The sequence below is a fragment of the Tachyglossus aculeatus genome, chromosome 9, assembly GCF_015852505.1.
Source record: "Tachyglossus aculeatus isolate mTacAcu1 chromosome 9, mTacAcu1.pri, whole genome shotgun sequence".
NCBI lineage: Eukaryota > Metazoa > Chordata > Mammalia > Monotremata > Tachyglossidae > Tachyglossus > Tachyglossus aculeatus.
Window position 1 is genome coordinate 42,837,385 of NC_052074.1, and position 72,089 is coordinate 42,909,473.

The window sequence follows — 72,089 nt, forward strand, 5'->3', positions numbered from 1 at the left end:
AATCCAGGTCCTTCTGACTTCCAGGCCCAAGAGTGGACAGTCTCACTCAAGACCCCATCCCATATTTTCACCCCACTTACAACAATACTCCACATTATCACCCCACCTAAAATTCCACCACGCATTTCTTTTTTTTCAATAGTGTTTAAGCATTTACTATGTGCCAGGCACTGTATTAAGCGCTATATTTAGCCCAGTGCTTAATAGAGTACCTGGCACATACTAAGTGCTTAATACCAATAATATAATAATAATAATAATGATAATAAAAAAGGAATGAGGCCCCATCAGAGACATCTCTACCAATTCCCCTGCAGGCACTATCCCTTGTCCATCCCTGACTTATGCCTTCTTAGGCGGAGTGGTAATAATGATAAAAATAATAATAATAATACTAAGTCCAGATTGGGAAGCGACATCAGGAAGGAACTTGCATACTGCTAAAAAAGACAGATACCCAGAGAAATGACAGATGACAGTGTGCATGACTAAGACAGGGTTACTTCTTTTATTCAAAGAAAAAAGTATATTTTAATAAATACTGAAGAGACATTAATCAAACATACAAAGTGACTCCAACATGAAAAAAAGAAGACATAATGAATGTACTGTTGTATAAGTTATAACTTATTTCCTTTTTACAATATTTAAATACAGAAAGCACTCGCCAGCTATTTTGTAATACTGCCCTAAGCATAATGTCGCATCAATCAAAGCGTATTATGTTGGTAAAAATATCTGTGTTTCATGGGAAATGCCCGAAATGGTATTTTGTGGTGGAGACAAAAACCGAGTGGTGGTGAGGCAGAGAAGGGAGTGTGTGGTCACCACAATCCCCGCCCCTGACACAGTGTAACGCGATCGAACGCAGTTTTAGCACTTCCAAAATGAAGCGAGATCATTGGGAAGAAAAGCTCGTTTGCGACAAGCACCAGTGAACCGCAGGCCGGATCTCCCCACTGCCCCTTCGAGAGGAGCCCTGGGAGGGCATCGCTCAGAAAACACTTGTGAAGCCAACGGATTGAGCTGGTCGGCTAGACTGCGACCATGGTAAAGCGGTGGTTGGGAGGGAAGGCTGGCTCGCTTGGAGGAGGGTCCCACCGGTGACCAGGACCAGGTTTTCCCGGCCACCGATGGCTCTCCGGATCTGGACGGGAAGGGATTGAGGCCGGATCCGGTTTCTGTGGGGGCAAGAGAAGGGCCCCTTTGGCCTCCTGTTCATCCTCTTTCAAAGTGAAGGTCTCAGAGATGTCCCCGGGCCTCACGCTAGAGACCCATCCATCCTAATAATAACTGTGGTATTTGTTAAGCACTCACTATGTGCCCAGCCCTGTACTAAGCGCTGGGCTTAGATACGAGCTAATCGGGTTGGACACAGTCTCTGTCCCACATGGGGCTCACAGTCTAAATCCCCATTTTACAGATTAGAGAACTGAGGCACAGAGAAGCGAAGCGAGTTGCCTAATGTCATACAGCAGGCAGGTGGCAGAGCCAGAATTAGAATCCAGGTCCTCTGACTCCCAAGCCCGAGCTCTTTCCACTAGGCCACTCTGCTTCTCACAGTTCCGCACGAATACAACGTGGAGCCCTACTCCTTCGGACACAGTCGGCTAGCCTTTTTGACAACCAACCCGCGATCGCTCCCTCATCCTCTCAGCACCTGCTTGAGGATGCCGGGATACAATCAGTGGCCACAGTGTGATAGACTCCCATGGCCTGTCTTTTGGAACTTGCCCTCTGGCCGAGCAAGGTACGTGTGGCCCACGCCATATTTCATCAGTGAGGGCATAAACACCAAGTCGAGTTTATTACCACTTAAAAAAACCAAACAAATCCACTCACGATGACGGACAGAAATATCCGCTCTGACAGTTCAGGACAGGCGTCTATTCCATCCTCCCTTGCGCCCTTCTGCGGATCAAGGGAAACCGAAAGGTTTTCTTCATTGTTATCCGGTCCTGTTCTCTCAGGAAGGCGAGATTTCAAAGCCTGGGGTCTTTTTTCTCTAGCAACCCCCTGGGTCTTGAGATAATTTCCATTTTTGGGATGAGCCAGAAGGAAATTAGACCAAACTCTTTGGCCATGGGGCCAGCTCCCCAGTGAAGCAGGCAGGTTAATAATATCCTCATTTTCTTTTTTAAGAGGAGCTTAAAACATTTCTTAATTAAATCAAAGGAGATCTCTGAGAATAGCTTTTAAAAGAAGAAAAATAAAAAAGCCAGCACCTTTGAGGATGAGATCTTCCTTTTCAGAAGCCCCCATTTTCCCTCCGCACCTCCTTCCGGCCCTAACCGTTCCCTTGTCAAAATTTTGGCATCGTCTTCCAAGTCGTGAGTTGGAGCCCTCCAAAGTCTCCTCTTCCCCCCGGTTGGCCGACACGCCGAAGCCCCAAGGTCGGGAACCCAGAGGAGGTGAGGTGCACAGGGGGTGTCCCAGAAATATTCGTTCAGACCATCCCCCTTTCCCCTCTTTTTTTTTTTGGGGGGGGGGGGTCTCCCCACAACCACCTTCCTGCTTGCGTCCTCGGGTCCTCCCCCGTGGCGGGAGCCAGCCTGCTCACATCACGGTGCAGCTCTTCGCTTTGTCCTTCCGTAAGTCCGTGGCCACGGTCGAGAGCTCTGGCCGGCTGGGCATGTGGGAGATGCGCTTTGTGGCCCGCTGGGATTTGTTCCGCTTCACGTTTTTGTTCGTCTTGTTGACGCAAGCCAGCGTGGCCACGTGGAAAATGTCCCGGACGCTGTTTTCCGACTGCAGGGCCGAGCACTCGATGTAAGTGGCTGCGCCGATCTGCTTCGCCATGTTGGCCCCCTGAGGGAGAAGGGAGAAGGAAAGAGGACATCAGGGTGTGGTCTTGGGCATGGTCCCTTGTGCCTATTCCAGATACCCAAGTGGTGCTTAGCACAGAGTCGGCACTGAATAAATACCACCACTCACTAACCCGGCTACCATTTCTCTTGGGTGCCCGGGGACCACTCAGCTTACGATTATGAGCAGCCTGGTCTAGTGACAAGAACACAGGATGGGGAGTCTGGGGGCCTGGGTTCTAATCCTGGCTCCACCATTTGCCTCCTGTGGGACTGTGGGAAAGTGACTTAACGGTTCTATGCCTCAGTTTCCTCAACCACCAAATGGGATTAAATACTACTTCTCCCTCCCCTTTACACCGTGAGTCCCAAGTGGGACAGGGACTGCGGCTGATCTATTTATCCTGGATCTACCCCAGGGCTTAGCTCAGTGCTTAGACACCACAATTATCAGAATGACTCACCCCTACGGTCAACATGAAGGGTCACTGAGGACCGATGGTCACGTCTTAACAGCTTCTGCAAGGGGGTCTGTTATGCTTACCACGTGTCAAGCACTGTACTAAGCACCGGGGGTAGATAAAAGATAATCAGGTTGGACACAGTTCATGTCCTACATGGGGCTCACAGTCTTAATCCCCATTTCACAGACCAAGTAACAGAGGTGCAGAGAAATGAAGTGACTTCCCCAAGGTCACATACGGGACAAGTGGCAGAGTCAGAATTGGAACCCATGTCTTTCTGTCTCTCAGGCCCTTGCTCCTTCCACTAGGCAATGCTACTTCTCTTGAGAGGGGTTACTCTCTCATCTCTCAACTCTCTTGGTTGGTAAACAGCCTTAACAATTCCAGCCTGCTTTACTGCAAAGTGAGATAGATGTGTTTAGCTGAGGGCTCCAAGAGCTGAGGACTGCTGATAAAATCCATTTCTTCCCCATTCACTCACTCAGGGACTCACTGGCTGGCCTGGAAGATAACTAAGGAGACTCTAACTCTCTAAAACACGGGGTTTTATGGGAGGTTTCTACTTAATGACAATGGCCTTTTTAGCATTTTATGGCACTGTTCACCTTCAAACAGGATTCCTTCCCAGCTTTTCTGGAATTTCCTAGGCCTGGAATCCAGGGGGAAGGGGGAGGTTTGTCCAACTATATCCCAGGGCAGGAAGTGACCAACTATTTATATTTTTGGTGATGAAATGACCCTGGGCAGTGTTCCCAGAATGACCGCCTGACCCCTTCTGCGTTCAAATTGTTCTCTGTGGAATGACCTAGGTGTGGTTTGGCACCCAGTGAATGAGGACAAGATTTTTACATTTCACAGAGGGGCTAGGCAGATGTTTCTCTAGGAGGGATTTTCTGGGCCTGATTTTGAAATCCTAGGGTTAATCCAGGCTTGGGAGTCTCTTCGAAGTGAATAAATGCTTTGTCCTTGGCTATCTCTGGGTGGGCATGGAAAAACAAACAGGTCTTCAAAGAGCTTACAGGCACATTGCAGAATCATGAGTCCCCCTACGCTGTTCAGATTTTCCCAACTGCTGCACTAATCAATCATTTCTATTTTCTGACTGCCAACAGGATGCACCTTGCTGGACTAAGATCTTGGGTAAAGTAAAATAATAATGACAATAATAATAATATTTTAAAAAATAATCGTATTTGCTAAATGCTTATTAGGGGCCAAGCCCTGCACTAAGACCTGGGGTAAATATAAAATAATCAGGACTCAGTCCTTATCCCACATGGGACTCACAGCCTAAGCGGGAGGGAGACAAGGTATCGAATCCAAATTTTACAATACAGGAAACTGAGGGCCAGGGATATTAAATGACTTGCCCAAAGCAAGTAGCTGAATCGGGATTGTAGCCCACATCTTCGGATGCTCAGGCACTTTCCATTAGATAATGATGGGATTTATTAAGTGCTTATTATGGCAAAGCACTGTTCTAAGCACTTGGGGGGGGCTTACAAGGTGATCAGGTTGTCCCATGGGGGGCTCACAGTCTTAATTGCCATTTTACAGATGAGGTAACTGAGGCACAGAGAAGTTAAGTGACTTGCCCAAAGTCACACAGCTGACAATTGGCGGAGCCGGGATTTGAACCCATGATCTCTGACTCCAAAGCCCGTGCTCTTTCCACTGAGCCACGCTACTAGATGTATCAGAGCCCCCAAGAAAGGATTCCTGCCTGCCAGGAGCGGAAAAACTAATCCAGTTAACTAATCTGCTAAAGGAGAAGCAGAGTGGTTTAATGGATAGAGCACAGGCTTGGGAGTCAAAAAGACCTAGGTTCTAATCCTAGCTCTGTCACTCATCTGCTTTGGGGCCTTGGGCAAGTCACTTCACTCCTCTGTGCCTAAGTTCCCTCATCTGTAAAATGGGGATGAAGACTGTGAACCCTACGTGGGATATGGACTGTGTCCAACCTGATTCCTTTGGATTGTACTTCCCAAGCACTTAGTACAGTGCTCTGCACACAGTAAGTGCTCAATAAATATGATTGAATGAATGAAAGAATTTACCCCAGAGCTTAGAACAGTGGCACACAGTAACAAATTACCACTAAAAAAATTTCCCCAAAAACCTCTCTATGCCTCAGTTACTTCATCTCCAAAATGGAGATTAAGATCGAGAGCCCCATGTGGGACAGGGACTGTGTCCAACCTGATTATCTTGTATAACAATAATGGCATTTATAATAATGGCATTTTATTAAGCGCTTACTACATGCAAAGCACTGTTCTAAGTGCTGAGCACTGTTCTAAGCACTGAGCACTGTTCTATACCCTATGCTTAGTACAGTGTCTGTCACATAGTAAGCATTAAAACACCATAAAAAAAACCCTAACTCAATAGGGTGGGTGGAACTGGGCTGCAATGGACATTCTTTTATTCCACCAGAGAGCGAAAATGGCTCACAGCCTAACATGCCTCCGTCTTTTCATTCATTCATTCAATCGTATTTATTGAGCGCTTACTGCGTGCAGAGTACTGTACTAAGCGCTTGGGAAGTACAAGTTGGCAGCACATAGAGACGGTCCCTACCCAACAGTGGGCTCACAGTCTAGAAGTTTTCCCAACACGAACAGGAGTGCAGTCCATGTACATACCTGGTCGTACGATACGGGTGTCTGTCTGTGGTTGGACAGTTCCACTAACGTGCTCACGTCCGTGCGGAGATCTGACTTGCAGCCAACCAGCAACATTTTGGTGTTTGGACAGAACTCCTGGATCTCACCTTTCCACTGTAAAATTCATCATCAAGAGGTTAAGAACGTCCCGGTAGGGCTACCAATAAATTGCCGCTTTACCGACTCCGTTTAGGCACCGAGGAACAGCGAGGGTATTCTTAAATTGTTGTACGTGCTAAGCGCCGGGACGGATACAAGCAAACTGGGTTGGACACATGGTGCTCATGGTCTTAATCTTCATTTTACAGATCAGGGAACTGAGCCCAGAGAAGTGAAGTGGCTTGCCCAAGGTCACCTGGCAGACAAGGGGCAGGGCCGGGGTGAGAACCCAGGTCCTTTTGATTCCCAGGACCATGCTCTATTCACTAGGTCATGGTCCCTTGAACACTCTCCGCCCCTACCAAGTTCTTAGTCTTCTTAAAAGGGACTTGTTTCAAGTATGGAGGGGAAAATTACTAATTACAAACTGTTGAGTTTTATTATCTAATTTTCCCTCCCCATGACTCACTATACACCGGAGAATGGTGTTGGGTGTTGTCAGAAGCCAGTTTTGACAGTTTCTGAACTACTGAATTCCAAACAGGTCTCCCGTGAAGATAAAACTGGAGTAATTATCTTCTGACAAGTAGCTAAATCCTAAAATGCAATGAGCCAGAATCCCTGGGCTTCAGCAAGGTTCTCAGGGAGAGTTACACCAGCCGAGTAAGTTACCTAAGGACAACACAGTGGCTTGAAGGCATTTAGGCAGTTTTTGAAAATGACTCTAAAGGCTGATGTACCCACTGGGAAAATTGGATATTTAAAAATAGTCTCAGAATGGCAAACCATGAAATCCTAAAGTTCTTTTCAAACAAAGCTTGGAACTCGGCTCGGTAATCGGGAACTTGTCATAACACGGAATCACATGTCTCAGGGAGGGCTCGGAGGGTACATTTTCTGGACACTCTGTGAACATCAGGGCACGTTTCTAGGTGAAGGGAGAACTCCTGCCTGAATCTGGCAGGCATTCAAATTGTTTCTATTAGCGAGGGACCGTTGGTTGAGGTCCAAAATAATGTCAAAATCAAAGCCCTGAAGAGAAAGGTATGGAAACTAAAAGGGATTGGAAACCAAATGGATGCTACAGACACTTGGAAGGAAGAAAGCAAGAAAACCAAAATCAGGGATTTCCTTCATGGCACTGTAATCCCTAACTATGGTCAGTCACTTCATCAAGAGTATTTGAGTGCCTATCATGTGCAGAACACTGTACTAAATCACTTAGCAGAGTATAATACATCATCATCATCATCAATCATATTTATTGAGCACTTAGTGTGTGCAGAGCACTGTACTAAGCGCTTGGGAAGTACAAATTGGCAACATATAGAGACAGTCCCTACCCAACAGTGGGCTCACAGTCTACACATCATGTAGTAGTAGTAGTGGTGGACGAAGTGAAGGTTTTCCTGAGTGCCTGCTATGGACTGAACAGAAGCTTATTGTGGGAAAGGAACATATCTACCTACCATATTGTACTCGCCCAAGTACTTACTACAGTGCTCTGCACACAGTAAGCACTCAAAAAATACCGATTGATTAATAATAATATTAATGATGACGATGATAGTCTTTATTAAGAGCTGATTTAACAAGCACTGTGCTAAGCACCGAGGTAGACATAAGGCCTGGGAGGGGGCAATTTTAGTGACCTCTGCTACTTGAAAAATATTGTTTAAAACATGATGGCTCATTAAAATCACCATTATCGTCATTGGTATTTATTGAGCACTTGCTGTGTGCTGAGCACTGTACTCAGTGCTTGGGGAGTATAATACAATAGTGTTGGCAGACACATTCCCTGTCCACAGCAAGCTTACAGTCCGGAGGGGGAGACAGACATTAATATAAAATTTACAATACCTAATTTGAAGTTACGGATATTGCTGAAGATTTCTAGCTGCAATATGTGGCAGGTCTGTCTCTTGGGAACGTGGCTGAGGACAGTCCCATTTCAAAACCTCAACTTCAAATTCTAATTTGGGGTCTTTGCCTACAGGGCTAAGAATTCTCCTTTGAGTTTTATCTCGGGGCTTCAGTGGATGGAAAGCAAAGCCTCTAACTTATAAGCCTTAAGGCATTGAAATTCTTGTAGATTTTAAGTACTTTAGAGAAGCAGTGTGGGCTAGTGGATAGAGCACGGGCCTGGCAGGTAGAAGGACCTGGGTTCTAATTCCGGCTCTGCCACTTGTCTCTTGTGTGACCTTGAGCAAGTCACTTCACTTCTCTGTGCTTCAGGTACCTCATCTGTAAAATGGGGATTCAGATTGTAAGCTCAATGTGGGACAGGGACTGCCCCCAACCTGATCATCTTGTATCTACCCAAGTGCTTAGTACAGTGTCTGGCACATAGAAAGCACATCACAAATACCATAAAGAACAACCAGAAACCCCCTTGCTTAGGCTGCTGAGATGTGACCCTCAGTCCCTGGTGACCCTTTGTGTTGACCATGGGAGTAAATCATTAATTCTGTGGTATCTAAGCGCTGAGCTAAATCTTAGATAGATCCAAGATAATCAGGACCAACCTGATTAGCTTGTATCTACCCCAGTGCTTAGTACAGAACCAGGCACATAGTTAGGGTTTAACAAGTACCATAAATAAAAAATACTTGCCTTTTTTAGCACACTGTCCAGGGTCTCTGGTCTACTGATGTCAAAACAAATCAAAACGGCATCAGAATCTGGGTAGGAGAGGGGCCGAACGTTGTCATAATAAGGTGATCCTGCAGGCAAACAAAAGGATATTTTTCAGGTTAAAATAGCTTTCAAGTAGTCACACTTTTACTCCACACAGTCAGTTTTGGTAAAAATAATTGGGGCATTTGTTAAGCTTTTACTATGTGCCAAGCACTGTATTCAGCACTGGGCAGATACAAGATAATCAGTTTGGACACACTCCCTCTCCCCATGGGACTCACAGCCTAAGAGGGAGGGAGAAAGGGTATTTAATGCCCATATACAGATGAGGAAACTGAAGTACAGAGAAGTTAAGTGACTGGGTCCCACAGCAGGCAAGTGGCAGAACCAAGCTCAGAACCCATGTCCTTTGACTCCCGGGCCTGTGCTCTCTCCATGAAGCCAAACTGCTTCTCATAAGCGATGTGACTGAATCAGTTAGTTTGTGAATAAGTTAGTAATAAACAGTAAGGCAGCCCTCCTATAGCGCTTGATTTCTCCAGGTGTTTTGGTTACAATATCGCTGGGGAGTTGGAGAATTTCCTTGTTGTATATCCATTTCTACCTGATAATCTGGCCTAGCGGAAAAAGCCCAGCCCTGGGAATCAGAGGACTTGTTTTGTAATCCCTCCTCTGCCTTTTAACTGCTGTGGAACTTGGGCAAGTCACTTAAATTATCGGTGCTTCAGTCTCCGCATCATCTACCCAGAATGTGAGTCCCATGTGGGGCATTGTCTCTACCCCAACGCTTGACACAAGGAAAGCGCTTAACAAATACCACAATTATAATTATTGATAATAATAACCCTAACCAGTTTTTTTTTTATGACTTTCTGGCCTGTGAACTCTTTGAAGCCCATCCGTTTCCAGATTCCACCCTCTCTCCAATTCCTGATCCACTTTCGGCCCCCAAAATCACAAGGAAGAGCTGGTCGCATCCCCGCCGTGGGGTCACATAAAGAAGAATCAAGATAAAATTAAGACGGAAATGTTCGTGGGTGGGAATTTCCCTTCAGAGAAAATCCTCACCTCGAAAATGTCCTCTGGAAGCTGAGTGTCAGCCACAGTATGAACCGTCCGGAAAGTATTTGAGTTGGGTATGAAGGAATAAACCACAAAGTCGACTAATTTCTGTGAGTTGACTCAGCCTGGACTGGGCCCAGGGAGAAAGGCTGCTTTTTTTTTCCAGTTAGGGTGGTAAGAAGGCAGTCCACCCGGTAGAGAGGGTGATAGCTAGTCCTCTGAATGACCCAGAGAGGTCACTTCTGGAAGTGGGATGGGGCTAGAGGTTTACAGGGAGGGGATGCTTGTCCAAATGGTGACATCGCTCCTTGGGTGTCGGGAGTCTGACGTAACCAGGGGCTGACAGCTGTGAGACTCTCTCCCCAAGGATAGAGTGTTCAAAGGTCGGAGAGCTGAGAGGACGGGCACAAGGACCTTTTTACAGAGCGTTCAGAATGAGGCCTTTCACAATGGAAGAAAGAACCTGCCAAGTCAGCCACCGTGAGGGAGCCAAGGTTGAGGTTGGAAGCCATTCCCCGATGGCATTCCCAGGAATCCCTGAGAGCTTTCATTCATTCAATCATATTTACTGAGTGCTTACTGTGTGCAGAGCACCGTACTAAGCATTTGGAAGCATACAGTATAACAATAGATCCGATTCCTGCCCACAGTGAGCTTACAGCCTAGAGGGGGAGACTGACATTAATATAAATATAGATATGGACATAAATGCTGAGGGGCTGGGAATCAATCAATCAATCAATCAATCGTATTTATTGAGAGCTTACTGTGTGCAGACCACTGTACTAAGCACTTGGGAAGTACAAGTTGGCAACATATAGAGATGGTCTCTACCCAACAGTGGGCTCAGAGTCTAGAAGGGGAAGGGGAGATGAAGAAAGGGAGCAAGTCAGGCCAACGGAGAAGGGAGTGGCATAAGAGGAAAGAAGGGCTTAGTCAGGGAAGGCCTCTTGGAGGAGATGTTCCTTCAGTAAAGTAGAGGCAGGGTGTCAGAGGGGCCTGGGGAGAAAGCCCCGATTCTGCGGCACACAATCTCTTCAGTCAACCAATTAATCGATCAATGGAGGGATTTCTGTGCCCAGTATTGTTCTGAGCACTTGGGAAGCAAGGCGCATCCTCCTTACCCTCAAGGAGTTTACAGTCTTTTCCACCTTCTCTGATGCTGGGTCTTCCTCGCACTGCATAGTTTCATCAGTAGGACTTTGGTAAAGCCCTTTACCATTTGACTACCAATAACTACGAGAATCAGCTTCCCTAGTGGTTACAGCCCAGGCTTGGGAGTCAGGAGGTTCTAATCCCGGCTCTGCCACTTGTCTGCTGTGTGACCTTGGGCAAACCACTTCATTTCTCTTCATTATGCCACCTTCCCAGACTAATATTTGAGGTGAAAAAGGAGAAATTTGCTTCAGGCAAACAATCTCCAGCTTTTATTTCTCTACCTAAGCTCTTCAAGGCCAAAAAAGAGAATACTTGAGGTGAAAAAGGAAAACTTTTCTTCCCAGACTGCAGAAGCTGCGTGGTTCAGTGGAAAGAGCCTGGGCTTGGGAGTCAGAGGACTTGGGTTCTAATCCTGGCTTTGCCACTTGTCAGCTGTGTGACCTTAAGCAAGTCACTTCACCTCTCTGTGCCTCAGTTACCTCATCTGGAAAATGGGGATTAAGAATGTGAGCCCCTCATGGGACAACCTGATTACCTTGCATCTAACCCAGAGATTAGAACAATGCTTGGCACACAGTAAGCGCTTAACAAATACCATAATTATTACTATTATTTTCTGTGCCTCAGTTACCTCATCTGTAAAATGGGGATTAAGGCTTGGAGCCCCATGTAAGACAAGGACTGTGTCCAATCTGATTAACTGGTATCTATGGAGAAGCAGCATGGCTCAGTGGAAAGAGCCCGGGCTTTGGAGTCAGAAGTCATGGGTTCAAATTCCATCTCCACCACTTGTCAGCTGTGTGACTTTGGGCAAGTCACTTCACTTCTCTGGGCCTCAGTTCCCTCATCTGTAAAATGGGGGTGAAGACTGTGAGCCTCCCGTGGGACAACCTGATCACCTTGTAACCTCCCTAGTGCTTAGAACAGTGCTTTGCACATAGTAAGCCCTTAATAAATGCCATCATTATTATTATTATCTACACCAATGTTTAGACCAGTGCTTGGCATATAGTAAGAGCTTAACAAGTACCATAATCACTATTATTATTATTACTATCTACTCCAGCACTCAGAACAGTGCCTGGCACATAAGAAGCACTCATCAAATACCATTAAAAAAGAAACAAAAACAAAAAAACACACCAACTCTTCCTCTCCTATTCAGCCCCATGACCACTGACCTCCCCTGCAAACACTGCAATGGGAAGAGCTGTGAATATTCAATTATTCATATTCTCTCTCTCTCTCTCTCCCCAGCCCACCCACTGCCTCATTCCCAGTTCCCAACAGGAGGCCTGGGAATGGGTTGATCCTTGGAAGTCCATTCCTCCTCCAAAATCCCAGCTCCACTAACCTCTCGGGAAACTTTACAGGGCCTAATGAGCCAGCCCCGCCTTCCCTCTGCCTTTCCTTCAACTCCAAGGTTAGTGAGTCATCCAGGATGCAGAGGCTGTGTGCAGGCAGATTCTTCTACTCCCCTCCCCTCTCCTTGCTGAATTCCTTTCCCTGCCAGAAAGACTGTGGCTTATCTGGGCTTTTCTTCTGTTCTCCATCCTCTGACAGAGATAATCCCACTGGACTTCTTAGGGGTGTAGTGGCTAGATCTCACATTTCCACAATATTCAGCCCTGGGCTTTCTATAGCTTTTCTTTTTTTCTCCCCCCCTTTTAAAAATGAAACCAGATTTCTGGAATGTGGATTTCTTAATTTTTTTGGAGGGCGTGAGGGAGGCAGGCAGGTGTGGAAAATAGATACCCTCTACGGTTTGAGGCAAAATAAAACATATAGGATTGTCAGGCAGGTGGCAGTTTTCAGAAAGCAGGCTTATCAGGAAGTAGGGCTGAATAAGATTTTGATCTAGCACTATTGCTTCTTTGTTAATAAAAAGTGCCCCGATCAATACAAGATAGCCTGCAGACACCACTGGAAGAGTATGCCATTATATTTATTTGATGTAAACATAATTTGTATTGATCACTTAGCTCTCGGAACGGCAATTAGATCGGCAAAAAACCAACCTTCATTAGGCTTGAGGAAAACTAGGTTGAGAAAAGAGATCTTTCTTTACTTCCTTGGAGCAAGAAAGAGATTCAGATGGCATCCAAGAAAAATGGTAGAAAGACCTGACTGGGTTAACCACTAGTGACTTACTAGTTACTAACTAGTCACTTTTTGATGTTTTCCAAAAATCCTGTAGGTAACTACATGCTTTGCTCATAGTAAGCGCTTAATAAATACCATCATTACTTCACCAAGTTTAGGACTTGACTGTTGTTAAAGCAAACGTGTAAAGTCTTCCCTAGAGAACTAACACCCCTGTACAGAACTGTAAGGAGGCTTTAAACTCCAAGCCCTGGCTGGATAAATCTCGGCCCAAGAGAAAACGGAGAGGAATCCCAAGAATTTTGTTTTAAAGTGAGATGCTAGCATCTAGCAGCACAATCCTGACCAAACTGTGTAGGATCGGAAGTAGCGGCCTCCCAAAAACCAGGAAGGCATGTTAAACAATCTCTGGCCCACAGTCAGTCACTCATTCAATTGCATTTACTGAGCACTTACTGTGTGCAGAGCATTATACTAAACGCTGGGGAGAGCTCAGTGGCCCTTCAACAAACACTTGGCCCCAAAATCTTTTGAATTCACCAAAGGGCTCTCCCTTTCCTACGAATGAGGCTCTTGATGGCAAAACGTTAACTTTAATACTAATTATATTGGCTAAGCACTTACTAGGAGCAAGGCACTATGCTAAAAGACAAGATAATCAGATAGGCCTTTTGCTCACAGTCTCAGTAAGAAAGAACACCTTACTGAATCCCCATTTTGCAAGACAGAGAAGTTAACCGACTTGCCTCAGGTCACACAGCAGGTGTTGTGGGCAGGGAATGTGTCTGCTTATTGTTATTTTGTACTCTACTAAAGGGCTTAGTACAAGTGCTTGGCACACAGTGAGCACTCAGTAAACATAACTGAATGAAAAGTGGCAGAGCCGGGATGAGAACCCAGGTCCTCTGATTCCCAGGCCCATGTGACACTGTCTTAAAGTTCTTTAAACCCAAACTAACTGCTCCAGCATAGAAACTGTGGGGGACAAGGGAGAATGCCACACTGAACTAATCCAAAGTCCTCAAAAACATGAACGCGGGCACTCGAAACCAAAGCCAGATAGCTATTGTTTCTGTGCAAGAGAGGATGATTTAGTGCAATTCTACCGCGTCAACTGATTTCTCTGGGAATTTGGCAAACAGCAAACTTTTTAAAAAAAAGGCCTTTGGAAATTTCAGGTCTGCCCCTTGGTCTTAAAGAGCATTAATTACAAGTGAGAGAAAAACTTCAACCCCAGAAGAGTCACCAAGTGCCTCACCCTGAAACTGATTCTTCAAACACATACCTGTCTGTTTAAGTCATGGCTTCTCCCAGATAGAACCTACCATATATGTACATAATTAAATGTATATGCAGAGATTCATGCCAAAAAAGCCAGACTTTATGTATCGCTTTTCCTAGCCAGCTACAGGCATTAAAAATGTTGACGATCTAGAATTCTCTCGTAGCTCAGTATTTCCCAAACTGGCATTGTGTTGTCAGCCGAGTCCTGGAATAGATCTTTTCCCTTGCTATCCTCAAGGAACCGATAGTAGGAAAATGAGGAGTTGAGACCAGGCCGTCTCCAGTAGAGAAAAAGGAATTTGTGAAGGGTTTTTAATAAACTACTGAACATTTGTACTTAGCAGTCCGAAACAGCAGCTAACGTGTGACCGTGGGATCTGACCCGCTGAAGGGTATCGTTTTGCCATGCTCTGCAGTAATTTAATCTGGACGAAAGTTTTAAAATCTTAAGTATCCCGGGAATGTGAAACAAGCCAGGGCAGAACTTCAGGGCTCAGCTCAATAACCCCTTCTGTCTGTTCCATCTTTTCTCCCAGGCTGGATCTGCTTCTGAAATCCTGCCCAGCCCTGACAATAAGGAGAGAAGGAAAATTATATAATCCCCATCTGAATCTCACCCAATAAAGCTTTTTTTGTTCCATTCAGCCACAAAATCAGATTGAAGGATATTATGTACAAGATTTGGGGGCGGGGGGAGGAAGGGGGAAGCGGATTTGAAGGATTACTTAAAAAGAGGGCTGAATATTTTTTTTTTGTATATTTTCTATGGACTTTGGTGGGATTTTCAGAGTTTCTTCTTTTAATCCTTCTGCCCCAATGCCAAACTGCTACATTCACTGCTATTAGTACTATTATTGCTATGGCATTTAATAAGAGCATGTAGGTGCCAAGCTCTACGCAAAGTGCTGAGATAGATATGAGATACTCAAATCAGATTCAGTCTCTGTCCCTTGCTGGGCTGAGGATTTAGCCCAGCAGAAGCAAAATACTCATTTAAGTATCTTTAAAAGAAACAATCACCATTTATCAAGAGCTCAATCAACACAAGAGGTGAATGCTTTTCACAAGAGGTGAATGTTTCTCACCAAGAGAAACAGCATGGCTTAGTGGAAAGAGCCCGGGCTTGGGAGTCAAAAGTCATGGGTTCTAATCCCTGCTCCACCACTTGTCAGCTGTGTGACTTTGGGCAAGTCACTTAACATCTCTGTGCCTCAGCTACCTCATCTGTAAAATGGGGATTAAGACCGTGAGACCCTTGTGGGACGATCTGATAGAGAAGCAGCGTGGCTCAGTGGAAAGAGCGCGGGCTTTGGAGTCAGAGGTCATGGATTCAAATCCCACCTCTGCCAATTGTCAGCTGTGCGACCGTGGGCAAGTCACTTAACTTCTCTGGGCCTCAGTTACCTCAACTGTAAAATGGGGATGAAGACTGTGAGCCCCCTGTGGGACAACCTGATCACCTTGTAACCTCCCCAGCACTTAGAACAGTGCTTTGCACATAGTAAGTGCTTAATAAATGCCATTATTATTATTACCCCAGCACTTAGAACAGTGCTTGGCACAAAGTAAGTGCTTAACAAATACCATCATTATTATTATTATGCTTCCAAGTAACGTACGACACTTCAGAAACCTCTTTGGCACTGTTCAAAATCCCCTTCTCATATGGGAGACTGCTCTCCCCCTCTTCAAAGCCCTTCTGAAGTCACACCTCTTCCAGGAAGCCTTCCCTGATTAATCTCTCATCTCCCCACCCTACCTCTACCCCCAACTGTGACTTGATCACTTCCACACCACCTATTTGGGCACTCAACCCCTGTCCTTCCACTCCCCCTCACCCCAAACAATTGACGTACATACCTTTCAACTCTCTTGCTGTAATTTATTGAAGTGTCTGTTTCTCCCCCTAGACCGTAAGCTCCTTGAGGAATCTGGTCTACTGACTCTATTTTGCTCTCCTAAACTCTTAGTACAGTGCTTTGCACAGAGTGACTGCTCAATGCTGTTGATCGATTGATTCAGATGCCAAGACCGGCCTCTCTTCAGACTCGGGAAGAAGGGGCCAATCATGAGCTGGAGGTGGTTGAGGGATCCATTATGGATTGGTTAAGAGAATTCAGCATACATGTATGTACAGCATACATATACCTGTATATATGTTTGTACATATTTATTACTCTATTTATTTATTTATTTATTTTACTTGTACATATCTATTCTATTTATTTTATTTTGTTAGTATGTTTGGTTTTGTTCTCTGTCTCCCCCTTTTAGACTGTGAGCCCACTGTTGGGTAGGGACTGTCTCTATATGTTGCCAACTTGTACTTCCCAAGCGCTTAGTACAGTGCTTTGCACACAGTAAGTGCTCAATAAATATGATTGATTGATTGATTGATTCAGCAGAGGCCACTTACGCATCTACGAGGAGCTAATCCCAGCTCTGTCACACGCCCGCTGCGTGACCTTGGGCAAGTCACTTCACTTTTCTGGGCCTCAGTTACCCCAGCTGTAAAATGGGGATTAAACCCTACTCCCTCCTATTAAAACTGTGAGCTCCATGTGGGACAGGACTCAATCTGATTAACTTGTATCTACCCCAGTACTTAGAACAGTGCTTGGTGCATAGTAAGGGTTTAGCAAGTACCATAATCACCGTCATCATCATCATCTCTAGACTGTGAACTCATTGTGGACAGGGAATATGTTTTTTATTGTTGTACTGTACTCTCCCAGGAATTTAGTACAGTACTCTGCACATAGTAAGCACTCAATAAATATGACTGACTGACTGGATGAATGAATCATCATCATAATGGTCCCTGGAGCCACAGCTGTCCACCAGCCAACTGGATTAATGGGACAAAATCTGAAGAAATCAAGAGGCATAAACCTGGGCAGGCAGTGGGTCTCCTTCTAGTGGATTTTGTTCCCCCCAAATGAGCCACAATCATAATAATAATTGTGGTGTTTGATTAAGTGTTTAATACAGGTCAGGCACTGTACTAAGCACTGGGTGATTACAAGCAAATCGGGTTGGACACCGTCCCTGTCCCCCATGGGACTCACAGTCTTAATCTCCCTTGTTTCAGACAAGGGAACTGAGGCACAGAGAAGTTTAGTGACTTGCCCAAAGCCACACAGCAAGAAAGTGGTGGAGCTGGGATTAGAACCCAGGTCTTTCTGATTCCCAGGCTCAGGCTCTTTCCACTGGCGCACACTGTTTCTCAAGGATCCCCTTGGAAGGGAGGACTAAACGCAAAGCCAGAGAATTCCAGTTCTGGTGTCAGGTGCAGACCTGGTAAGACCACTCAAATCAGTTGGCAAGGGAAAGTTGGAGCAAAGCGTTGGCTTCTGGGAAAATTCCAAGCCGGATCTGGGAAGAACGCAAGTTGGGAAACCCAGACTTGTTGGTGGGCTAGAGGCCCCTCGAGAAACAGATATTTGTCTTGTTCCTCTTCGCATCCGCCTAAGTGGAGCTTGCCAACCGGAATCCAATTTTAAGTTAGAGCTAAAACACCTGAAGTCACCTCTATGACACATCCATGACTTGGTATCATTTGCGTCTTTAACTTCATCCTGGAATTTAAAATGGCAGGATAAAACCTTTCACTTGCCCCTACACGCTTTTGCTTTTTGTTTTACTTTCTCATAGGTAGGAAATCACCTTTCAGGGAGGGTGAAGGAAGTTTTATTTATTAGCAGCTAACCTCATGAGCCAATGCTATTCTGGTTCATGCACCATTTCCAACTGTGCCACTGGGTTATTTTGCTGTAAATACTCAAATGCTGGTCTCCCTCATTAGAGTGGAAGGTCCTTGTAGGCGGGGGAAATGACAGTTTGCTGCATATCACACAGTGGGCGCTCAACAAATACCATCACTACTGCTACTACTATGGCTATTGCCATGGACACCACCCTGAAGACAAATATTCCTGACTGGTCTCCTCCCATCTATTCCGGACTTTCCTGCTTGGAACCCATTAAACCAGGTGGAGATTTAAGGCCACAGAGCAACTCCTGATTGTCATCTGAACCTTTATCAATATCATGATTGTCATAGTATTTGTCAAGTGCTTACTACGTACTGAGCATTGGAGCAGAAATACCATAATAATGATACAAGATAATCTGGTCAGGCCCAGGCACTGTCGCAAATGGGACTCGAGAAATATGGCAATCGTAACAGGTCTTTCTTGTCCACTTGGGTCCAAGAAACCAGGCTAATTAGTTTGACAGACTATCTTCTTCTAAAGATACTACAACAGGGAAGGATGAAGTTTAACAGCTCTTCAGTCCAATGCAGAAATCCTCAAGCAGGATTCAGGTTTAACAGAGGTTTTCATCAATCATTAACGGCATTCATTAAGCACTTACTGTGTGCACAGCACTGAACTAAACACTTGGGAAAATATAATACCATACAGTTGATAGACTCGATCCCCGCCCACAAAGAGTTTACAGTCTAGAGAGCGAAACAGATATTAAAATAAATTAGAGAGCGGGGAATTGGGAAAGTCTGAGGATTTGGACATATGGGCTAAATCCTTTAATAGAGAGCTTCATTTCTTCCCAGATGCTGCCTGCATTATATGGAATTCATGCCCAAATGAGAGTAAGACTAATTTGTTCTGAAGACTTTCTGGATTTAATCAGATGCTAAACCCTGATCCTGCTGCATTGCGGTCACCTCAGAGAAATAGTTCAATAAAGCGTACGTCAGAAGATACCAACTTCAGTTTTTGAATTCTTGAAGTATAAAGGGCAGAAAGAAGGAAGAGTGTCATTGTGGAGAAACCACAAAAATTTAGAGAAGAATGCTTCCATCAAAGAAAAGCCTGCAAGCGAATACAAGGCTTTAATGTAAGAAGCTTTAAATCCGCTAATCCCAGTTTTTTTTTTAAATGGAATTTGTTAAGTGATTACTTTGTGCCAAGCACTGTACTAAGTGCTGCTACACACACAAGCTAATCAGGTTGGACAGAGTCCCTGTCCTAATATGGAGCTCATAGTCTTAATCCCCATTTTCAGGGTCCTTCTGACTTCCTACACTTCCTACTAGGCCATGCTGCTTCTCTAGTTTTATAATTGTTGAAGTATACAGGACAGAAAGAAAGAAGGCTGGGTGTCATTGTGGAGAAACCACAAAAATTTAGAGAAGAATGCTTCCAAAGAACGGAAAGCCTGCAAGTGAACTCAAAGCTTTAATGTAAGAAGTTTTAAATCAGCTAGTCTGAGTTTCTGTTCTTTTTATTTAAAAAAATTGGTGCTCCTCTTTAGAACTTCAGCATGGATTGCTAAACTCTGGATTAAAGGAAGAAGGTGTCATTGGATAGTTGAGACTTTCCAGAAGGTATTATTGCGGAGACTGGTTAATTGTTTAATAGGACATAACTTTGAGAGTCTGCTTTAACAAAAATGAGGGGGTATTTAACATTGACATGAAGCTCTTCTACGAATAATCCCTCGAAATAATGAATGCTATAACCAAACGGCATTTCCTGGAAAGGAAACATCAGATAGTACTTCAGGGAATAAATGTGATTTCATCAAGACATGATAATATCTTCGCCTCAGCAACTGTTTTAACTACTGTTTGACTGGAAGCCCCTTGTGGGACAGAAACTCCGATTCAGTAACCCACACTTTCCCACTGCATTTAGGATTGAGGCCCTTCTCATTGAGAGTGTGGAACAAATGCTATTGATTCCTGATTGATGTTCCTTTTCTGAACTCTCTCAAAGCCCTAGTGGGTTTGAAAGGTGAAAAAAATCCACGGATGCACTTTCAAGGGGGAATGGATATACTCATTGTGGAGACATTCATAATGGCAACTGGCAACTTGTATCATCCAAAATCCAGTTGCCACTGGGAGAAGAAACAATTGTAGATTGAGTGTGCAGGATCACCAGTGTGCATGATCTTATGTTCTTATGGTCCAATCTGACTCCCAGGATTGGTGAAAACATTAGCCCATCTTTCCTCAGCACTTCAAAGTACTACTATTCTCAACCTAAGAGATTAGCATAATACACTTCTAATCATTGGACTTTGCTCTCCTCTCAGATACCGATCCATCAGTAATATATCTTGACCTCACGGAAAGAGCATAAGCCTGGGTGTCAGGACACTTGGGTTTTAATCCTGGCTCTGCAGGTTGCCTGCTGAGTGTCCTTGGGCGAAACACTTCACTCCTCAATCAATAAATGGTATTTATTGAGCACTATCTGGGTATGGGACACTGTATTAAGCACTTGGGAGACACAATCCCTGTCCTCAAAGCGTTTGTTATGCCTCACTTTTCCCCTTCTGTAAACTGGGGCTTAGAGCCTGGCTCTCCCTCCATCTTGGAGTGGGGGAGCCAGATTACCTTGTAATTGATGAACTTGCATCTACTTCAGTAAGCCTATAATAAATACTAATAGTATAATAATTGAGTACCCACTGCATCCAGGACACTGTCAAGAGTACGATCGAATTAGTAGCACTGATTTCTGCTCTCAAGAAGTATAACAATAATGGTATTCGTTAAGCACTTACTACGTGCCAACAGCTGTACTGAGCACTGGGGTAGATATTTTTCCAGTTCCTGACCCATCACAGTTCTAAGGGAGAGTGAGAAGAGACTGAGTTTTTGATCTAGCACTAAAATAGAGACAGGAGGAAAGAGAAAGTGAGTGTACATAGGTAAAATAGCACAGGTAAAATAGGCACAGAATGTTATAAATGTGTATATGATGCAGAAAGTGCTGAGATAGTAGCTGGGACCAAATCTTCTAGTTTGGAAAGGAAATTCTTGTTTTCTTAACTTAAGACCTGTCCTGTCCACCCAAAAGCTAGCTTCTCAGTCAGTAAACCATACTGGAGTTTCCTATGCTTTCTTTTTTTCCTTTCCTGGTTTCACTATGATAGAGGTAAATTCCAAACAGGCTAAGACAAAACTGCAGGCTCTTTTTAATGAGAGATTAAGATTTCCTTGGAAGTTAAATATGCATGAGCCGAGTGTTGGATCAACTGAAAATAATAATAATAATGATGATGGCACTTATTAAGCGCTTACTATGTGCAAAGCACTGTTCTAAGCACTGGGGAGGTTACAAGGAGATCACGTGGGGCTCACAGTCTTAATCCCCATTTTACAGATGAGGTAACCGAGGCACAGAGAAGTGAAGTGACTTGCCCAAAGTCACACAGCTGACAAGTGGCAGAGCTGGGATTTGAACCCATGACCTCTGACTCCAAAGCCTGTGCTCCTTCCGCTGAGCCACGCTGCTCAGGTGACTTTGGGACAGGCATCCTAAGTGCTAAACTTTAATGAGAGGCAATGTTGATAAAAATTGCCAATTTAAGATTGTTTCTTTGGACAACGATGATTCAGAAATCATCCCCACAGACTTCTGGGTTCCAAACAGGGCATAAACCATCAATTGGGGTCTGTGTAGGGGTCGGTGGGGGAGGTTGATTCGAAATCTGGGCCACCAAATTACTGTTCTCCTAGCAAATAAGCCGAAAAAGAACTCCTAGCCGGACTTTTAATTTCCCTGCTGCCCCTTTACACCAGATTGACTGTGACCTAGCATAGCACGGGGAGCAGATGGGGAGCTTTAAATTAAAGATTTACATGAGGGAACGAGCAGACGGGTTGTTTAATTCGCCCCTTTGGAGGAAATGGGCTCTTTCTCTCCTCTCCACCCCTGACTTGGTGGTTAAAGAAGGGTCTTTCTGTTCGTGGACCAAAGGTCCACAACTGCTCTGCTTCTGGGAGGCAGGTTTCCCCTGAGAGGAGGGTGGGGAGGAGAGGAGGAAGATATCTTACAGCTGCTCAATGGAACTGCTCTGCTAGACATTTTGTGGGAAGGAAGAGAGAGAGAGAGGGGAGAGAAGGATCGGATTTTGTTCCATGTTTATTTATCATGTTTTAACTTTTCCACTATCTCGTTTCTCCCCAGCCTTTTTTTTTCCTTCTCTTTTCACATCCCCAACCCCGCATCTCTCTAGGCCTCTGCCCCTCCCTCTTCTCATCCTTTCCCTCTGACAGGGCAGGAAGGGAGTTGTAAGGAGAGAGGAGCCAAGCAGTATTGCCTAACGGATAGAACATGGGCTGGTCCTCAGAAGGACCTGAGCTCCAGTCCCAGCTCTGCCACTTGTTCTGCTGTGTGACTATGCAAATCACATTACTTCTGTAGGCCTCAGTTACCTCATCTGTAAAATGGAGACTGAAAGTGTGAGCCCCATGTGGGACAGGGGCGGTGTCCAACTAATTTGCTTGTATCCACCCCAGTGCTTACTACAGTGCCTGGCACACAAGTCCTTAACAGTACCACAATTATTATTATTATTGGGTGCCTAGGGCTTGCTCTGTAGTTTCCTCCATTCCCAATATCCCTCACTTAGGTGCACTTCCCTTCCCCTCTACAGTGCCCGAGTCATCGTCATCATCAATCATATTTATTGAGCGCTTACAATGTGCAGAGCACTGTACTAAGCGCTTGGGAAGTACAAATTGGTCCAAGCAAAGTCCTCTGATCTGGGGCAGCCAGACAAACCGCCATAAAACACCTCCAGCCTGAGATCTCTTCAAGCGTGTCCCTTTTCTATCCTGTCATTAAAAGCTCATTTGTCACCAGCACTAAAACAAAACAAAAAAACACAGCCCCCTCTCCCCCTCAAAAAAAATATTAAACACTCAGGCACAACCCATAATCCAGCTGAGAGCACTGTGACAACCATCTTGGTAACTGTTGCTTACCAAGTCTTACCAAGCTACATGCCTTAGCTTCCCTCCCCCAGACGAGTTGTAAGCCCCACTAATAATTGTGGTTATTTGTTAAACTCTTGCTATGTGTCCAGGGCTGTACTCAGCAGTAATCAGATTGGACACAGTCCCTGTCCCACGTGAGGCTCACGGTCTAAAAGAAAAGGAGGTCAGGTATTTAATACCCATTCAACAGATGAGGAAACCGAGGCTCAGAGAAGTTAAGTGACTTGCCCAAAATCACAGCGGGCAAGTAGCAGAGCTGCAATTAGAACTTAGACCCCAAGCCTGTGCTCTCACCATTAAAATAGAGTATGGCTATTTCCCTTTCCTGGTTTCACTATGATAGAGGTAAATTCCAAACAGGCTAAAACAAAACTGCAGGCTCTTTTTAATGAGAGATTAAGATTTCCTTGGAAGTTAAATATGCATGAGCCGAGTGTTGGATCAACTGAAAATAATAATAATAATGTCACTTATTAAGCGCTTACTATGTGCAAAGCACTGTTCTAAGCACTAGGGAGGTTACAAGGTGATCAGGTTGATCAAGGTGATCAATTGATTTATTTCCTGGGCACCTATTAAGAGCGAAGGATTGTACCGAACACTGTTGCATCACCTAGGAGTCAGGTGTCATGGAACTTGAATTCCCAGTTTCTACAATTTAAATGCAAAAATAAGGTGCCCTCCCTTCTCACTGTTAAGATTTTTTTGCTAGCCTTGTGTCCCTCAAGGTCTATGAGGGTATCCCCACATGGCTTGAGAATAAAGCAAACTAAAGGTGGCTAAGGATGTCTTGAGTTTGCCCAGCCCCTTCATTATTCCGAAGCGTGTGACTTCTCATTTTGTCCTCACAATAGCCCTGTAAAATTGGGACAACGCCGAGTCGGAAGGACCTGGGTTCTAGTCCTGCCTGCACATCTCATCTGCTGCGTGACCTTGGGCAAGTCACTTCACTTCCTGGGTCTTCTCTGGGGATTAAGAGCGTGAGCCCCATGTGGGATGGGACCAACTTGTACTTCCCAAGCGCTTAGTACAGTGCTCTGCACACAGTAAGCGCTTAATAAATACAATTGATTGAATGAATGAATGAATGAATGACTGTGTCCAACTTGATTACCTAGTAATAATTACGGTATGTTGCCAACTTGGACTTTCCAAGCACTTAGTACAGTGCTCTGCACACAGTAAGTGCTCAATAAATATGATTGAATGAATGAATGGTATTTGTTAAGTGCTTACTATGTGCCAGGCACTGTACTGGATACAAGTAAACCAGGCTGGACACGATCCCCGTCCCATGTGGGGCTCACAACCTCAAACCCCATTTTCCAGATGAGGGAACTGAGGCCCCGAGAAGTGAAGTGACTTTATAATAATAATAATAATGATGGTGTTTGTTAAGTGCTGACTATGTGCCAAGCACTGTTCTAAGCCCTGGTGAGGCTACAAGGTGATTAGGTTGTCCCACGGGGGGCTCACGGTCTTAATCCCCATTTTACAGATGAGGTCACTGAGGCCCAGAGAAGTTAAGTGACTTGCCGAAGGTCACACAGCAGACATGCGGCAGAGCCGGAATTAGAACCCATGACCTTCTGATTCCCAGGCCAGTGCTTTAGCAACTATGCCGTGCTGTTTCCCTAGTATCTACCCCAAGCACTTAGTACAGTGCTCTGCACACAGTAAGTTCTCAATAAATATGATTGAATGAATGAATGAATGAATGGTACTTGTTAAGCTCTTACTATGTGCCAGGCACTGTACTGGATACAAGTAAACCAGGTTGGATACAATCCCTGTCCCATGTGGGGCTCACAGCCTCAAACCCCATTTACCAGATGAGGGAACTGAGGCCTCGAGAAGTGAAGTGACTTTATAATAATAATAATAATGATGGTGTTTGTTAAGTGCTTACTATGTGCCAAGCACTGTTCTAAGCCCTGGTGAGGTTACAAGGTGATCAGGTTGTCCCACAGGGGGCTCACGGTCTTAATCCCCATTTTACAGATGAGGTCACTGAGGCCCAGAGAAGGTAAGTGACTTGCCAAAGGTCACACAGCAGACATGCGGCAGAGCCGGAATTAGAACCCATGACCTTCTGATTCCCAGGCCAGTGCTTTAGCAACTATGCTGTGCTGTTTCCCTAGTATCTACCCCAGTGTTTAGAACAGTGCTTGGCACATAGTAATAGTTAACAAGTATCATAATTAGTAGTAGTAGTAGCAGCACTTAGTACAGTGCTCTGCACACAGTAAGCGCTCAATAAATACGATTGATGATGATGATGATAGTAGTAGCCCCAGTTTCCAGATGAGGAAACTGAAGCACGGTGGGGAGGTAAGGGAGGGGAACGCTGAAGGGCCAGCCAGCCAGCCAGCAGGAAGCAACAGGGCTCAGGTGCTTGGGCCTAACACAAAGGGCAGACGACGGTTTCCCCACCCCAGTGTCCAGACGGGACGGGACCGGGCGGCTCAACAGGTAGGTCAAGTCCGTGAGCGGCTGGGAAATGCGTCCAGCTCGGCCTGGCTCCTCCTCTTGGCCCGTCCCCCGGAGGTCCGCACCGGGCCCGCTCCCCGGATTCTCGGCGGCCTTGGCGTTGACTCCTCCCCAGCACATGGCAGGGGCCGGTAGCCCAGCTGCTCCTCCAGCGGGCCCAGCCCGGTGGAGGCGGGGGACCCAGACGCCAGCTCCTGCAGGCCGGCCCCCAGCTCGCCCCACCTCTCTCCGGGGGCTCCCAAGCGCTTGGCACGGTGCGCTGTGCGCGACAATGGCTCCACGAGTGCCACTGACTGATTGATTGGCACTGAGCCCGTCCACCAGCTCGGGCCCAGCGGGGGCCGGGCTCGCCCGCCCTGCCCAGGCCTGGCCCCCCGGATCTCCCCCGCGCCCCCAGAGCTGCAAACAAACAGTCCCGCCCCACTGGGGCACATAATAATAATTGTGGTATTTGTTAAACGCTTCCTATGTGCCGGCGGCTGCTGTGATAAGCACCGGTGTGGCTCCAACCAAATCAGGATGGGCACAGTCCCTGGCCCATAAGGAGCTCACGGTCTCCAACCCCATTTTCCAGATGAGGGACCTGAGTCCCAGAGAACTGAAGTGACTTGCCTAAGGTCACACAGCAGAGCAGTGGCCGAGGCAGGATTAGAACCCAGGACCTTCTGACTCCCATTCAATTGTATTTATTGAGTGCTTACTGTGTGCACAGCACTGTACTAAGCCCGCGCTCTAGCCCAGCCGGAGGAAGGGGTCCCTTTCCTCCTTTCCTCCCCCGGCCCTGACCACCCTCCTCGAGGTCCACGGCAGCCACATGATCATTTCACTCCATGGCTGCAGCTGAACCAAAGGCCGACCCCCCACACACCTCCAACCCAAATAGGGGGACCCACTCCCCCCCCCGAAAAAACCCATCCATGGGTCATCTCCAGGGTATGACAATGCTGGCCGAGGAGCAGTGTAGCTCAGTCCCAAATAATGATAGTAATAATAATAATAATAATAACAACAACAACAACGATGATGATATGCAACCCTCCTCCCTCCCTGGGTTCCCCCTTTTCCTCCCAACGGACACCCGTGACCCCCCTCCCCAAGGACCCTCGCTCTTACCCGAGGTGTCCCACAAGCTGAGCTCTATCCTCTGCGTATCAATCTCAAAACTGGCCGTATAATTCTCAAACACGGTGGGCACGTAGTTCTGGACGGACGGACGAGCGAAACACCAAAAAGAAAAGAGAGAGAGAGAAAAATCCAAAGGAAGGAAAAAAAAAAAAAAACAAGACAGGATTATCTTAAAAGGCCCGGCACTTCCAAAGCACCTCGAACAGCATGAAACACACCCCTGATTTGGGATCTGTCGCTTCTAAATCCCAGATCTAATAATAGTAATAATACTATAGAGGTATTTGTTAAGCACTTACAAGGTGCCAGGCACTGTACTAAGCGCTGGGATGGATCTACTCCCCAAACCTCCCAATTTCTCATCCACCAGAGCCCCCCACCATCCCTCCTAGCCTTCAAATCCTGATCTCCCACCCGGAACCCCCCCCCCAAAATTCCCGGCCTCTACACCCCTCTCTCCAATTCTCCTACAGGAAGGCTCAAGTTGGACCACTCATTCATTCAATCGCATTTATTGAGCGCTTACTGTGTGCAGAGCACTGTACTAAGCGCTTGGGAAGAACAAGTTGGCAACATATAGAGACGATTCCTACCCAACAACGGGCTCACAGTCCAGAATCAAATTGCGCAGCCAAACCTCCATTCATTCATTCATTAGAATTTATTGAGCGTTTACCGTGTACAAAGCACTATACTAAGCGCTTGGGAAGTCCAAGTTGGCAACATATAGAGACGGTCCCTCCCCAACAACGGGCTCACAGTCCAGAATCAAATTGCGCAGCCAAACCTCCATTCATTCATTCAATCGCATTTATTGAGCGCTTACTAATAATGGCATTTATTAAGTGCTTACTATGTGCAAAGCAATGTTCTAAGCGCTTACTGTGTGCAGAGCACTGTACTAAGCGCTTGGGAAGTCCAAGTCGGCAACATATAAAGACGGTCCCTACCCAACAACGGGCTCACAGTCCAGAATCAAATTGCGCAGCCAAACCTCTATTCATTCAGTCGCATTTATTGAGCGCTTACTGTGTGCAGAGCACTGTACTAAGCGCTTGGGAAGTCCAAGTTGGCAACATATAGACGGTCCCTACCCAACAACGGGCTCACAGTCCAGAATCAAATTGTGCACCAAACCTCCATTCATTCATTCAATCGCATTTATTGAGCGCTTACTAATAATGGCATTTATTACTATGTGCAAAGCACTGTTCTAAGCGCTTACTGTGTGCAGAGCACTGTACTAAGCGCTTGGGAAGTCCAAGTTGGCGACATATAGAGACGGTCCCAACAACGGGTTCACAGTCTAGAATCAAATTGTGCCCCAAACCTCCATTCATTAATTCATTCAATCGCGTTTATTGAGCGCTTACTGTGTGCAGAGCACTGTACTAAGCGCTTGGGAAGTACAAGTTGGCAACATATAGAGACAACAACGGGCTCACACAGACACACACACACGCGAGGTAAGGGTGGGGGGAAGAAAGGGAAATCAATCAATCAATCAATCGTATTTACTGAGCGCTTACTGTGTGCAGAGCACTGTACTAAGCGCTTGGGAAGTACAAGTTGGCAACATATGGAGACGGTCCCTACCCAACAGTGGGCTCACAGCCGTCCCTATTGGAATAATTAAAAGAAAAATCCGAAATCCCAGCCTGGAGACCCTCCCACACCCGGGGGATGGGAAGGAGAGACGCACCTCGGGAAAGCAATCCTTGGCGAATACATGCAGCAGGGCGGTTTTCCCACACTGGCTCTCGCCCACCACCACTATTTTGCACTTCACGTTCTGATTAGGATCCATGATCGATTTGCCGGAGAGTTTCTGGCTGGCTCTTCTCTCCTTCATTGATCTTGCCGGCTTGGCTCTCGGAACAGAGATCTTCTTTGGGGGGTGGGGGGATAAAAAATAAAATAAAATAAAAAATGTAAAGAAAAAGAAAAATGGTAACGAGAAGCGTCTCTGGGTGGGGAAGAAAGAGGGGGAGGGGGAGAGGGAGGGGGAGGGATCCCCTAAAATTGGTGGCAGGGGGGCTGCGGTTATTCCGCGCGTGGAAGTTTTATTCTAGGAAGTAACGGGCCACAGCGCCCTAGTCCAATCGGGAGCAGAATGCTTTGTTTCACGCTCCCTCCCGCCTTTTATATAAAGCAGCCGACCAATCGCGAGGCTCCTCGGGGAGACTAAGCCACGCCCCTTTTCCTTATATGGTGTCTTGCCACGCCCCCCGTCCCGTTCCCCCCCCCCCCCCCCCCGCGCGCCCGAAAAGCGCCGGCAGGTCTCCCTCTAGGGGAAGCTGCCGGAACCGCAAGCCCCCCAGACAGCCCGGTGGGGGCTGGCCCAGTCATTCATTCATTCATGATGATGGTGTTTATTAAGCGCTTACTGTGTGCAAAGCACTGTTCTAATCAATCAATCAATCAATCAATCGTGTTTATTGAGCGCTTACTGTGTGCAGAGCACTGTACTAAGCGCTTGGGAAGTACAAGTTGGCAACATGTAGAGACAGTCCCCACCCAACAGTGGGCTCGCAGTCTAAAAGAGTGGGCTCACAGTCTAAAAGACTGTTCTAAGCGCTGGGGAGGTTACCAGGTGATCAGGTGGTCCCACGGGGGGCTCACAGTCTTCATCCCCATTTTCCAGATGAGGTCACTGAGGCCCAGAGAAGTGAAGTGACTTGCCCAAACTCACACAGCTGACAATTGGTGGAGCCGGGATTTGAACCCATGACCTCTGACTCCAAAGCCCGGCCTCTTTTCCACTGAGCCACGCTGCTTCTCATTCATTCATTCATTCATTCATTCATTCATTCAATCGTATTTATTGAGCGCTTACTGTGTAGAGCACTGTACTAAGCGCTTGGGAAGTCCAAGTTGGCAACATCTAGAGACGGTCCCTACCCAACAGCAGGATCACAGTCTAGAAGGGGAAGACAACAAGACAAAACATACTAACAAAATAAAATAAATAGAATAAATATGTACAAATAAAATAAATAAATAGAGTAATAAATGCGTACAAACATATATACATATATACAGGTGCTGTGGGGAGGGGAAGGAGGTAAGGCGGGGGGATGGGGATGGGGAGGAGGGGGAGAGCAGGGGAAGAGGGGGTGTTTACTGAGTGCTTACTACTACTAATAATGATGGCATTTATTAAGCGCTTACTATGTGCAAAGCACTGTTCTAAGCGCTGGGGAGGTTACAAGGTGATCAGGTTGTCCAACGTGGAGCTCACAGTCTTCATCCCCATTTTCCAGATGAGGTCACTGAGGCCCAGAGAAGTGAAGTGACTTGCCCAAACTCACACAGCTGACAATTGGTGGAGCCGGGATTTGAACCCATGACCTCTGACTCCAAAGCCGGGCCTCTTTTCCACTGAGCCACGCTGCTTCTCATTCATTCATTCATTCATTCATTCATTCATTCAATCGTATTTAGTGAGTGCTTACTGTGTAGAGCACTGTACTAAGCGCTCGGGAAGGCCAAGTTGGCAACATCTAGAGACGGTCCTTACCCAACAATGGGCTCACAGTCAAATAGGGGGAGACAGACAACAAAACAAAACATATTAACAAAATAAAATAGAATAAATATGTACAAATAAAATAGAGTAATAAATGCATACAAACATATTCATTCATTCATTCAATCGTATTCATTGAGCTCTGATGGTGTGCATAGCACTGTACTAAGCGCCAGGGAAGTACAAGTTGGCAACATATAGAGACGGTCCCTACCCAACAGTGGGCTCACAGTCCAGTAGTAGTTGCCAACTAGTACTTCCCAAGCGCTTAGTACAGTGCTCTGCACACAGTAAGCGCTCAATAAATACGATTGAATGAATGAATAGTAGGGGGAGATGGAGAACAAAGCAAAACATATTAACAAAATAAAATAGAATAAATATGTACAAATAAAATAGAGTAATAAATGTGTATAAACATATTCATTCGTTAGTTCAATCGTATTTATTGAGCACTTACGGTGTGCAGAGCACTGAACTAAGCACTTGGGAAGTACAAGTTGGCAGCGTATAGAGACGGTCCCTACCCAACAGCGGGCTCACAGTCTGGAAGGGGGAAACAGACAACAAAACAAAATGTATTAACAAAATAAAATAAATAGAATAGTAACTATGTACAAGTAAAATAGAGTAATAAATTTATTGAGCACTTACTGTGTGCAGAGCACTGTACTAAGCGCATGGGAAGTACACACTGCTTGGAGAAGCAGTGTAGCCTCAGTGGAAAGAGCACCAGCTTTGGAGTCAGAGGTCAGGAGTTCAAATCCCCGCTCTGCCACGTGTCAGCTGTGTGACTTTGGGCAAGACGCTTCACTTCTCTGGGCCTCAGTTCCCTCATCTGTAAAATGGGGATTAAGACTGTGAGCCCCCTGTGGGACAACCTCATCACCTTGGAACCTCCCCAGCGCTTAGAACAGTGCTTTGCACATAGTAAGTGCTTAATAAATGCCATTATTATTATTATTATTATTCTAAGCACTGGGAAGGATGCAAGGTGATGAGGTGAGGTGGGAGGTGGTCCCACGTGGGGCTCACAGTCTTAATCCCCATTTTACAGATGAGGGAACTGAGGCCCAGAGAAGTGAAGTGACTTGCCCAAAGTCACACAGCTGACAAGGGGCGGAGCCGGGATTGGAACCCATGACCTTTGAGTCCCAAGCCCGGGCTCTTTCCATTGAGCCACGTTGGCGCCAAGCTAGCTGTCTTCCTCCCTTCAAAGCCCTACTGAGCTCACCTCCCCCAGGAGGCCTTCCGAGACTGAGCCCCCTTTTTCTGTGACTGTGACTGACCTGATTACCATGTCTCTTGCATGTGCTTATTTATTCTGACTGTTTGTAAATACTTTCATGTCTATCTCTGTCCTGTGGGCAGAAAATGTGTCATTTCTTTGTTTAGTACATCCCAAGAACTTACTACAGTACAGTGCAGCCAGTGAGCACTAAGTAAGTGCTCCTCCTCCCCTCCCCATCGCCCCCACTCCCTCCCTCTGCCCTGCCCCCTTCCCCTCTCCGCAGCACTGGTGTATATCTGTACATATTTATTACTCTATTTTATTTATAATAATAATAATAATAATAATAATAATAATGGCATTTGTTAAGCGCTTACTATGTGCTCTAAGCTCTAAGGTAGATACAAGGGAATCAGGTTGTCCCATGTGGGGCTCACAGTCTTCATCCCCAGTTTACAGATGAGGTCACTGAGGCACAGAGAAGTTTAGTGGCTTGCCCAAAGTCTCACTTCTCTATTATTTATGATCATAGCTATAAATGTGTGCACATACCTAGAAATTATTTATTGTAAAATCTTTATAACGGTGACTGTTTTTCCCTCTAGTTCATCAACTCGTTGCAGGCAGGGAGTACGTTTGCCAACTCAGTTGTATAATGCTCTGCGCATATTAAAGCTCAATAGATATCCCTGATTGATTATATTATATAATATATATTATATATGTAGATATATAATATATATTATATAATATAATCTATTGAGCCATATTATAATATATAATATATTATATATGTAGATATATAATATATATTATATAATATAATCTACATATATACATATATAATATCCCATTTGCTCTAGTGTAATAGTAACAGTAATAGGATTTATTAAACTTTCACCATGTGCGGACCAAAGTACTAAGCTCTGGAAAAAAAATGCACAGGGAAGACTTGGGGAGCAGTGAGGCTTAGTGGAAAAACGGTGTGCCTGGAAGACGGAGGACCTGCATTCTGATCCCAACTATTACATATATAATCTACATTTATAATATATATATTATGTAATATATATACCTGTATATATGTATATATGTTTGTAAATATTTATTACTCTATTCATTTATTTTACTTGTACATGTCTATTCTATTTATTTCATTTTGTTAATATGTTTGGTTTTGTTCTCTGTCTCCCCCTTCTAGACTGTGAGCCCACTGTTGGGTAGGGACCGCCTCTATATGTTGCCAGCTTGTACTTCCCAAGCGCTTAGTACAGTGCCCTGCACACAGTAAGCGCTCAATAAATACGATTGATTGATTGACTGATTGTTTCCATCCCACAAGTGGCGTGACGACCGATTTTTGCACCGAGTTAGTCTCACCCCTAGCATCCCCATGTGGAGGCTACTTGGTAGTGGATGAATTGGGTTCCTCCCCCTTCCTGCCTCACCTTGCTACTTTCCTACTCCTCTAATACCAAGCTCTTCATTGTATCTCACCTCCTCCAAGAGGCCTTCCCTGACTAAGCCCTCATTTCTTTTTCTCCCACTCTCTTCTGCGTCGCCCTGACTTGCTTTCTTTATTCAACCCGACCCCAGCCCCACAGAACTTATGTCCATACCCATAATTTAAGAATTTATATTAACGTCTGTCTCCTCTTCTAGACTGCAAGCTTGTTGTGGGCAAGGACTGTGTCTGCTTATCGTTACACTCTCCCAAGCGCTAAGTACAGTGCTCTGCACACAGTAACAGCACTTACTTAGTGCTCACTGGCTGCACTGTACTGTAGTAACTTCTTCAGATGCACTAAACAAAGAAATGACACATTTCCTGCCCACAGGAGATAGACATAATAATAATAATAATAATGATGGCATTTATTAAGTGCTTACTATGTGCAGAGCACTGTTCTAAGCGCTGGGGAATTTACAAGGTGATCGGGTTGTCCCACGTGGGGCTCACAGTCTTCATCCCCATTTTACAGATGAGGGAACTGAGGCCCAGAGAAGTTAAGTGACTTGCCCAAAGTCACACAGCTGACAAGTGGCGGAGCCGGGATTTGAACCCATGACCTCTGACTCCAAAGCCCGTGCTTTTTCCACTGAGCCACGCTGCTTCTCTACATGAAAGTATTTACAAAGTCAAAATAAATAATCACGTGCAAGAGACATGGTAATCAGGTCAGTCACAGTGGATTCACTACCTAAGCAGGAGGGAGACTAGGTGTTGGATCCCCACTTTTACAAAGGAGGAAATGAGACACAGAGAAGGTAAAGTGACTTACCCAAGGTCATATTGCAAGAAAGTGGCAGAGTTGGGATCAGAATGCAGGTCCTCCGTCTTCCAGACACACCGTTTTTCCACCAAACCTCACTGCTCCCCAAGTCTTGCCTGTGCATTTTTTTCCAGAGCTTAGTACTTTGGTCCGCACATGGTGAAAGTTTAATAAATCCTATTACTGTTACTATTACCCTAGAGCAAATTAATAAATCCTCTCACTGTTACTATTACACTAGAGCAAATGGGATAATAATAATAATGATGGCATTTATTAAGCGCTTACTATGCGCAAAGCACTGTTCTAAGCGCTGGGGAGGTTACAAGGTGATCAGGTTGTTCCACGGGGGGCTCACAGTCTTAATCCCCATTTTCCAGATGAGGGAACTGAGGCCCAGAGAAGTGATGTGACTTGCCCAAAGTCACACAGCTGACAAGTGGTGGAGCCGGGATTTGAACCCGTGACCTCTGACTCCAAAAACCGGGCTCTTTCCACTGAGCCACGCTGCTTCTCATATATGTGAATTAGGTTGGACACAGTGTCTGTCCCACATGTGGCTCACACTCTAAGTAAGAGGGAGAACAAGTCATTGAATTCCCATTTTATAGATGAGGTAACTGAGGCCCAGAGAAGTTAAGTGACTTGCCCAAAGTCACACAGCTGACAAGTGGCGGAGTCAGGATTTGAACCCATGACCTCTGACTCCAAAGCCCAGGCTCTTTCCACTGGGCCACGCTGCTTCTCATGTATGTGAGCCCACTGTTGGGCAGGGACTGTCTCTATATGTTGCCAACTTGTACTTCCCAAGCGCTTAGTACAGTGCCTTGCACACAGTAAGTGCTCAATAAATACGATTAATTGATTGATTGAATTAGGTTGGACACAGTCTCTGTCCCACATGCAGCTCACACTCCAAGTAGGAGGGAGAACAAGTCATTGAATTCCCATTTTGCTGATGAGGAAACTGAGGCCCAGGGAAGTTAAGTGACTTGTCCGAGGTCATAGAGGCAGGATTAGAACCCAGCTCTTCAGACCCCCAGGCTCACGCTCTATCCACTAGGTCACTCTTACCAGGCAGCCAAGTTCAAAAGTCCAGGGGAGGGCGGTGAAAGGTGAAGAAGCTTTGGGAATAAATAATACACTTTATTAGGTCTTCCCTCCTCATCTCACCTCACTAGACTAGAAGCAACTTGAGGGCTGGGATGACGTCTACTAACTTTATTGTCCTTTCCCAAGAGCTGAGTAGAGTGTTCTGCACACAGTAGACACCCAGTCAGTGCTATCAACTGATTAATTAATTAATTTCCCTCCATTCTTTTCGAGGTCGGGGCTATTAATCACCCCCGGTGCGGTTTTAATCCAGCAAGAATTTTGGCCAACGCATCCAGAGATCTCTGGCTGCAGAATTCAAGCTCATTATGTTGAGAAGCACAAGGGAACACTTCTGAAAATAAAAAAAAAATCACTCCTAAAGCCATTTCTGCTCAACGGCTTGAGGGATGCTCTGGGCAAAAAGGTGTTGCGGCTGATTAACTAGTTCAGTATTAATCCAGGATTAGAAGGTTCATTGAATGAATCGACGTGTTAAACAACCCAATCTGTTTTCCATTAACGTGTCAATGCCGCATGTGAAGCCCATTTTAGGGAAATACCCCAAGAAGAATTTACCCAGAAGAACAAGTTCACTATATATAAAAAAAAAGTAAGCCCTAATAAAAGATTTCAGTGCAGGCACAAATGCACCTTTATAAGACAAAAGTTGTAGTAATCGCAATCACATGCTTACTAGTTTACAAATGCTATTGACTGCAGGATCCTCCAGGGCAAGGATCACGGAGAAGCAGCGTGGCTCAGTGGAAAGAGCCCGGGCTTTGGAGTCAGAGGTCATGGGTTCAAATCCAGGCCCCGCCAATTGTCAGCTGTGTGACTTTGGGCAAGTCACTTCACTTCTCTGGGCCTCAGTTCCCTCATCTGTAAAATGGGGATTAAAAACTGTGAGCCCCCCGTGGGACAGCCTGATCACCTTGTAACCTCCCCAGTGCTTCGAACAGTGCTTTGCACATAGTAAGTGCTTAAGAAATACCATCATTATTATTATTATTATAAGAGAAAGGTTGTAGTAATTGAAATCACATGCTTACTAGAATACGAACACTACTGACTGCAGGATCCTCCAGGGCAAGAATCATGGAGAAGCAGCGTGGCTCAGTGGAAAGAGCCCGGGCTTTGGAGTCAGAAGTCATGGGTTCAAATCCTGACCCCGCCAATTGTCAGCTATGTGACTTTGGGTAAGTCACTTAACTTCTCTGTGCCTCAGTTCCCTCACCTGTAAAATGGGGAGGAAAACTGTGAGCCCTACATGGGGCAACCTGATCACCTTGTATCCCCCCAGCACTTAGAACAGTGCTTTGCACATAGTAAGTGCTTAACAAATACCATCATTATTATTATTATTATCAACCTTGTTAACCTCCCCAGTGCTTAGAACAGTGCTTTGCACATAGTAAGCGCCTAATAAATGCTATCATTATTATTATCATTATTATATGGAAAGAGCCCCGGCTTGGGAGTAAGAGGTTGTGGGTTCTAATCCCGGTTCCGCCACTTGTCTGCTGTGTGACCCTGGGCAAGTCGCTCAACTTCTCTGCACCTCAGTTATCTCATCTGTAAAATGGGGATGAAGACTGTGAGCCCCACGTGGGACAACCTGATCACCTTGTATGTACCTCAGCACTTAGAAAAGTGTTTAGCACATAGTAAGCATTTAACAAATACCATTATTATTATTATTATTATTTACCCAATCAGTGGCCAGTCAAACTAGACCACAAGCTCCTTGGGGGCAGGGAATGTGTTTTATTTTAATTTTCTGATGGTATTTTTTTAAGCACTTATTACGTGCCAGGTGCTGAACGAAGCACTGGGGTAGATACGACATAATCGGGCTGGACATAGTCCATATCCCACACGGGGCTCACGGTCTTAATCCCCATTTACAGCAGCATGGCTCAGTGGAAAGAGCCCGGGCTTTGGAGTCATAGGTCATGGGTTCGAATCCCGGCTCTGCCAGTTGTCAGCTGTGCGACTGTGGGCAAGTCACTTAACTTCTCGGAGCCTCAGTTCCCTCATCTGGAAAATGGGGATGATGACTGTGAGCCCCACGCAGGACAACCTGATCACCTTGTATCCCCCCAGCGCTTAGAACAGTGCTTTGCACATAGTAAGCGCTTAACAAATGCCATTATTATTATTATTATTATTATTATTATTATTTACAGATGAAGGAATCAAGGCCCAGAGAAGTGAAGTGATTCACCCAAGTTCACACAGCAGACAAGTGGCAGAGCCGGGATTAGAACCCAGGTCCTGCTAACTCCCAGCCCCTATCCACTAGGCCAGGCTGCTTCTCTTGTCTACCGACTCTATTATATTGTACTCTCCCAAGCGGCAGACAGTAAGCGCTCAATAAACACAAGCGATTGAGGGATTGATGGTATTTATTGAGTGTCTCCCCTGCAGAGTGCTGTACTAAGTGTATGTTCCCTGGAGCGCTTTGTACACGGTAGGCTTTCAATAAATACTGACGATCACGAGATTTCCCCTTTCTTGGTGATAAAAAATTAAACGCAGAATCGTCTTAATTAAAGAGTGAGTCTCATCTCAGGTAACTCTGGGTGGGAAATCCTCAGAGTAACACAGACCAAAATGAATCATTTAATTTTTCCATTTGGTCTTTTTTTTTTTTTTTCCACTCCAGGTTTTCTGCATTCATTTTGGAACAGATTCTTTCCATCCACTTTGAACACAATGCTCCCATATCGCTTACTACGAGACAATACTGCCCAAGCTAGGAATGGACACGGTCCCTGTCCCACATGAGGCTCACAGTCTAATTAGGAAAGAGTATGATTTAATCCCCATTTTACATATGAGGAAACTGAAGCATGGAAAGAGCATGGGCTTGGAAGTTATAATGCCTGGGCTTTCATCCCAGCTCCACCACTTGTCTGCTGTGTGACCTTGGGCAAGTCACTTCACTTCTCCATGCTTCAGTTTCCTCAGCTGTAAAATGGGGATTAAATCATACTCTTTCCTAATTAGACTGTGAACTTCATGTGGGACAGGGACCGTGTCCAACTTAATTATCTTGTATCTACCCCAATGCTTTCATTCATTCAATCATATTTATTGAGCGCTTACTGTGTGCAGAGACTGTACTAAGCGCTTGGGAAGTACAAGTTGGCAACATATAGAGACGGTCCCTACCCAACAGCGGGCTCACAGTCTAGAAGGGGGAGACAGAGAACAAAACAAAACATATTAACAAAATAAAATAAATAGAATAAATATGTGCAAATTAAATAAATAGAGTAATAAATATGTAAAAACATATATACATATATACAGGTGCTGTGGGGAGCGGAAGAAGGTAAGGTGGGGGGGATGGTGAGGGGGAGGAGAGGAAGGAGGGGGCTCAGCCTGGGAAGGCCTCCTGGAGGAGGTGAGCTCTCAGTAGGGCTTTGAAGGGACTATTCTTAGTACATAGTAAGCACTTAACAGATATAATAATAATAATAATGATCATTATTATTACACCGTAATGGATAACTTCCATGGGTTCACTGCAGCTCCGATCATGGATGTGGGCAGGGATCATACGTCCCAAATCTATGGTATTATTCTGTCCCAAGCTCTTACTACAGTGCTCTGCACCCGGTAAGTGCTCAGTAAATACCATTGATTGATTGACTGATTGTAGAACTAGGTCTGATCCCACTGAAATCAGCAGTGGTCAGCCATTACTGAGCCTCCCGGATTGTGGAGTAGTCAGAGTTATGTGGAAAAATTGGCCAGCCCCTAGAAAGAAACGTGTAGGTTTCCAAGTATGGAAAACATTATTCACTTTCATTTTAACTCAAATAGCAAAAAGCTTCCATCAGCACATTATTTACTGCTATCAATCTTATTAAATATCTACTGGTGTAGGTTTGCTTCGGTCTAGTTCGTCCGTGCCTAAAACCCCGATTCTTCCTCTTGTAGATGCCCTGCGGTGTTTTCACATCGTCTCTGAATAAATTCTAGAATCAATCAGAGGATTTCTTTCTGGCACTCCACATGTCAGCAGGAGAAAAATCATATTCAGCGCACAGAAGTCTGAGCTAATGTTAGAGAAGATCACTAAACACTCTCACACATTGGCAACGGGAGGCCCATATGAATAGAAAAGTAAAAAAGACACGTGTGAAGCCAAATCTGCTATATCCACAATCCGAGGGTACTGAGTGGAGACAGTTGGAACGGGGCCCGAATCGGGAAAAGGCCCTGGATTTCCCCGGCAGAGTCCGTGAGAAATTGGTTCGGGAACAAAGGGAGAGATAATTGTAGCTGAATGTTTTTATTTGTGGGTGGAAATGGCAGGAGTTTTGGGCAGCTTTGAGAAGCTGGGGGCAGGGTAATGTTTCCAACTTCTACCTTTGTACCGCACAAGGGCTATCTGGGGAATTTTAATACCTGCACTTGACTTTTTTGAAAGGCCTCCCTCCTAATTCCCAAACTGCCCTGTAAATGGTTTCAGGAATCATCTGGTCCAGGAAAATGGCCTGAAAAGTTAGCAATGTGTCCATCCACAGTCACTAGTTGATTGAAAAGCAGCGTGGCCTAGTGGAAAGAACCTCGGAGTCGGAAAACCTGGATTCTAATCCTAGCAATGCCGCTTGTCTGCTCTGTGACCTTCAGAAAGTTGCTTCACGTCTCTAGGCCTCAGTTTCCTCATCTGTAAAGTGGGGAGTAAGACCATGAGCCCCATGTGAGACAGGGACTGTGTCCAACCCAATGATCTTTTAACTACCCCAGTACTTAGTACAGTGCCTGGTATATAAAAATAATAATGATGGCATTTGTTAAGCACTTACTATGTGCAAAGCACTGTTCTAAGCGCTGGGGAGGATACAAGGTAATGAGGTTGTCCCACGTGGGGCTCCCAGTCTTAATCCCCATTTTACAGATGAAGTAAGTGAGTCACAGAGAAGCTAAGTGACTTGGCCAAGGTCACACAGCTGACAATAGAGAAGCAGCATAGCTCAATGGAAAGAGCATGGGCTTTGGAGTCGGAGGTCATGGGTTCAAATCTCAGCTCCGCCAATTGTCAGCTGTGTGACTTTGGGCAAGTCACTTCTCTATGCCTCAGTTACCTCAGCTGTAAAATGGGAATTAAGACTGTGAGCCCCCTGTAGGACAACCTGATCACCTTGTAACCTCCCCAGCGCTTAGAACAGTGCTTTGCACTTAGTAAGTGCTTAATAAATGCCATTATTACTATTATTATTATTAATTGGTGGAGTCGGAATTTGAACCCATGACCTCTGACTCCCAAGCCTGTGCTCTTTCCATTGAGCCATGCTGCTTCTCTTCATGCTTAACAAATACCACAATTATCATTATTATTATTATTATTAATGGTATTTATTGAGCACTTATTGAGTGCAGAGCAGTATACTAAGAACTTGGGAGAGTACATTTCAACAGAGTTAGTAGATGTTCCCTGTACGCAGTGAGAAGCAGCGTGGCCAAGTGAGTAGACCACAGGCCTCAGAGTCAGAAGGACCTGGTTTCTAATCCCAGCTGTGCCACTTGTCTGCTGTGTGTGACCTTGGACAAGTCATTTCACTTCTCTGTGCCTCAGTTCCCTCGTCTGTAAAATGGAGATTAAGCCTGGGTGCCCCATGTGGCACATGGACTGTTTCCAACCTGATTAACTTGTATCTACCCCAGCACTTAGTACAGTGCCTGGCACATAGTAAGTGTTTAACAAACACTCCAAAACACAAGCAAACAAAAAAAAAAGATCTTAGAGTCTACAGATGGAAACTTTGGGAATGTATCCATTATATTATCACACTGTACTCTCCCAAGCGCTTAATACCCTCCTCCCCTCCCCATCCCCCCCACTTTACCTCCTTCCCCTCCCCACAGCACCTGTATATATGTATATATGTTTATACATATTTATTACTCTATTTACTTATTTATTTTATTTGTACATATTTATTCTATTTATTTCATTTTGTTAATATGTTTTGTTTTGTTCTCTGTCTCCCCCTTCTAGACTGTGAGCCCGCTGTTGGGGAGGGACCGTCTCTATATGTTGCCAACTTGGACTTCCCAAGCGCTTAGTACAGTGCTCTGCACACAGTAAGCGCTCAATAAATAATGATTGAATGAATGAATGAATGAATAATACAGTGCTCTGCACCCAGTAAGTGCTCAATAAATACGATTGACTGACTTTCACTCTTGCCACCTCTTCTCTCAGCCCACCCTACATGAATCATGTACCCTTGAGCACAGGAGTATTAATTTTCAAGGCCACTTTGGAGCATAACTACTAGGAACTGAGCTTTCTTCCATTTGATTCTCTGCCTAACTTTATCCCTGTGCCCAAGCTTCTCTTTACGTACAGAAAAACCCACAGCCACGAGCAATGCTTTCAACTATTTGTGTATTCGCGGCATTAATCACCTCCGTGCTTATACGCTTTGACAAGGTCAGTGATTTCAGCGCGAAGCCACGCAGGAGGTGAGGAAAAAGTCTTACCCTTTACCAGTCTCAGACCAAGCCCAGAACGGCCTGCAACTGGGAATTTGGGTGGCATGATTTAATGCTAATGTCATTTTCATTCAAGTGGCCACTAGAGCAGACACTAAAAAATTCTGAAATGAATTATCTCATAATTTCTGCCAACAAACGTGTTCCCCATTTTAGAGTTTCTCTGAAAGCTAAACCCTCCCATCTAGCACCCCCAAAGCTTCACTCTCCTAATTCATAGTTCTGCCAAACGTTCAGTATTTTCAGAGAATGGAAGCCACTGAGAAACTCACTCTTTCGGCCGGCATTTGACTGGTAGTCGGAGGACCTCCATTAAAATCATCAACACAATGATATCAGACTCAAAACTAAGCCATCACCGTGTCAGGGCAGTTGGCCATCCAGCCTAGGATTTTGTATCTGGCAACGGCTCCAAACAAGAAGCAGCGTAGCCTAATGGAAAGAGCCCAGGCCCGGGAGTCTGAAGATCGGGGTTCTAATCCTAGCTCTGCCAAATGATTGTCGAGTGACCTCGGGCTAGCCACTTTACTTCTCTGTGCCTCAGTTTCCTCAACTGGAAAATAGGGATTAATTCCTACTTAGACTGTGAGCGCCTTGTGGGACAGAGACTGTGTCTAATCTGATTAACTTGTAGCTACCCAAGTGCCTAGAAGAGTGCCTGAATCATAGTAAGTGCTTAACAAATACCACAATAATAACAATACTCAGGGGAAATATGTGATTTCTTCCTCCTTAACATCCCTCTTAATTATTAAGCAAGGATTAGATTAGAGAAGCAGCGTGGCTCAGTGGAAAGTGCACGGGCTTTGGAGTCAGAGGTCATGGGTTCAAATCCCGGCTCCGCCAACTGTCAGCTGTGTGACTTTGGGCAAGTCACTTAACTTCTCTGGGCCTCAGTTACCTCATCTGGAAAATGGGGATTAAAACTGTGAGCCCCCCATGGGACAATCTGATCACCTTGTAATCCCCCCAGTGCTTAGGACAGTTCTTTGCATATAGTAAGCGCTTAACAAATATTATTATTAATATCTGTTCACATTTTTCCATTTCCATTCCTGCCTTTCCCTCAACTAACCCTTTCTGAACCACTCATCCACGAATATATCCAAGCCCTCTTTGAACTTGTGAATATCTTTGGCCACACAATTTGTCCTGTTGTTGTCTTGTTGTGGGATCTGCTGACAAGCAATTCTGTTGCATTGGAAGACAAAGAGGAATGGGTTTTAACTGTTGCATGAGGGACTGGGTATAAGCAAGAATTTTTTCACAGCGTAAGATAAGTGGATGGGTGACCGGTGGAAATAGTGGACTCTCTTTTTCCGAGGCCTCGAAAATCTCTTTATTATATTTTTAACTACCTGGATTGCTTTAACCAAGGACCTTTCTAGAGGCAGGGAACTGGATCAGATGACCCCTCCAAGTCCCTTCTAGTATTAGGATTCTGACAGACATTTGAATTTATTAAGACTTATGGAAGAATTGTTCTCATTTTTTATTTATCCACTGTTTTTATTCCTTGTGCCTCCCAGTGGCATTCTCAGCGTGAGCTAATTCCCCGCTGAACCTTTCTCAGGAATGCTGCTGTTGTAATTACATGGTACAATATACCGCATGTTGGCTGTAACTTATTCCCTTTCCACCTGAAGGGTAAACACACGGCTTTGCCGACACCACACCGAAGATGCTTAGAATGTCTTTTTTGAAGTGTAATGTTGTTTGTTAGAAACTAAAGTCCCATCAGCACTTTGAACAGTGCTTCACACATAGTATGCGCTTAACAATACCATTATTATCATTTCTGGACAATTAACGTGAAACCTTCTAAAATGTCAGCCAATCAAGATTCCCCCCCACCCTGTTAAGCAAAACAGTAATTGATTCCTTGTCCAAAGGAAACTTCTGTAGTTGGGAGAAAAAAAAAAAACCCTACAATAAGCAATGACTACGAAGAACGGTTTGAGAAAAAGATAATTACAAATAATCATCTGTGGTGAAGCTTTGCTGTTGAATAAAGATTTGAAAAGCAGCAAGTCTGTTGCAAATTATATTAGATTCCGGATGGCAAACTGTAAACGAGCGTATCAATCTTCGCCGTAATTCCACAATGAAAGGTCATATACCGATTGCTTTCCACTGTTTCTTCATTTTCTCCCAATAAGACTCTTCATTAAAAACAAAACAAAATTGCTTCTTTGACAGGCGGGAACTGAATTGGAATCATTATTCGGATACACACTTCTATTCGAGAAAAAATAATTACATTTTATTTAATTCATTTCAAGTTTAATTCCTTTCTCTTATGGACTGAGTGCTCAGAAGTGACATTGACAAAGGTCGTTAGGCCCAAGTATTATTAAAGCATTAAGACTCAGTGGAGGCAAAGATAAATGAATCTTGAAACTAACCGAGTAAAGAAAATAAGTCTGATCCTTTCTCCGGCCCATGTGCTCTCTGCCTTTTTCCTGGATTCTCATTTCAGTCACTTCATAATGGAATGATGAAAACTAGACCTAAACACTGTTAGAAAAGCCTGGAGGCATTTGATATCTAGCAGAACCAGCTTCATTGGCCCACTTTTTAATATTTGGGCTTTAAACTGGATTGAGAGAACCATACTTTCTGCACAAATGGAGAGGCAGTGTGGCCTAGTGGAAAACACTTGCCCGTTTGTGACTTCATTTCTCCATGCTTCAGTTTCCTCATCAAGAGGATTTGCTACCTGTTCTCCCTCTTACTTAGATGGTGAGCCCCTGTGGGACAGGAACTGTGTCTGATCAGATAACTTGTATCTACCCCAGTGCTAAGAACTGTGCTTGACACATAGTAAGTGCTTAACAAAAACAATAATGATGATGTCATTAATAATACTAATAATGATAAACTTGAATCAATCCAGCCAATTTATCAATGGAGACAGCCAATCTGAAGACCACTGGATCTCCCAATCGGGCTGGCTTCTTTTTCTTCCCTAGATTTTTGTACTTTCTTTGTTTGTAGTCACAGCTGGAACTATTCACTTGATTTCCGTGAGTCATACAAATGGCATCCATCCCAGATTTTGAGAGATATGGAAATGATCGGGATGTTACGTGAGTGAAATGAAGTGGGAAGGGGCTATAGCCTGTTCCCAAAAGAGCCACTATGATGGCAATTCTGTTACATCACACTCTTCCAAGTGCTTAGCACAGTGCTCTGTCCAGAGGAAGTGCTCCATAAATGCCGCTGATTAGTTTGCACTCACTAGTGAATATTTATGAATAAAAACAGAACAAGAAGTTTAGCTCTACATCAACCATGGAAAGTATCATTACACCCAGGGGCAGCGGCAGTCAGAAAATTGTGGTATCTTCCGCACGTTAGCATGAGCAGCCCCAAGAGGAAAACAGAAACTCCTATTCGATCAACAGTTCCTTAACATTTGTGCTTCAGGTAGACAGTTGCGGATTTCTTCCAAAAACGTCCCCAGGGTCCGGAATGCCGCGCATCCGAGATGTAGGTGGCCTTATAAGCAAGCTATCCATCTTCTAGGGAAGAGACAGGAGACTCATCCAAAGAGAGAAAGAGAAAGAGAGAGAAAGAGAAGGGGGCCAAGAACCACAAAACCCAGCAGGGAGGGAGCCAACAAACCTTCAGAAACTTCCAACCCCACATGCTGCCATGGGAATTTCCTGATTCCTGCCATCTCCCCACCCCTGCTTCCAGTGGAATTCAGGAAGGGGTCCTGACTTTGGCTTGGGGTGGATGGTTTACAGTATATATAAGTTACTAGATCAGACACTAGATCAGTCATGCCACATCAGGGTCGCAGTCTAAGAGGGAGAACAGATTTTGAATCCCCATTTTACAGAGCAGAGATTAAGGATTTTCAACTACCCATACAGAATGCCTGATTTGTGTCTGTTGTATATTTTCCATGAATAATCCATGTTACTTCTGCTACTACTAACTATTTTTACCACCATCCAAAAAAGGGTGCATTTTCACTACGGTTTTTAGCACATACAGATTGGATGGCATTGCTGAGTCCTCAAATGGGAAACAAAGCAGCATGAACTAGTGGATAGAGCACGGTCCTGAGAGTCAGAGGACCTGGGTTCTAATCCCACCCTTGCCAACTGCTTGCTGGGCAAGTCTTCTGAGACACTTCTCTGTGCCTCAGTTTCCTCAGCTGTAAAATGGAGACTAAATACCTGTTCTCCCTCCTACCTAGACTGTGAGCCTCAGGTGGGACAGGAACCATGTCTAATCTAATAAACTGTACCTACCTTGGTGCTTAGAACAGTGTTTGACACTTAGTAAGCGCTTAACAGATACCAAAAAAAAAACAATGGCTCTCCCCAAAGATTATATCAGTAGCTTATTGAGGGACTTCAACGAAACTCCAAATAGCATTTGATTTCAGAGTATCTGGTGGAAAATTACCCTGTAGGTTTTCACCCATGAACTGAGAGCAGGGTGGCAGGCCACCCTAAAAGATCCTGCCATTTCTGAGATCCTGGTCCTTTTTATAATAATAATAATAATAATAATAATAATAATAATAGTGACATTTATTAAGCGCTTACTATGTGCAAAGCACTGTTCTAAGCACTTGGAGGTTACAAGGTGATCAAGTTGTCCCATGGGGGGGCTCACAGTCTTAATCCCCACTTTACAGATGAGGTAAGTGAGGCCCAGAGAAGTCAAGTGACTTCTTTTCTCCAAGAAGAAAGTGACTTCTTTTCTCCAACTCTCTCCTGCAGGCCTTTCCGGATTAAAACTTTTCCTCAACTTTTCCTCACTTTGACTTGCTCCCTTTATTTATCCCGGCTCCCAGACCCACGGCACATATGTACAGATCTGTAATTTGTTTATTTTTATAAATGTCTGTCTCCCCCACTAAACTGTAAGCTCACTGAGGGCAGGGAATATAACTGGTATATTGTTATATTGTACTCTCCCAAGTGCTCAGTACCGTGCTCTGCACTTAGTAAGCGTTCAATAAATATGATTGACCAACTGGCAGACAAGGCCCATTTCTTCAGCCTTCAGGATTCAGGGAACACTATGGAGACTGTGAGCCCACTGTTGGGTAGGGACCGTCTCTAGATGTTGCCAACTTGTACTTCCCAAGCGCTTAGTACAGTGCTCTGCACACAGTAAGCGCTCAGTAAATACCATTGAATGAATGAATGAATGGTACTCTCTCGCCCCTGCCAGTCACAGTCCCACTGGAGTAGAAATGCAACGAGCGAATCGACAGGCAAGAGTGCAGCATGGGGCGAAGTGCTTGTAGCGCCAGCTGACGTGGACGGCAAAGACAGAAGCGGTTACCTTGGCACTGAGCTGCACATCCTTGGACCTACAAGCAATGTGGCTTAGTGGTTAGAGTACAGATCTGGGAAGCAGAAGGCCCTGGGTTCTAATCCCATCTCTGCCACCTCTCTGCTGCATAATAATAATAATGATAATAATAATAATGATGGCATTTGTTAAGCGCTTACTATGTGCAAAGCACTGTTCTAAGCGCTGGGGGGATGCAAGGTGATCAGGGTGTTCCACATGGGGCTCACAGTCTTAATCCCCATTTTACAGATGAGGGAACTGAGGCTCAGAGAAGTTAAGTGACTTGCCTAAGGTCACGCAGCTGACATGTGGCGGAGCTGAGATTCGAACCCATGACATTTGACTCCAAAGCCCGTGCTCTTTCCACTGAGCCACGCTGTTTCTCTGCATGACCTTGGGCAGTCACTTCACTTCTCTGGGCCCCAGTTCCCTCATCTGTTAAAGGATATTGAGACTGTGACCCTCCCGTGGGACAGGGGCTATGTCCAACCCGATTTGCTTGTATTCAGCCCAGCACATAGTACAGTGCCTGGCACATAGTAAATGCTTAACTGAGAAGCAGCTTAATTTAACAGAACAGAACAGCTTAATTTAACTTAACAGAGAAGCAGCGTGGCTCAGTGGAAAGAGCACGGGCTTTGGAGTCAGAGGTCAGGCGTTCAACTCCCAGCTCTGCCAATTATCAGCTTGTGACTTTGGGCAAGTCGCTTCACTTCTCTGGGCCTCAGTTACCTTATCTGTAAAATGGGGATTAAGACTGTGAGCCCTCTGGGGGACAACCTGATCACCTTGTAACCTCCCCAGTGTTTAGAACAGTGTTTTGCACATAGTAAGCGCTTAATAAATGCCATTATTATTAACAAATGCCATAATTATTATGATTATGATTATTCAATGGGCCCTTCCCTTAAAAATGAAACCACAAAAAAACCCCCAAGAAAGTGAAAATTTGCTTATCTGAAATGGGAATCTGCCCAGGCTAACAAAACAGTCCCTGGATCTCTCCATCCCAACCTTGTGGTTTAGATAAAGTCCTGCGAGAAGACCTCCAGAGAGAAAGGATTGTCAGCTGACAGAGAGAGTTGTCCTCCTTCCTTAATCCCTGGAGATCTAGAAATTGAGCTTGGTTGGAGGGAGCAGTCTATGTGTGAGAGTCACTCTGTCCTACTCCGGTGCTGGGTTCAGTTTCTACCGTTTTGGAAAATGCCAACAACAGAAACCTCCTTTGCCTCAAGATTCTTGCTTCCATCGGAGCCCAAGGTCCAACAGAGAGGTAACTCTAGATTGTAACCTTGTTCTGGGCAGGGAATGTATCGGTTATTTTGGTATGGAGTACTCTCCCAAGTGCTTGGTTCAGTGCTCTGCACACGGTAAGAGCTCAATAAATACAATTGAATGAATGAATGCAATCCCATCAAGATGAATTCTTGGGAGTCTTGGCGAGAATCTTCCCTAGGGTGCCTTGCCCCAGGACCGTTCCAAGGGAGATTCTGGAGTCCGGGGGGAGCTACGGCATTGGAGAATTCAAAGATAATCTGCCCGGAGACTCCGTACTGAAGCCGCTCTGCCTAGCATAACTAATCATCCAAAAATGCAAACATGAAAGTGGATACAGAAGAGGAAGTGGAGTGCACTATGGGCGGAAAACAAACCCATCACTGATTTGACATTCAAGTAATCCCGGCCTTTCAAGCGCTTGTCTGAACTGGATTATGGAGGAAGAATTGGATGTCAGTATTTGTTCAAGAAATTAATTTACAGCTATCTATAAAATCGAGCTGATCTTCATCAAGTATGATTTCTCGAGCCCCGGTTGTGAGGATCGGCTGGAAAAGGGCACTGAGTAGAGGGCATGAGCTGAGTTAATCTCGAAAGGGTCAGAGACAACACTAGCAAGCATCATTAAGACCTGTGAACTCACCGGGTGACTTTATCTATGCCAACAATTAATGAGAAAGGCCAAAAGGGAACCTTCATACATCAACATCTCTCACATTTTAAGGAAATGTGATCCTCTGGGTGAATAATTAAGATGGAGCAAGGATGGGTCTTATGAATTGCTTTGTCATTCAGTCAATGGTATTTTGCTGAGTGCTTACTGTGTGCAGGGCACAGTACTAAGCACTTGGAGAGTACAATATACTGACAAATGGACACATTCCTTGCCTACAACAAGCTTATAGTCTAGATGGGGAGATGGACATTGATATAAATAAATAAAAATACAGATATGAAAACAAGTGCTGTGGGGCTGGGAGGGGAGAGGAATAAAAGGAGCAAGTCAGGGCGACACACAAGGGAGTGAGAGACCATCCTTGGGTTCTCCTAGAGGAAAAGTTAGGGGAGCCTGGTTCTCCCATTTTTGGGGGAGTGGGGCTCCCCATTATGGTATTTGTTAAGAACTTACTATGCGCCAGGCACTGAACTAAGAGCTAGGACGGTTACAAGCAAATCGGGTTTGACACAGTCCCTGTTCCTCGTGGGGCTCATAGAGTCAATCCCCCTTTTACAGATGAGGTAACTGAGGCCCAGAGAAGTAAAGTGACTTGCCCTAGCTCACACAGCAGAGATGTGCTGAAGTCAGCATTAGAACCCATGACCTTCTGATTCTCAGGCCTGAGCTCTACCCATGACACTTCCCCATCCCATCCCAGGATTTACCCAGCTCAGACTGTAAACTCGTTGTGGGCAGGGAATGTGTCTACCAACTGTGTTATAATGTAGCCTTCCAAGCTGTTAATGCAGCGCACTGCACACAGTAAGCACTCAATAAATACGGCTAATTGATTTCTCTCTAACCACTGTGAAGCCATGACCTCTTTGGCCCGGAAAGACTGAGTCAGTGCAAGCAAATACTGGATAAGTCACTCCTGGAGGTGCACTTGAGGCCAAAGTGCATTTTCGTTGTCTGAATTACCATATATTTTCTAGCATGGACCTGACCAGTGAATGAAGAGCTGGGGCTAGGGAAAGGTTGAAAGGATTCTCCCCTCCTCCCTCACCTTCTGGATCCTGATGTAAATCTGCCATCGCTGAACTCGCAAACCTAGCATTGTCAGATAGATGACCCGTACTCCCACCCTTCTGCAAAAATGAAATGAAATTACCGAATTCCTTCATTCATTCATTCAATGGTATTTATTGAGTGCTTACTGTGTGCAGAGCACTGTACTAAGCGCTTGGGAAGTACAAGTTAGCAACGTACAGAGACGGTCCCTACCCAACAGTGGGCTCACAGTCTCGAATCTGGGCGAGCCTGCTGTTAGCTGTTCTATGCTTATATTAAGTATGCGTGATTGTGGACCGTTTGTGGATTAGGGACAAATTGCACGCCCGCGGAACTCAACCGGCCGTGAAATCGTGAGTGTTCTCTACACAGAACGTTTCCACCGAAGTAATGAGCTGCACACCCTTCCAAACAAGTTACAGGATCAGCTGGCAAATTTGCCAATTTAAATGATACCTTTTAGCCACTGTCCTGTCCACTCACTTCACTGTGGCTGTCTAGAGAGCAAGGAAATGGACAGAGACAAATCACAAGCATCTAATATAGTGTACCGTATGAAGTAGGAGCTCAATCAATACAAACTACTTACTACCACCACCTCTACTACTACAACTACTACTATTAGCTGAGCATACCTGGCCTGAAGCTAGATCTCAGAGGAAGCAGAGAAGAGCAAATGAGAGCAGAGGAGAGGAGGAATGAGGTTTCAGAGGCTCAGAGTGAGTCAGGCAGGAGGATACTGTAGGGCTGAAAGGGAGGGGCGGCCAACCCTACCTCCTTCCCCTCCCCACAGCACCTGTATATATAGTAGTACAGATTTATTACTCTATTTATTTTACTTGTACATATTTACTATTCTATTTATTTTGTTAATGATGTGAATCTAGCTTTAATTCTATTTATTCTGACGACTTTGACACCTGTCTGCATGTTTTGTTTTCTTGTCTGTCTCTCCCTCCTAGACTGTGAACCTGTTATTGGGTAGGGACCGCCTCTATATGTTGCCAACTTGTACTTCCCAAGAGCTTAGTACAGTGTTCAATAAAAAGGAAGGAAGGAAGGAAGGAAGGAAGGAAGGAAGGAAGGAATGAAGGAAGGAAGGGAGGGAGGGAGGGAGGGAAGGAGGGAAGGAGGGAATGAAGGAAGGAAGGAAGGAAGGAAGGAAGGAAGGAAGGAAGGAAGGAAGGAAGGAAGGAAGGAGGGAGGGAAGGAAGGAAGGAAGGAAGGAAGGAAGGAAGGAAGGAAGGAAGGAAGGAAAGAAGGAAGGAAGGAAGGAAGGAAGGAAGGAAGGAATCCCAAGTCGCTGGAAAGTCAAGAAAAGGTGCTCCCAAGGATGATGGGATATCCAAGAATCAGGGCCTGAGGGAGCTGGAAAAACTGACATAATAATAATAATAATAACAACAATTATTATTATTAATAATAATACTAATAATAACTGTGGTATTAGCTAAGCACTTACTATGGGCAAGGTACTGTACTAAACACTGCGCAGCAGATGAGTGGTGGAGCCAGGATTAGAATCAAGGTCCTCTGACTCCCAAACCCATGCTCTCTTCACTAGGCCAAGCTGCTAATATTCAAGTTGTTTTTAACTTCTTCGGGGGTTTAAATCTAAATCTAAATTTGGATTTAAATTCAATTAAATTAAGATACTTAACTTGAACTGAAAGCTAATTTACTAATGAAAAGTGAAAAGCACCAGATATTGCTAAACCTCTTTCACTGGAGTTTCGAACAAGTCTTTAGAGGAAACGATTTGATCACCATCATTGCAACCATCTTACATTATGATCTTATCATCATCACTGCTATCACAACAGCAGCACCGTTATGATTATTTTATTATCACTGTCGACTTTACCATCATCAGCAGCAGCGTGGCTCAGTGGAAAGAGGCCGGGCTTTGGAGTCAGAGGTCAGGGGTTCAAATCTCGGCTCTGCCAATTGCCAGCTGTGTGACTTTGGGCAAGTCACTTCACTTCTCTAGGCCTCAGTTGCCTCATCTGTAAAATGGGAATTAAGACTGTGAGCCCCCACGGGACAACCTGATCACCTTGTAACCTCCCCAGTGCTTAGAACAGTGCTTTGCACATAGTTACCGCTTAATAAATGCTATCATTATTATTATTATTATCATCATCATCACCCTTAAAATCAGAGTCATTATCTAATGATTCCCTACCAGGGGGAGGGCACTGTACTAGGTACTTAGCAGTGCACAATAAAAGAAGAAGTCACAGTTTCTGTGCCCAAGGAGCTTACAATTGCAAAAAATCTCATCAGCATGGTCGTAGTGGATAGAGTCTGGGTCTGGGAATCAGAAGGACCTGGGTTCTAATCCCGACTCCACCATTTGTCTGTTGTGTGACCTTGGGGAAGTCACTTCACTTCTCTGGGCCTCAGTTACCTCATCTGTAAAATGGAGGTAAAGACTGTGAGCCCCATATGGGACAGAGACTTGGTCCCACCTAACTTGCTTGTATCCTCCCCAGTGCTTAGCACAGTGCCTGGCACATAGTAAGCACTTAACCAATAACACATCATCATCTCTTCCCTCTCCAGGGTAAGCAGTGGAACCAGCTCCCTCTGCTCAGAAGAGGGAAAGGAATTTGAAGCTGTTTATGGTACTTGTTAAGCTCTTACTATGCACCAGGCTTAGTATGCTCTAAGTGCTGGGGTAGATACAAGTTAATCATGTTGGACACAGTCCCTGTCCCACATGGGCTTCACAGTCTTAATCCCCATTTTCCAGATGAGGTAACTGAGGACCAGAGAAGTGAAATGATTTACCCAAGGTCACACAGCAGAAAAGTGGCGGAGCGGGGATTAGAACTCAGATCCTTCTGACTCCCAAGACTATGCTCTATCCTCTAGGCCACGCTGCTTCTCAAGTCCCAATCTTTTCTTCCAGCTGCCCAGTAGTTCTGCCTGTGTGTTTTTTCATGCTTCAGTCTCATTACTGAGGAGGGTGGGTGTTTGTATCGGCCTGGAATTTTGAACATGAGATCCTTGAAGGGAGGACTGGTGCTTATAAACTGTCTGCCCCAAACATATACTACATCTCTCCCTCCTCCACTCTGTGGTCTCATAATGAAGATTATAATAAGAGGAGTAATGCACAATAAAATATGTGTATATTACTAACCGGGAGCATGACCTGACAGTGTTCTAGAAAGGCAAGGGTACCATTTAGCAAGAACTTTCTTTCGGGGCACTTGAGAGTATTTTTGTTCCTGGTGGGGGGTTAGTGATCTTCCATGGGTACATTCTTGACCGCTGAGCTCCCAGTTTCACCCCCATAAAAGTGCTCTGCTGAAACATCATTAACTGGATTCTTTGAAGGGAACCTAAGCCCCAGCCATGTTGGATCCCCACGAGCTCTGGAGATCCTCATTCAAATACTCCTTAGTCACCCAGAGGCATCTCAATTAAGCATCATGACTGTCCCAATTAAGTAAGAGTCCTCACCATTAACTATCATTAGATTTAATTCAGTTCCCTGAGAAATGTCTTCATGAAGCTCATCGTTATTAAACCAAGGACAATGTGTTCTTGTGTAAGCGCACACACACACAATACCCCGTCTGTCATTTCCCCCTTCAAAAACTTTATATCAAAAGGCTGCCCACCTGTCCAGACTTCTATCAACCGATTAATCGTATTTATCGAGTGCTCGCTGTGTGCAGAGCTGCGTACTAAGCGCTTGGGAGAGTACAATACGACGGAGATGGTTAACACACAAACTGCACATGCTGAGACTGGAGAAATGGGAACCTGAGGTGGAGGAAGGGATGGAGAAGAGAGAGATGGATGAGGAGAGGAGAGATGAGGAGAACTGGAATCCCCTCTAAGGCTTGGTGAAACACATGTCTTTTAGATAGTCTCCAAACCACCTTTGGTTTTCTTGAAATAATAATAATAATAATAATGGCATTTATTAAGCGCTTACTATGTGTAAAACACTGTTCTGAGTGCTGGGGAGGTTACAAGGTGAAGTCAGTTAGCCAGCCAATCAGTCAATCCTATTTATTGAGGTCTTACTGTGGGCAGAACACTACTAAACTGTTGGGAGAGTAACAGTATAACAATAAACAGACTCATTCCTTGTCCACAAAGAGCTTACAGTCTAGAGGGGAAGGCAACCATTAATATAAATATGAAAATTACATAAGATCCATTAGACTCTCTTACAAAGGTGACAAGTGAGACTTTTAACACTGCTCATGAAACTCTGCTCCGTTTTCTACCTATCTGCCATCCATTTTTCCACATTCTTTCTTCAGGAATCTTGAAATTCTGCTTCAATTAGGGGCTTAATATTGTTCATTAGATTCCAGCTGGAGGCCCTCGTTTTTTGCTATTTCCTTTCACGTTCCATCCCCACTCAGTATCTCACATAACACTTCGGTCTGTGGTGTTCCTTCTCTCCTCTGCCTGCTAAATGTAATTTTCCCCCAATTACCAATCCGTTTTCCTCAATGCACTTTTAAGACCACATGCCTTATGTGGTGTAAAGCGCAGAAAATCCACCTTTGATCTCTTAACTCCTTCTCAGAAAACACTTAGCATAAATTCATTTATGGTTTGGGGCCTTTTGACTTGGTGTTTATGGTTGTCATAGTGATCCGGCACTTCAGCTTAAACTGGGAAAAGAAAAAAAGAAAGAGTATTTCAATTTAGGACTGGCTTCTCTCCTGTACCTCCAGCTTCTGATTCAAATTAAGGTGAAAAGCTGTGAACTCCTGGAGATTATACAATTTGATTCTCCTCAGGGAGAGGCAAACGTGTGCCTAATTAGGAGAAATTCTGTGGCTATCAGTGGGTTCCATACTTTCACACAGGACATTTCCATAGAGGAGAAAAGCCTCTTAAGAAATCTGTTCATTTTGAGCTGGAAAATTGGTTTTCCAACCCAAATTCCTTCTGAAAACTGTTCAGCCAGGTACTTCGCAACTCTGTAAACCCACGTCTTAGTCTTCTAAGAGCCAGAGGAACCGTTGTCCATAAAAGTCAGAAACACTCAATAGCTTAAAATGGGTCTTGTCGAACCGTAGACTGTTTATTGGGGAATTTGACACTGTGAGATGAGATGATTTAATAATAGCCGTGTAAGCACTAGGATTTATTTCTATCTTTGTTCTCTCCCAAGTATGACACAACAATAGTAATAAGAAGGATTATTTGGTTTAGAAGAGGATAGGAATTAATGATATTTGGGGAAAAAAACCCCACAAAAAACACCTGAAGATAAAACCTAACAATTGTCAAAACAACAAAAGAGAAACACAGCAAAAAGTATCACTTGGCATTTGTTCATCTTTTTTAACCTTTGCTTCTTTACATAAATAAATGTTTGGTGGGAACAAAAGGGCTTAATTACCAAGTCTTCAGGCAAAAAAAGAGGATGGGATTTATTGACAGACAAATGGTTGAGGCTAGCGACTCCTCAGTTGCCACGACTCAGTTCCTTTTGGCTCTTCTTATTTTTATCTTGAGATTTTTTATGGCATCTGTTAAGCACTTACTATGTGCTAGGCACTGTTCTAAGCGCTGGGGCAGATTCAAGCTAATCAGGTTGGACTCGGTCCTGTCCCACTTAGGGCTCACAGTCTAAATCCCCATTTTACAGATGAGGTAACTGAGGCCCAAACAAATGAAGTGACTTGCCCAAGATCACCCAGCGGACAAGTGGTGGAGCTGGGATTAGAACCCAGATCCTTCTTACTTCCAGGCCCACACTCTACCCATTAAGTCATGCTGTTTCTCAGTAGATGGTTCTAAATAAAATCATGATCTGCTATAACATAATGCATATTCTGCACATGTGCATGAATGCAGGTTTTGTTTCTCTGCCTTTATAGACTATAAGCTCCCTGTGGAGGTCTACCACCTCTATTGTATTACACTCTCCCAATTGCTTAGTACAGTGCTCTGAACACAGAAAGCGATCGATCAGTGGGATTTGTTGAGCGTGCACTGTGTGCAGAGCACTGTACCAAGCATTTGGGAGAGTACGATACAACTGAGTTTGTAGACGCGTTCTCTGCCCACAACGAGGTTATGATCTAGAGGCGGAGACTGGCATTAATATAAATGAACTACAGTTAAGTACATAAATGCCGTGGGGCCAAAGGTGGGGTGAATACCAAATACCCAAAGGATAAAGAACCAAGTGTGTAGATGATGCAGGAAGTGCTCAGTAAATACCTAAGATCACCTAAGGCCCTTAGATCACTTTACAAACATCCATTTTAATTCCCAGTTTTTTGGATGGGACAGTTGTACAGTTGAACATCATAGTTCTATATAGGTGTCAGGAGTACAAACTTCTAAGCATCACCTCTTTCTCCTGAGAAGCTCTTCCTTTTCCTCCCTCTTCTAACCATCAGCAACGTGGAACATGAAGAGTAGAATGCTATCAAGAGAAAGCTTTCTACTCAAATGGTTTAAGGAACCAGGGCCTCAGAATTACCTTTGACCTCAATCATCTGCGTATTTCAAGCCATAAACCAACCCTTACCCCTTGAAATACCAGGACGGTGCATTTGGGAGTCTGAATTATTTAGTTAAGGCTTAGGTGAAGACAAAAGGAATATATTCAGGCAGAGTAGACAGCATCCCAAATAACCTTCGTGACCATAAAATGGACAATGAATGAATAAACCAGTGAACAACTGAGGAGGGAAAATCCTATTTGTAGACATGTAAATTCCATTAAAGCATGCATAGAGTTTAAATCAATATTGTGCATTTTTTTCAAGCTTCCTTTTTTAAAACCTGCCTGCTGTTTCCACTGTTCAAGCTTGAATTGTAACTGGGTGACTTCTCCATGACAGCACTCTCCAATTAATAATTCATTAACCCCTGAATTATGCTAGAGTCTGCTCTGGGTCTTAGCTGCACTCATTCACACCCTCCTAAACTAATTCCGAACACAAGGTTATTTCAACCACGTATTCCTGACAAAATTATCTGGGTGTGCCCTGGGGTGCCAGTTGGATTTAGCTGACTGGGGACTGTAGTAAATGCAAATCAATGATCTGGTTTGTTAACCATAAAAGGCATGAACAGACATTCCCAAGAATTCCCATGATGCGCTCCACTAATATGGGATCACAGCACTGGCTCCTTCCTCTCTCCTCCCAACTCGTTTAGAACCTCTTTACTTTCCTAAAGACTTGTCAGTGCAAGTTCATAAACAGTTTCTCCTATGAACTTATAATTATAAAAATATACTAATCCTCCAGAGAGTAATTATAGCAGGTATTATTCATCCTTTATAAGGTTTCTCTTCAAGATCTTAAGGGTGACCGCCTCATCCAGTTTTCATTACGAACCCTGACGCATACATATCCTTTTTTGGAATTTCCTCTCACTTTCTCCTTTACTCACAAGGAAGAAATTCAAAGGAAATTACCAGCTGGAGGCAGTCCATTAAATAATGACCAAATTAGAAAAGTGTGTGCCTACATATCACAGACTCAGCTAGCTAGATAGGCTTGTGTTTGCATGTCCGCGTGGGACTCGGTTATCCAGGATGGATGGAGAATGCGTGCTTCCTGCCATTTTCTCTCTCTGGGACCCCCAAGAGAGATCCAGTTTGGCTGCAAACTTCTGTGATCGGCCCACAATCTCAGAATTCCCCTGGACAATCCACACTTCTGGCAGCAGCCAGAAGACATCTGAAAAGTCTAGACTGCAAATTCCTTATGGGCAGGGAATGTGTCTGTTTATTGTTATATTGGACTCTCCCAAACGCTTAGTACAGTGTGCTGCACAGAGTAAGCGCTCAATAAATATGACTGACTGAATGAAAAACCACTTCCTCCAGGAGGACTCTCCCACTAATGAATTCCCAGGTTCTATCTTCACACTATCCACCCTTCATTAATTACCGACAAGTCTTCAGAACTTGGGGAGGAAAAGGAGGATGGGATTCATTGAAATCCACTTAATGATTTGTCGATTCATTTTTCCTCACCTTTGCTGATAGGAGTTGCAAGGTATGGGTTCAAATCCCAGCTCCGCCGCTTGTCAGCTGTGTGACTTTGGGCAAGTCACTTCACTTCTCTGGGCCTCAGTTACCTCATCTGTAAAATGGGGATTGAGACTGTGAGCCCCACATGGGACAACCCGATCACCTTGTATCCTCCCCAGTGCTTAAAACAGTGCTTTGCACATAGTAAGCGCTTAACAAATACCAAAATTATTATTATTATTACCTATGCTTTCCCTTCTCGTTTCATTGAATGTACACAGTTTAATCTGTCTCCCCCTGGAGATCATAAACTCCTAGAGGGCAAGGATCACACCTCCTACTTTACTGTGCTCTTTTAGGCGCCTAGTAAGGTGCTCTGCATATAGTAGATGCTCAATGAATACAATTGAAAGTGCTGAGTACAGCTCTATGTACATAGGAAGCACTCAGTAAATACAACTGATTGAATCCACTCCACCAACTTTTACTTGAAGTTGCTAGGAGCCAAAGGGAGAGCACTCTTCTGAAAGACACATTCATTCATTCAATCATATTTATTGAGCGCTTCCTGTGTGCAGAGCACTGTACTAAGCGCTTGGGAAGTACAAGTTTGCAACATATAGAGACGATCCCTACCCAACAGCGGGCTCACAGACACACACGATGAGAACACACAACAGACTGTAAGCTCGTCTTGGGCAGGAAATGTATCTGTTTAATATCAGAATGGACTCTCCCAAGCACTTAGTACAGTCCTCTGCATGTAGGTAACGCTCAATAAATAGCATTGTTGATGGGGATGATGATCAAAGTGAACTGGAACCAGCTGAAATTAAACAAGGTACAGTTGCCCTCTCTCCTCTCAGAGAGAGAACAATCCTCACTAATCTCTAAAGCTGAATTTTAGGCATGAATTCCTTTCAAAGCCAAGGCCAGAACAGGAGGGCACCCAGACCCCTGTTCTTTCTTTCCCGTGATTCATCTCTAAGACAGTTGGAAGAGTTTTTTTGTGATTTTTTTTTTTCCTTTTTCCCGTGGTAACCATAGGGATAGCAGTGAAGCTTACATAAATAGCTTGCATGAAGGTGCAAATTTTGGAAATTCTACCGCTGAGGCATGGTCTAAACTTTGCTGTGACACATGAATCATAGGGTAGTTTATTCCCTCAGCATTCCTACCTCTTCCACACCTGAATCTCCACCAGTTGACTGAGTTACCTGAGGAACAGCAAGAAGACATGAATCTGCTTCAAAATTATCTCAAAACCGATCCACATATTCCCGGGCATTTAAGGGCTATTTTCTTCCAACGTATCATTCCGGTATTCTCCTGGCAAACCGGCCCTCCACGGAATCGCGCTTTGCATAACCCGATTTATCCTCGAATCATTGACAGAAAATTAAGTAATCGCACCACCCTGCCTTAGAAAGTTATGCAAGGTCCTAACTAGTATTTCTGCTGTGATGCAAGCTCTCGGAGGGCACAGATGGAGTTTCGGTTTGCGAGAGGTGAAATGCGGAGGGACGCAAAAGGAAGATTCTGTTCTGGAGATGCGGATTCAGCATTTATGCTCCAGCTTGTGAAGACCTTCCCCTGAGAGCTTCTCACTGTCCCATGCTTCACCCTGTTGATTCTTACTGGCCTCGAATCTTGCTATTTAAGCAGTGTAGCCTATTGGAAAGAGCACAGGCTTGGGATTCACCAGAACTGGGTTATAACCATGGCTCCGCCACTGACCTGCCGTGGAAATTTGAAGGGAGGCACAACATCTCTGTGGTTCAGTTCCCTCATCTGCAAAATGGGGATTCAATACCTGTGCTCCCTCCTACTTAAACTGGAATCCCCATGCGGTACCTGATTATCTTGTATCTACCCCAGTGCTCAGCACAGTGCTTGGCACATAAGAAGTCTTAATAAATACCAAAATCATTATTGTTGTTGTTCTTATTATTTTTAGCTCCCTCAGATATTCCCTCTCCAACCCCAGTGGATATTCATTCATTCATTCATTCATTCAGTCGTATTTATTGAGCACTTACTGTGTGCAGAGCACTGTACTAAGTGCTTGGGAAGTACAAGTTGGCAACATATAGAGACGGTCCCTACCCAACAAAAATCCCACCGCAAAAATCTTCTTTCTCTCCCTCAGTCAATCATATTTACTGAGGTCTTACTGTGTGCAGAGCACTGTACTAAGCACTGGGAAGAGTATAATACTACAATAAGCAGACGCATTCCCTCCCTGCCCCCTCACAACAATTTCTCCTCTGTGATCTGGGAAGACGGAGCCACCAATTCCTGTTCCTGAGCACTAACGTCACAGCAACGCTACTCATGTCACACTTCTGCTGGGTGGGATGCAAGTGGGGAATGGCTGACAGAGGGAACAGCCTGAGCTCCATGGAGACTGTACTGGCTGCCCAAGGGTGGGGAATGGAGAACTCTTGTTAGGAAATCCGGATGAATTGTTGCCAAAGGATACACCCTCAGGATCCTTGTTGTGGGATCTGGACAATATACAGGTCTTCCCACCCAGCCCCATTTCAGTGAGAAGGAGCGTGGCCTAGTGGTTACAGCATGGGCTTGGGAGTCACAATGACCTGGGTTCAAATCCAGCTCCACCGCTCGTCTGCTGTGTGACTTCAGGCTAGTCACCTAACTTCTCTGTGCCTGTTACCTCATCTGCAAAATGGGGATTAAGCCTGTAAACCCCATGTGGGACACGGACTGTGTCCAAATTAATAATAATTATAATAATAATAATGGCATTTATTAAGCGCTTACTATGTGCAAAGCACTGTTCTAAGCACTGGGGAGGTGATCAGGTTGTCCCAAGGAGGACTCACAGATAAATTGGTTATCTTTCATCTACTGTAGCTCTTAGTACAGTGCCTGGTACTAAGTGCATAACAAATAGTTTTTGAAAAAAGGTTTAAGGACATGGTAAATCAAAGCCCCAGACTATGCTGCATCCTGGATGAAAACCGGGAATCTGTTGTAGATACACCAGCAAGGATCCCTGCAATCATAAAAGGAGTGGCTCTTTTTGAGGAAAAGCTTCATAAAGATTGTGGGACTAAGGGGCAAAAATGAAAATAGCTCCAAGGGGCTCTTTCCATTCACACATTCGATCAGAGGTGAATTTCAACAGTCAATAATAATAATAACAGTTCACTTCTCTGTGCCTCAGTTACCTTATCTGTCAAATGGGGATTGAAAATATGATTCCCACATGGGACAGGGGCTGTGCCTAACTCAATTTGCTTGTATTTACCCCAGCGCTTAGTACAGTGCCTGGGATGTAGTAAGTGCTTAACAAATACCAGTATTATTATCGGAGACGGGATTATGAAAAGCAGTATGGCTTAGTGGAAAGAGCTCGGGCTTGGGAGTCAGAGGTCGTGGGTTCTAATCCCGGCTCTGCCACTTGTTAACTGTGTGATTTGGGGCAAGGTACTTCACTTCTCTGTGCTTCAGTTACCTCAACTGTAAAATGGGGATTCAGACTGTGAGCCCCATGTGGGACAGCCTGATTACCTTATATCTACCCCAGTGCTTAGAGTGCTTGGCACATAGTAAGCGCTTAACAAATACCATTATTATTATTATTAGAACCCATGACCTTTGACTCCCAAGCCGCTGCTCTTTCCACTAAACCAAGCTGCTTCTCCATGGGGATGAAGACTGTGAGCTCCATGTGGGACAGGGACTGTGTCCAACCTGATTAACTTGTAGCTACCCTAGGGCTTAGAACAGTGCTTGGCGCATAGTAAGAGTTTAACAAATCCCACAATATAAATAATGATAATAATAATAATGGCATTTATTAAGCACTTACTATGTGTGAAGCACTGTTCTAAGCACTGGGGAGGTTACATGGTGATCAGGTTGTCCCACAGGGGGCTCACAGTCTTCACCCCCGTTTTCCAGATGAGGGAACTGAGGCCCAGAAAAGTGAAGTGACTTGCCCAAAGTCACACAGCTGACAAATGGCAGAGGCAGGATTTGAACTCATGACCTCTGACTCCAAAGCCCGTGCACTTTCCACTGAGCCACGCTTCTTCTCTCTCTCTCTCTCTATGTATATATTATATATAGATCTATCTATCTATCTATCTATCTATCTATCTATCATCTATCTATCTATCTATCTATCTATCTATTCATCTATCTATCTATCTACATATTTATTCTATTCTATTTATTTTATTCTGTTAATATGTTTTGTTTTGTTCTCTGTCTCCCCCTTCTAGACTGTGAGCCCACTGTTGGGTAGGGACTGTCTCTATATGTTGCCAACTTGTACTTCCCAAGTGCTTAGTACAGTGCTCTGCACACAGTAAGCGCTCAATAAATACGATTGATTGATTAGTACAGTGCTCTGCACACAGTAAGCACTCAATAAATATGATTGAATGAATGAATGAATATACCAGAGATGTGAGGGAGAATAGGAAGCCTCCACAGTGACAGCATGGGACGGTGATCGCACAACGCGTACCCCGGGCCACCAAATTTGAGGGTTTCATGCCACTACTGTCCCTTACTACCACCAAACCACCACACCAAGACGGGCATATCCCTGAGACTCCACAGGGTCCCTTGAGGCAGACAGGGCAGACAGTGGTGACTGTGAGCCCGTTGTTGGGTAGGGACCAACTATATGTTGCCAACTTGTCCTTCCCAAGTGCTTCATACAGTGCTCTGCATTCATTCATTCAATCGTATTTATTGAGCGCTTACTGTGGCAGAGCACTGGACTAAGCACTTGAGGACAAGTTGGCAACATCTAGAGACGGTCCCTACCCAACAACGGGCTCACAGTCTAGAAGGGGGAGACAGACAACAAAACAAAACACGTGGACAGGTGTCAAGTTGTCATGACAAATAGAATTAAAGCTAGATGCACATCATTAACAAAATAAATAGAATAGTAAATACGTACAAGTAAAATAAATAGAGTAAGAAATCTGTACAAACATATATACAAGTGCTGTGGGGAGGGGAAGGAGGTAGGGCCAGGGGGTGGGGAGGAGAAGAGGGAAAAGGGGGCTCAGTCTGGGAAAAGGAGGCTCAGTCTGCACAGAGTAAGCGCTCAATAAATATGATTGAATGAATGAATGAATATATTGGGGACAGAGATTGGGGAGAGGAATAGCGGTAGCAGTATTCACTAGACTGCCTCATCTGCAAAATTGGGATGCGGACTATGAGCCCCACTTGGGACAGGGATTGTGTCCAACCCAATTTGCTTGTATCCACCCCAGCGCTTAGTACAGTGCCTGACACACAATAAGAGCCTAATAAATACCACTTATTTTAAGAATCAGTGTGGCAGAGTGGATAGAGCACGGGACTGGGAATCAGAAGGTCATAGTTCTAATCCCAGCTCTGCCACTTGTCTGTTGTGTGACCTTGGGTGAGTCACTTCACTTCTCTGGGCCTCGGTTACCTCATCTGTAAAATGAGGATTGAGACCGTGAGCCCCACGTGGGGCAGAGACTGTGGCCAAGCCAATTTAATTGCATAATAATAATAACAATAATGGTATTTGTTAAGCACTTACTAAATGCAAAGCACTGTTCTAAGTCAATCAATCAATCAATCAATCATATTTATTGAGCGCTTACTATGTGCAGAGCACTGTACTAAGCGTTTGGGAAGTACAAATTGGCAACATATAGAGACAGTCCCTACCCAACAGTGGGCTCACAGTCTAAAAGGGGGAGACAGAGAACAAAACCAAACATACTAACAAAGTAAAATAAATAGAATAGATATGTACAAGTAAAATAAATAAATAAATAAATAGAGTAATAAATATGTACAAACATATATACATATATACAGGTGCTGTGGGGAAGGGAAGGAGGTAAGATGGGGGGGATGGAGAGGGGGACGAGGGGGAGAGGAAGGAAGGGGCTCAGTCTGGGAAGGCCTCTTGGAGGAGGTGAGCTCTCAGCAGGGCTTTGAAGGGAGGAAGAGCTGGGGAGATACAGGGTGATCAGTTTGTCTCATGTGGGGCTCACAGTCTTAATCTCCATTTTACAGATGAGGGAACAGAGGCACAGAGCAGTGAAGTGACTCACCCACAGTCACACAGCTGACAACTGTTGGAGTCGGGATCTGAATCCACAACCTCTGACAGCAAAGCCCGTGCTCTTTCCACTGAGCCACGCTGCTTCTCCACCACAGGACTTAATATAGCACCTGGCACATAGAAAGTGCTTAGCAAATACCATCATTATCAATTATTAGTATTAGTATTATTAGTACAGAACATCAAAAAGGTCTCAGGCCCCCCCACACAGCTTGTTACCCTGGGGCTCTCTAGGTTGTTTGATGTTTGGTCAATGGAGGGCTTGAACAGTCCACTTGGGAGACTTCCATCTGACCTTATTATTCTTTCAATCGTATTTACTGAGCACTTACTGTGTGCAGAGCACTGTACTGAGCACTTGGAAAATGCAATTCAGCAACAAATAGCGAAACTCCCTATCCTGCAATGGGTTCACAGTCTAGAAGGACTTGTTGACTAGAAAGCAATCAGAATCCCAGGGTCAGGAACTAGACTTTTACGGCAACGTGATCCTATAGAGAAGCAGAGTGGCCCAGTGGAAAGAGCCTGGGCTTTGGAGTCAGAGGTCATGGGTTCAAACCCCGGCTCTGCCACTGGTCAGCTGTGTGACTTTGGGCAAGTCACTTCACTTCTCTGTGCCTCAGTTCCCTCATCTGTAAAATAGGGATTAAGACTGTGAGCCCCTCCGTGGAAAAACCTGGTAACCTCCCCAGCACTTAGAACAGTGCTTTGCACATAGTAAGCGCTTAAGAAATGCCATCATTATTATTACAACACGCTACATGACTCACGACCTAACATTTACATTTTTATTATCCCCTCCCTCCCTGCATCTATAAAACTGGGATCTCTCTTCGAAGAAAAAATTTTTACGACATTTTTTCCGTAGGAGAAGTGGATCTATAACATTAATGCAAAGTGAGCAAATAGCAAAATGTGGTTTCCCTTTTCCGAGAAGAGAAACTAATAAAATATTCATAAAGTTTATGGAGAATCCAATATCTTACAGGAAAAAGTGTCGTGATGAATAAAGGGAGAATGACTCAGAAACATGTGCATTCCGTTGCATTTCAAATACATGGACTTTGAAAAAGTTATTGGAGAAAGCAATTGATAATAGGTCTTTGAGTTCTGGGTCAACATCTCTTAAAAGGCAACTCCAATCTCTTTAACAGCCAAGGGGATAAAAAGAGGAAGAGAGAGAGACAAAGAGAGAGAGAGAGAGGAGGGAGATAGAAAGGGAGAAAGGGGAGAATTTAACATTAGAAGCCTGAGATGTTGCCTTATTTTCTCTTTGGAAAAGCCTGGAAATAGTCATAAATGTCCTGTGGTGTTCCCAGTCTTTGCTGGATATTCAGCTGGACTGGAACACTCACACAATGGCAATGAACCCAAATAAATGTCATTACTATTATTATTATTAATAATATTATATTAATATTATATATAACATAATATTATATACAATATATTATATATAATAATAATAAGGGGAGACTTTGGGGAGATTCTTCCTTGTATCGATGAGATTAAGATTCCATCGTTTAAGTACCAGCACCCTGTTCGTAATCTGGCTGAGTTATTTCAATTGAAAACTAGGACAGGAAGTAAAGAGGCATTTACAGGCCCAGATTCATTCATTCACTCATTCAATCGTCTTTATTGAGCACTTACTGTGTGCAGAGCACTGTACTAAGCGCTTGGGAAGTACAAGTTGGCAACATATAGATACGGTCCCTACCCAACAACGGGCTCACAGTCTAGAAGGGGGAGACAGACAACGAAACAAAACATGTGGACAGGTGATCATCCTGAGGCATCCGGACATTCATTCATTCATTCATTCAATCGTATTTATTGAGCGCTTACTGTGTGCAGAGCACTGTACTAAGCACTTAGGAAGTACAAGTTGGCAACATATAGAGACGTTCCCTACCCAACAGTGGGCTCACAGTCTAGACAAGTCCCAGAATGTCCTGAGACCTCAACTGAACAGGAACAGAGCATTCTGCAGCCCAGAAAGGGATTGTGAGCCTGACCAGCTGGGAGCTGTTACAAGGTAGGCCAACTTGTTTAGCCAGGGCAGTCCCAAATCCAAGGCCTTTGTATGTTTTTCTAAAATTGTCCACGTTGGACCACAGAATTCCAAAATTGCCCCTGCCACATCGCGATGGATGGCCAGAAGAGTTATTGGAATTTTGTAACTTGTGTCTTGAATGATTGTTTAGCACCTGTTATTAAGCTTTTAGGAGTCACACTGCATAGGCAAAACCACGTCTCCCTCGTCTTTTGAAACTCTCAGCACCGTGTAAGTTCTCCACACACTGCTTATTAGTCGACTTGTTGGCTAACTGATTGACAGCCCAATTCCCCAATCCCTGGAAGCCAACCAACTGCTAAACCCTCCTCCCTGAAGGACATACAACTCTGACTCCATGCCAAGATGGGAGAGTGACTCTTCTCGTCACTCTAGAACTATGTGCTCCTCACCCTGCTGGGGAGGAGAGTAGGCCCCAGTGGGAAGAAAGAATGCATGTCAGAAAAGCCATTTGCCCCCAAGAGTTAATCCAACACACATGAACAACTAAACAGAACAACGGCTCATGCCCGAGAATCATTTCCTTCCCGCTCGCCAAGTCACGAGTTGAAAATTAAGTGTTTGCTCCAGTTAATGGCATAACTTCTCCATCCTGAATGGGCGTGGGTAAGATTCAAAGTCGGCCTCTCCAGAAGCTATTCAAGCACTTGCCTGGTGACTTTTGAAATAGCTGCACTTCTTTCCACTTTTCCACCAAAGAGATCTATCGATCAATCATATTTACTGAGAGCGGAGCACTGTTCTAAGCACTTGGGGAGTGCAATACGACAGAATTGGTAGGTAGGTGTTCTGCCCACAATGAGCTTACAGTCTAGGAATTTACAATCTAGAGGAATGAAAGCTAGCAATAGCCCTGCCCAGACCTGAATCCCACCCCTAGTAATGTCACAGAGGAAGTCTTCCAATAAATTAAAGCGTCACTCTGGAATTCTTTCCACTGGACTAGAATCCTAGGATGTTACACTATTGGCTCATACAAGAAGTCTGTCTAAAACCACTGGATTCACTCATGTCTCTGCTGTAAACTTGTCTTGGGCAGGGAACATTGCAAGTTTGTTATATTGTATTCTTTCAAGTGCTTAGTACAGTGCCCTGCACACAGTAAGCACTCAGTAAAATATGATATCTTTACTATCCACTAGATTATAAACTTGCCCATTGTGGGTAGGAATTGTCTCCATTTGCTGCTGAATTGTACTTTCCAAGCGCATAGTACAGTGCTCTGCACACAGTAAGCACTCAATAAATACCATTGAATGAATGAATCAATAACTCTATCATACTCTCCCAAGTGCTTAGTATGGCACTAAGCACTTGGCTTAGAAGCAGCGTGGCTCAGTGGAAAGAGCCCAGGCTTTGGAGTCAGAGGTCATGGGTTCAAATCTCGGCTCCACCACTTGTCAGCTGTGTGACTTTGGGCAAGTCACTTCACTTCTCTGGGCCTCAGTTACCTCATCTGTAAAATGGGGATGAAGACTGTGAGCCCCCCGTGGGACAACCTGATCACCTTGTAACCTCCCCAGCGCTTAGAACAGTGCTTTGCACATAGAAAGTGCTTAATAAATGCCATCATTATTATTATTACTCTGCATACATAGTAGATGCTCTGTAAACATAATTAAGTGATGGATTGTTTGATATTTAAATATTTAGGATGACGGAATGGCTGGGTAGTCTAAAACTCTGACAGAGTTTTTTCATTGGGGTGTTCTGCTCTCTGTATGGAAATGTGTGTTCAAATCCCATCTTCGATACATCTTCAAAAACAAACGATTGCTAATATATAGATTTATGTAATTTATGTCCGACCTAATTATCTATGTCTGACCTAATTCACTTGTATCTACCCCAGTGCTTAAACAGTGTTTGACACACAATAAGCACTTAGAAAATACCATTAAAAAGACTGATAAACCTAAATGTAGTTTGGATCTCAAAGGAATATGCAGAAATCTATATTACATAATTACATATGTAAAAACATACATATATTACATAAATATATATAAATATTTCTGCATATTCCTTTGAGAGCCAAATTACATTTAGGTTTATCTGCTTTTTAAATGGTGTTTTCTAAGTGCTTACTGTGTGTCAAACACTGCTCTGAACACTGGGGTAGATGCCAGTGCTTAGAACAGTGCTTTGCACATAGTAAGCGCGTAACAAATACCATCATTATTATACAAGTGAATTAGGTCAGATGTAGCCACTGCCCCCATGGGGCTCACAGTCTGAGTAGGAGGGAGTACGATTTAATCCCCACTTTACAGTTAAAGAAACTGAGGCACAGAGACTCCATTCATTCATTCAATCATAATTATTGAGTGCTTCCTGTGTACAGAGCACTGTACTAAGCAGTTGGAAAGTCAATTCAGCAATAAAGACAATCCCTGCCCACACCAGGCTTACAGTCTAGAAGTGGGGAGACAGACATTAAAACAAGTAAACAGGCATCAATATAAATAAATAGAATTATAGTGATATGCACATCAAAACGTTAGGTGACTTGCCAAAGGTCACAAAAAATTGGCAGAGCCAGGATTAGAACCCAGGTCCTCTGACTCTCAGGTCTGAGCTCTTTCCACTAGGTCACACTGTTTGCCAGGCGCTGTCACCAAGGAGGGCTTACACATCCATTTTACTTCCATTAAAGTACAAATCATCTACTATTTGTCAATGCCTCGCTGATGCAATCAAAGTATTCACTGTAGTTATTTCACCCATCTCTATTTGACTGAGTGGACAATTCAGGGTAATTTTGGAAAAAATAAGGCATCTAACCTGGGTTCGGGAACTAACTCCCCGTTAATAACATTGTTCCCACAAGAAATTAGTTCTGACACGTAATGTTCCGAACGAGGATGCGATTTTAAGGAACCAATTGGGTTGTTTCAGGGGGCAGGTTTTAGGTCAGAGCAATGGCCCATCCACCCAGGATTCTGTTTCTGGGTGAAGCAACAGGGCAATAGAAGGGACTGTATGATGATTGCCCCCTTGGGTCGTCTTCCTTCATGAACCTTCTCACATCCCTAACTTTTCCTCTACATCTCTAGCTTTCCTTCTAATCACCCGTCATGTCCACATCTACTGGTGCATTCAACCCTGGCTGATCCTTCACCAGTCAGTCATAAATTGCAGACCAAAGCGTTGGCGTGGTTCATTTAACTCTAAACGAGGAGACCCAACTTGTCTTCCCAGGATTTTTTTTTTCCATCAACTTCATCCTCAAAGAACCGATAGTCACGCAAGGCTGAGAATCATTCAGGACAGTCATGCAAGACATATAAATCAGCTCTCTCCCACCCAACAAGAAGAGGAAAGTAGGAATTTCCCAGACAAAGAGGTTGAACAAGCTAAAAGTTCTTTTTAGAGACCAGGGACCAGTGGCATTACCCAGTGAGCTTTAGTGAATTGTTGCAACGTTTTTATTCACCATCACGAATGGCTCTTTCACCAAGGTGATTAAAGCCACAGGTCTGTTTTGCTGTTTCCCTCCTCAAAGACTGGTGAGGAGAATGCAGTTTCATATACTATGACGTTGCACAGGGTAAACCACAGCAGATTTTCTGAACACAAGGAATGCCGTCATTAACCACAAAAAGCCAAAGTGTGGGCTCCAGTCCAACTGAGACACTGGGCTAGGAAATTGGGAGCCAGTGAAAAGGAGTTTTAGCAATCACATCCATGAGGCAGGAGAATGGGCAAGGACAGCAGTCCTCACACCCCCTGACATTTTGCTTTTCCAGCTGTCTCGGACATCTGTGCACAGTCATCCCGTCCCCTGGCTTCGGTCCCACATTTCCCTGTGCTTCAGGGCAACATTTCCTCATTGGCGTGATTCACTTGTAGTCCAGTCAGCAGGCCAGTAGTTTGGATAAACAAAAACACCAAATACCATGTACACACCCCATCAAGATATGGATGTTATTTCCGGCCCCCACCTCCCCTCATGCGAGGGAAACATTGCCACACTGCACAGGGACAGGTTGTTTTTCAGTGGTGTCCAGAGCTGTCACCCTTAAGAAAGTGAATTGGTCCGAGGAGATGGACAGGACAGGATGGAGACTGACAGCGCATGATGCACCATTTTGAGCATCCTGTTACCCACCACTATTTTGAAACATCCTGTTACCCACTCATGAAGTTACATGGTGGGGTGGGTAAGAAGGTTGAGGCCAACTTACCTGGCTTCAGTAGTCATGTGTGAACATAACCATCAGCAACACCATTCCTGGTTCGGACCCATGGCCCAACGAGCAATTGAAGGGAGAGATAAGGGTCTTGAAAGTTTGGTCAATGACAGGGGCTGCCCGGAACATTCTCCCACCTTCTCATTGACCTATCCCTCTGATCCAACCATTCACCTGAGGAAGGGGAATTTGAGTAGCAATGTACTTCAGAATTTTGTTGCAGTTGTGGTTAGTTGGGTATTTCATTCATCCAATTGTATTTATTGAGCGCTTACTGTGTGCAGAACACCTTATTAAGTGCTTGGGAGAGTAAAATACAACAATAAAAAGATACATTCCCTGCTGCCCAGAGTTGGCTTACAGTCTGAGGTGGGCACTTCAGCACAATCTGGGGTTGGGGACAGGTTTCTGAAATTGGCTTTCAGCTCCAGGCCGGCAGGCTGGTCATCGCCCTGTACTTTCTGGCTGGTTCAGGGCTGTCACTTGCCCCTCCCCTGCCCCGTCTGCCCACCTGGCATTCTCACAAATGGTCAGCTCTGGATGAGACCATGAGTGGGTGAGGTGGTTCCATGGACACACAGTTCTGGGCTGACTCTCCCACTTGACTTCAAATCTTCATGGGCGAACTGCGCTCTCTTTCCCGGACCTAGCAGGAATTTTACCATTCCTCCTTCCCAGACATGTAACACTGCACTGGCTTTCTAAGATTCCTTTCCTTTCACTGCCTCTTTTCCTCATCCAGGTCAAATTCACACCTTTTACAATGGAAATGACCACAACACTGTGTGACTTTGGCCAAATCACTCCATCTCTCTCTGCCTGCTCTTCCTACCCATTAGATGTGTGAGCCCGGTGTGCCAGAGAGCTGCATGACATACCAACAGAAGGTATCTCATGTTGCTGAAAAGGCCAAGACTGATAGGCTCTAGATCTTATCTAAAATAATTGGACAGGAGAAAATTATAGAACCAAACCTCGTTATTAGTGAGTCAAACTCTCCTTCCAGGCCAAAGGGGTCATTTGAAGTGGATAAAAACAATTTATTTTGCAGACAAAGGCAAAACCTTGACCATGACACATGTATTTGTGAAGCGGTTCCTTATTATTAATAACTGTAATTTATTTATTTATATTAATCTCTGTCTCCCCCTCTAGACTGTAAGCTCATGGTGGGCAGGGAATGGGTCTGTTTATTGTTATATTGTACTTTCCCAAGTGCTTAATACAGTGATCTGCACATAGTAAGCACTCAATAAATACGATTGAAGGAGTGAATCAATGAATGAATTGGACAGTTCTCTGGTTTTCACCTAAAGCCATTCCTATGCAGGCTACATTGAATGTTACCTTTTATAACATTTTTCATCTTTCCTACTGTGTCTCACCAGACCCTTCCCCACTTTTTTTTAATATTGTGAGCCCTTGGAAGGCCAGGGATTATATCTAACTCTCTCTTGTGAATTTTTCCCAGCCTTTAGTGCAGTGTTCTACACACAGTAAGCACTAAATAAGTACTGTTTCTAGACTACTTATTAGCCCAGATATGCACCAGGATTTATTAATATTAATACCAATTCATTCAATCGATTTTATTGAGAACTTGCTGTGTGCAGAGTACTGTACTAAGTCTCAACTATTAATGGTTCTTTTTTAATTGTATTTGTTCATTAATCAATCATATTTATTGAGCTCTTACTATGGGCAGAGCATTGCACTATGCAATTGGGAGAGTACAATACAACAGAATAAGCAGACTGTCCCCTGCCCATAGTGAGCTTTTATTCTGCACCAGACACTGTTCCAAGCACTGGGGTAGATACAAGGCAAACAAGTTGGACACAGCTCCTGTCCCAGCCTTAATCCCCATTTTACAGATTTGATAACTGAGGTCCAGAGACGTTAAGTGACTTCCCCAGGTCACACAGCAGACAAATGGCAGAGGTGGGGTTAGAAGGCCTCTCCTTCTTACTCCCTGGCCTGTGTTCTATCAACCAGGCAATGCTAAAAAGAGGGAAAAGGAAAGAGGGAAGGGAAAGGAAAAGGAGGAAAAGATCAAAGACGCATGAGAGGGAAAGGCGGGGAGGAAGAGGAAGAAGTAGTGTGGCTGAT

The 72,089-nt window shown here is 44.5% G+C and overlaps 1 protein-coding gene across 1 annotated transcript; it reads right to left on the minus strand.

Moving 5' to 3' along the window:
* Positions 1-1,496: 1,496 nt before the first annotated feature.
* On the minus strand, positions 1,497-28,610 carry RND3 (Rho family GTPase 3). Its single transcript, XM_038751458.1, has 5 exons — positions 28,359-28,610; positions 26,645-26,732; positions 8,650-8,759; positions 5,914-6,048; positions 1,497-2,808 (listed from the first exon to the last, which is right to left on the minus strand). The coding sequence occupies exons 1-5, from the start codon at positions 28,506-28,508 to the stop codon at positions 2,557-2,559; spliced, it is 735 nt and encodes a 244-aa protein (XP_038607386.1). The 5' UTR covers positions 28,509-28,610; the 3' UTR covers positions 1,497-2,556.
* Between the last annotated feature and the right edge of the window lie 43,479 nt (positions 28,611-72,089).

Bases quoted from the DNA above. Each gene is read 5' to 3' on its own strand.
- RND3 (XM_038751458.1), bottom strand. From the start codon at position 28,508: ATGAAGGAGAGAAGAGCCAGCCAGAAACTCTCCGGCAAATCGATCATG. The intron at 8,760-26,644 runs GTAAGAGCGAGG...GTTTGCCTGCAG, and splicing joins CAGCTTGTGGGACACCTCGG to GATCACCTTATTATGACAAC. The intron at 6,049-8,649 runs GCAAGTATTTTT...TGAATTTTACAG, and splicing joins TGGACAGTGTGCTAAAAAAG to TGGAAAGGTGAGATCCAGGA.